The 72089-nt window shown below is 32.2% G+C and overlaps 2 protein-coding genes across 3 annotated transcripts; one reads left to right on the top strand and one right to left on the bottom strand.

Annotated features, from left to right (window-relative positions):
• On the top strand, positions 25509-46813 carry LOC18598933 (insulin-degrading enzyme-like 1, peroxisomal). 2 transcript variants are annotated; one of them, XR_001928136.1, is made up of 27 exons: positions 25509-25762; positions 25849-25924; positions 26236-26303; positions 27012-27103; positions 27202-27275; positions 27376-27419; positions 28183-28234; positions 28891-29013; positions 29133-29245; positions 29393-29555; positions 30564-30656; positions 30831-30916; positions 31717-31803; positions 34976-35079; positions 35572-35674; positions 35806-35901; positions 36015-36204; positions 36441-36502; positions 37570-37674; positions 40561-40762; positions 40879-41087; positions 43789-43913; positions 43994-44045; positions 44124-44210; positions 45685-45807; positions 46017-46408; positions 46509-46813. XR_001928136.1 is itself a non-coding variant. In XM_018121713.1 (26 exons), exons 1-26 carry the CDS (start codon positions 25640-25642, stop codon positions 46260-46262), a joined length of 2898 nt encoding a protein of 965 aa, XP_017977202.1. In that variant the 5' UTR covers positions 25509-25639; the 3' UTR covers positions 46263-46813. The 2 variants fall into 2 exon arrangements, 1 of the variants encoding a protein (XP_017977202.1); XM_018121713.1 differs by having other exon boundaries at positions 46017-46813.
• LOC18598931 lies at positions 71453-72014 on the bottom strand. The gene has a single exon (XM_018121193.1). The coding sequence runs from the start codon at positions 71835-71837 to the stop codon at positions 71583-71585; it is 255 nt and encodes an 84-aa protein (XP_017976682.1). The 5' UTR covers positions 71838-72014; the 3' UTR covers positions 71453-71582.

Genomic DNA, 72089 nt, shown 5'->3' with positions numbered 1-72089 from the left:
TACATGACTGGTATAGTGCATGTATATTATTATCGATAATGCCATTGTATTTTGGCTATGTTCACACTTGAGAAAAGGTGTGTGTATATGCATGATATGATAAATTTGTTAAGCAAAGGTAAATGGATAGGCTTGCTTGGGCTTAGTGAGCTATGCTCATTGAGCTCATGCACCGGTCATTGCTCGGGAAATTGGGTCGTGACAATATATTACAAGCTGAATAAAGTTCTAAGAATCATTGATTAAGTGTTAGTCTACATTAGTGAAGAGATCGATGAAAAACAACAATATGAAACTCTAAACTAATTTGAATTTTGCATGAGCATAAATTCATCCAAATAGCATGATGTTCATTGTCAGAGATTGCACACACACACAAGAATTCATTTGAGAATGAGCTTGTATTTGAGCTTAAATGTGAACTTGAATAGTATATATGTTTTGCTTTGAGTCGTGAAAATGAGATAACTTATAAGGAATTTAAAGGTGATGATTGACTTGGTGCAACCTACTTCTAGTTAAATGTTTTCTTCGTTTATGTTATTTCCTTTTATTTTAAGTTTTGCTCGAAGAATAACAAAATATTAAGTTTGGGGGTGTGATATCTCTATTACATAGAGTTATCTTGTCACATTTTGGGTGCAAAAATGGTTAAGTTCTTGAGTCTTAGCTATGGTTTTAAGTTGTTTTAGTTATTTTGCTTAAGTTAATAAAAGCATGTTGAGTCAATTTAACTTCAGTTATTTTAGTTCATTTGTATGTTAAAATGCCTAATTTTAGCTACTATTAATTAAGTTCCTTGTTATTAAAGGTCCATAAATGAAAAGGGTTTAAACGGCATTGATCGTGCAAGTATGGCTAAGTGTAAACTTTCACTAAATAGGCTGCGGTATTTTGAGTATAACTCTCACTCTAGAAATTCAATTGACATGATTATTGAACCATTGAATCTCTAAGAGTTAGAGCTACAACTTATATGCTTATCACTTTACCCAGTTCAGCCTTGAAGTAGGAGAAAATCATGTTACAAGTGAAGATACTACAGTAGATTCTACACAATGGCAACATGAAGAAGGCATCAATCACCCAATGCCTAGGATTTGAGATCCCTCATACAACTTCTAGAGAGCTTGGCACTAGCCACTCAATGCCTAGGCACCACCAACAAGTGACTTAAAAATCTACAACTTCTAATTTTTTTTTTTTATCATAGGGCTTTTAACAAGGTATAAATAAGACTTTTTGAGCTAAGAAAAGGGGGTTGGAGCAAAACAACTTTTCAGAGAAAAAAAAGACTTTTTACAAAAAAAGAAAGGAAAAAAATTAAGGAAAAAGGAGCTTTCAAAAGAAGTTGAAGCTTGTTTCCCTCACTAGATTTGGTTTTCTCTCTTTTTCATTTACTATAACAATGATCCATTTTCTTGGGATATTTGCTGTTTGTTGAAGATATTATGAGCTAACTTGATTTTTCTAGGATTGTGGTAGATTTCAACATGTAATTTGGATACTATGTTTCTCCTTTACTTAATATTAATGTGTAGTGTGATGTTTATTTAAATCTAAGCTTATTGCCTTTGATTGCTTAAACAATAATTGAATGAATGTGGATATCTAAATAAGACTTGATGAAGGAAGCTTAGATTACACCATGGTTTGAATAGTGTGTGTTCATTTCACTTAGAAATTGAGTGAATTGATTAGCAATTAAAGTAGACATACACCTAAATGCCACATGGAGTCAAATTAGAACATATGTTTAAGGAACCTACCTTAATTGATTCCTATAAACATATAGTGACCCAATTAGGTTAGGTATTTGTGCAAACATCTTGATGGATACTTGTACATAAATTTGGATTTTAGACTAGCATCACCACCCATTGATTTAAGTACTAAAAAAAGTATTAGTCTAAATGAAATGTTGAATGAAACTATAATCCTAAACTCTTAGTCCACTACTTTTTTATTAATTTTTGCTTCCATTTCTTAGACTAGTGTTGTTAAGTAAATTTTGTCTTAAATTAATTTTCAAAAATTTGGTTTACTTGGATAAAACTATGGTGCTTTAATTTTAGTATTTAGCAAGAATTTAGACATAATTTCTTGTGGGATACGATACTTACTTATCTTTGTATTACTTGTGCAACACATGCACTCGTGTGTGTAAAGTTAGCAACAAGCGTTTGTAGAAATTGAGATTGAAGTCATTTGGTCTGAGAGCTTTAGAACCATCACACTTTCATATCATTAATCTCACTTTCTCCATAATGACTAGCAACTCAAGGGAAAAAGCACCTTTGTGGCTTAGCTTCTTAAAAGAAATATCTTGAAAGTTTGGCTAAGGCCAAAAGTCACAATGAAAAAGATTTTTAAAGAAATTGGTAATGGTTTGGTATACTTCTCTTGAGTTAGAGATCCAAGAACCATTAACCAACACACTGGATATGTAGTTTCGACTTAATCTAGTTTTAGCCTTACATTGGAAATAACAGGTATTCTTATCACCATATCTAACCCATCGAATGTGAGATTTCTAGTGACAAATAAATTCTCTTTTTTGATGAGCTATCCAGATATTACAAGTTGTAATTCTTTTACTTAACATTCATCAACCGAAAGGTCCCTTGAGTTGCCTAAATGGTCAAACTCCTCAATCTAACTCAACAATAGTGGTGTCGACATTACCAAAAAATGACTTGTTCCACCATTTCAGGTGTGATTTAAGTCTATTTCATTTGGTTTTAAGGCAAAGACTCGTACTTCCATTAGTAGTAGAAGAATTCCAATTTACAACAATTGTATTAGAGAAATCCTTAATAGATAACTAACAGTCAAAAACTCTAAATGGTCGTGGCCCCCAATCAATTAACTCAAAAGAGAGAAGTAAGGGACAATGGTCCAATAAAGCCCTTTTGAGTCCTTTTTTGCTAAGATTTTTGAATTGAAAGAATTACTCTGAAGAAAGAAGAAATTTATTGATATAACTATGTTTGTAATTTGAACTATAATCTATTGATACAACTACATTTGTAATTTGAACTATACCTTGTGAATTTCTTACCCACCAATGGAAAATCCGTAAGCTCACAAAGATCAATAAAGTCATTAAATTTTGTCATGCCTAATCCAGAATGGGTACACCTTGTTCTCTCCTCCAAACATCTAATAGTATTAAAATCACCTGCACAGCACCAACTCATAATGTAGTGAGAATGAAAAGAGAAAATATCCTCCCATAGAGAAAGTTTGTTGGTAGCATCAAATGGAGCATTCAAATTGAAAACAACACACTGAAAATTTTCTACAAGCCAAGTTCCACACAAAAGAATGAATCTTTCTCTGATCACAATAGAATTCTAAGAAAATGAGGATTTGTCCCATAACCACTGACCTCCCATCAAATGGACTGAAACCTAGTTCACATTATTGTTCTACTTAAGTCTCTCGATAAGTCTACTTGAAACTTCCATCAACTTGGTTTCTTGAATGAAAAACATATCTACTCTATTAGAAAGAATAGCTTTACAAACCATACTGATTACTAAATGAACTTTTCTTTAAAACTTTAAGAATGCTAGTGGACAAATTTAGGCCTCAAGGAAAGAAGATCTCTCCAACATTAACTACAGATAAAAAGAAGATTTTTTGTGTTTTTGTCAATAACATCCCAACTAGAATTTATTCCAGATACCTAAAAAGAGTCTTTCAACAGTTTGGAAAGTTAGTTGATGTTTATATTGTCAAGAAAATAACAAAGTATGGTGGTATATTTGGATTTGTTAGGTTTGAGAGATCAATTGATGCTCAAAGAACGGTTTCAAGGTTGAATGTAGCTTGGCTTCTTAACCAGAGATTGCGAGTGAATATGGCTTGATTTTGGGGTACATATTCTTACTGGAGGAAAAACATGTGACATCTCCCATCAAATAAATGAGTATCTAGTTGGCAAAAGGGAAAATAATGATGACAAAAAAAAACAACCCTTTACTCCAAATGTACATATGTTTTATGCATAGGCCTTAATGGGGCATAAGGAAAAACCAAAGAACTTTTCTAATTATAATACAAACAAGACATAACAATCTACCAAGCAAATGGTGCAAGGGAGAGATTAGAGATGAGAATCTCCATCAGTTAGAGAAGTCTTTGGTGGCTATTACAAACTATCAGGTGAAATCAACTTTCTTACATGTAATGAGGTAATGAAGTCTCAAGACTATGCATTTTGGAAAAAAGTAATTAATGATGAAATGGACTCAATAATGGGTAATAATACTTGAATTTTGATTGATCTTAGGTTGTAAATGGATTTTCAAGAAAACAAATTAAGGTGGATGGAAGCATAGACAAGTTTAAAGCAAGATTGGTAGTCAAAGGCTTTATACAAAGTAAGGTATTAACTATTTTGATACGTATACTCATAGACTTCTAATTTCGCTTGCTTCAATTTATAATTTGATAATTCACCAAATGGATATAAAGAAAATTTTTAAATGGTGCATTAAAAGTGGAAGTTCACATGGAGCAATTTTAAGGGTTTATTGTTTCGAGGCAAAAGCTTAAGATTTGTAAACTTGTTAATTATTATTTGTAATCTTGGTATAAAAAATTTGATATTGTTTTAGTTAGAGGTGAGTAATTGGGCAATTCTGTCCATCATACCTACGAACCAAATGGACCAAACATTTTTAAAAAAATGGCAAGAACCAATCAAACATAAAAAAGAACCAAACCAACCAAACATCGAATGGTTCAGTTGGTTCGGTTTTGGACCAATGGACCAAAGTTTTATCACTTTTTTTTACAAATTACAATATTTAAACTTATAAACTTCATCCATAATTATAAAATATACAAATAATCTAAAAATAAAAAAATAACAATTTTTCTTTTGCTCACATAATTATGTCTTTTTACATGAACTATCAAATTAACATTTAAGATTCAAAATAACAAATAGTCAAAGAAAATAAAATTAACATCCACAAAATAAAACTATTTCGGTTCAAGCTTTGAAAAAAGAAAGAAAGAAAGAGTCAAGACTAAAGGTGAGAAAGAAAGAAAGCGTAAAGAAAGATAGGTGGTTAAAAATGAAGAAGTGAAAGAAAGAATAGAGTGGGGGCACGGAGGGTATAAGCTCAAATGGCAATAATAACTTAGTAATTAAAAATTGAAAATGTTAAATATATATTATATTTTATATAAATTTAAAAATAATATATAATATTATATATATTAATATATATAAAAATAGTAGTTTGGTCCTTTGATCGGTTGGGTCCAAAAATTTTAAAACTGAGAACTGATCAAATAAACCAAATGGATCAAATGTTTTGAACCAATTGACCCAATGGATCAATTGGATTGAATCGTTTTATCCAAATCGCATTTGGCTCAAGTGGGTCATTAGTCCAATCCACTTTTGCTCACCTTTAATTTTAGCCATTAGAGCTATAATAAATGAGTCTAACAAGTGCATATGTAACAAAATCCAAAATGTTGAAGGAGTTATAATTTGCTTATATGTGGATTAAATGTTAATATTAAACTCAAAATTGGAACAAGTTGAGGACATATAAAAATTTGTTTTAAAATTTTGCAATGAAAGATATGAGTGTATTAGATATTATCTTAAAAACTTAAAATATTTCGAAATGGAAAAATGGCATAACTTTGTTTCAATCACATTATATTGACAATGGTGCTCAAAAAGTTTTATCTTATTAATTGTATACCAGCATTTACACCCATGGATCTTTAAATCAAATTAGTGTCTAATGTTGGTAGTACGATTGATCAATTACAATATACAAGTGTAATTTATTGCCTAAGGTATGCAATGACATGTATAAGGTTGGATATAGCATTTACGGTTGGGAAATTAAGTAAATACACAAGTAATCCAAGTATGAAAAATCATGGTAAGTAGATACACAAATAATCCAAGTAACTTGCATTGGTAAGTATTAAATAGAGTACTTAGATACTTAAAGAAAACAATCACTTATGATCTTTGCTATAATGGATATCCATAGGTATTAAAGATATTTGAATGCTAGATGGATTACAAGTATGGAAAATCATGCTTTTATAAAAGATGGATCTTCATACTTGATGGGGTTGTTATTTCTTGAAGTTCTAAGATACAAACATGTAAAACTGATTTTACCATGGTGGCTAAATTTATTGCATTGGATATTGTCACCAAAAAAGTTAAATGACTAAGAAAATTACTATATGTTGTACCTTTATAGCCTAAACCAATTTCTTCAATTTTTAGTTGTTGTGATAGTGAAGATCCTATAGCAAGGGCATATAGCCAAGTATAATGGAAAGTCTAGATATATTTGTTGAGATATAACTAATTTTGACAATTAACTTCAGGTGTGTGATTACTATAACCTTTTTTATCTTAATTGAAAACTTGGCAAATCCTTTGGCGAAAAGTCATGTTAGAGATCTTATAAACAAGACCTCGAAGGGATAAGGCTCAAGCTCATAAATTGAAGTACTCATCCATGGTGGAACCTTAACCTTTGGTATAACGTCAAGTCTTGAATTCAATGAGGAAAAGTACATTAGCTATACGTGGTTGCTAGCACTATAAATATGATATATAATATTTCATCCCAGTAAAATGTTAAGGACTTGTAATGGTAAGGAAATAATGAGTAAAGAGACCTATAACATAATTCGTTAAAGTGGTTTAGTTATTGGAACATTCTTGATGCAGTCTACCTATGTGAGTGTGAACTGTGATTACTAAGAGCTCAATACTTAGGATTTAATAGCACTCATGAAAGGAAGATGCTAATGCACAGTCATAAATATGTGAATTTTGTTCATTCATTAAGTGCTAAAATCATTGTATTATATGTGCTTTATTAATCAAATGGAATAGCTAGTTCAAAATATAGTATACCATGCAAGTTTGATTTATTTTACCATATTTTTACTAATTAAAGGTTTCATATGAAAATACCCTCATTTATGCAATCAGATTTCAAAAATATTGAAATTTTTTAAAAATGTCAAGAGACTGTTGGATATTTTCAACAATAATAAATGTGGCGCAACCCCACTTTGAAAGAAATAAAGGAAAGAGTGTTCTTTAAGTAAAAAGGAGTTCAAGTCCATAGTAGTTGGACTAAAATGCAAACTGAACCACGACTAGGCTTTCCAAACCTTAGTAGGTCATGAAATTTAATTAAATTAATATTTATTATTATTTAATAAATGCACTTCATAGGTGTAGGTGTAGTTGTAGTTGATTAAATAATATATTATTTCAATTTTAAAGTTTATATTTTTAATTAAATAATTTTTTATTGACTGCAAATAGATTTCTCTGTTCAAGTAAAAAATTTTGCCTATATTAACAAACATTTAATTGTCCTTAAATAAAGACTTCTCTGGCTCATAAAAATACAAAAAAATTTGCAAGAAAATCTATACTCATTCTCCAAATATTTCTCAACTTGCTTTTGTGTTGTTTCGCTCCAAAAAAATTCTATAGAAATTTGATAATTTTTTCATATGTTGAGGAGTGTTCAGTGTATTGATCTCATTAGTGCAAAACAAAATCAATCACTGACTTCATTGTACCCTTAAGGTTTATCATCAGTAACTTTTTTATACACCAACACTAAGACGAATAAACCTTAAGGACAATAGTATTGATACACACCTTAAAGCCATTTCATAATTTTTTGCATTTCTAAACTTGTGTTTTAAAATTTTCTGCACTAAAACAACATTCTCACCTACTATTTAACGCCTCTGACACCCTAAAGCATTCTATTGAATTTGATCATCAAATATCATAAAAGTTCATTTTTGTTCGAATTAGAAAAAGTGAAAGATGAAAAGGAGGAAAGTGAAAAGGAAGCAAAAAAGGGAAGGTCAATAGAAAAATGAGAAAAATAAATAAATAAGGCATATTAAATTTAAATTTATTTAATTTCCATCCAAAATGTAGGATTTTATTATTTTTTATGGTAGACACTTATTTTTTAGAAAAATATATATTAAAATTAAATAAATAAATCCAAAAATCAAAAATCAAAAATCAAAAATGAATGAAAAAAGTAAAAAAAAAAAAGTAAAATAACATTGAAATAAAGGGGCCAAAAGGTAATCTATCCAAGGAAAGGATAAATTGTACAAACATCAAAAGTGGACCTTCTACACAGTATAAATAGTAGCACATAAGAGCAGATTGAGGGGAGGAAAAAAGAAAAATGAAAAAAAGAAAAGGGAAGCCATTTTAGGTAAAGAAAATTATATTAAAAAAAAGAAAAAAAATGGAGAGAAAGCCTAGAATTCTACTAGCTAGTGAGCCACAATATAACAAAAAAAACTCATAAAACAAAGAGAAAACCAAAATATAAGAGCGAAATATTTAGGAATTTTTTTTCTTTTTTAGGCCTCGATATTTTGTAGATCTAGACAAATGGAATGAGTTTTTTTAAAAAAAAAATTCGATCAAAAAGTAGATAAGAGAGAAAGGAATTTTTTAAGATTTTTGAGAAATTTTTCGACACCGACGAGCAACAATTGACGGTGACCAAAGGAGTTGTCGTTTGAGAAGAAAGAAAAAGAGAATTAGAAAAAAATAGGGCTAGGGTTTTTTTGGGGAGGGGGTTTATAGTTAAGTTTAAAAAAGAAGAAACAAAAAAAAAAAGAAAGGTGGGTTACCCAAAGAGTGAAGCCCAAGTAGAAAGAAAACCTAAAAAAAGAAGAAGAGGAAAAGAATTAGATAACCTAGCAAAAAAAAAAAAAAGAAGAAAAGAAAAGAGACCCAGCAGAAAAAGAAAAAGGAAGTGGAGAAGGAGTTGAACCCGTAGAGGACCAATAGTGATGAAAATAATGGGCTCTTGCCTAGTCCATTAAAGATGAGTTTTTTGACCACTTTTTTATTTTAAGTTCATTTCATTTTATAATGTTTCATTAGTGTAGTTAGCATGAAAATAATGAATTAAATATATTTACTTGAATTAACCTGATGATAGAGTTTCACTTAGGAAGTCGAAGAGTCGCATTTTCAAGATGATTTTTCTAGGTGTGGAATTTGGTTAAGGTTTTCACCAAAACATCAAAATAAACCCTAGTTTTATATTCCAATACTTCGTTAATTCAAATAATTATTCTAATGAGAACAATAAAAATAAAATAAAATGAGATAATGCTAAGTTTTTGCGAAATAGATAGTTATAAAAAAGAATAGGTAGGTATACATATTAAAAAAAGAGAAGAAAAATATGATGAAATAAAATTATAAACATAAAAAAAATGGTTATTTTGAGTTAACCTCGATGATGAAATTTCACCCGAAGATGCAAAGAACTATGTTTCTAGGACGATTTTCCTTGGTTCAGAATTTGATTAGGGTTTTCATTAAAGCATCGGGATAAGCGCTAGTTTTATATTCCAATACCTTGATAATTTAAATAATTATCCTAATAGGAATAATAATTTAAGGGAATTAATCCATTAAATATTTTATTAATATAGAATTCAACAATTAACTCAATTAATTATTATAAATAGAAGACTTTCTGAAATTAATTTGTTTACTCAATTAAAAATAATTCTATGGTCAAGGTCAATTATTTATTCAAATTCCATTGGTTCAAATAAATATTTTAAAATATAATAAAAATAAAAGGAGATATTCAATTAAATCAAAGTACTAAGTATATTATCGTAAAATTTAAAGTCAAATGTTACATTCATAAATGCATTCATCATCCATATTTTTGGCTTTGCATGTAACTTGATTATTTTGCCAATAGGTACGAAAACTTCGATAATGGGATTTTTTCGATAAACTTGTAGAGATAAGTTTTCCTAGGAACTTCCTTAGGTGAGGAAAAACCTCTAAACTACACCAAAACATTGGGATGGTCTATAAATATTTTTTCAATGCAAGGTTTTTGATTCCCACTATTTAACATTAGAAAATCATATCATCATTTCATAATTGCATCATGTGCAGTAAAATATTTGGTTCGTAAATGACAATTTCCAACAATGGGATCTTCTCAGGGAGGCTTGTAGAGACGAGCTTTCTCAAGAAATTGCCCAAGTGAGGAAAAATTTTTAGACTTCACCAAAGAGTTAGGATGGTCTTAAAAAATTTCTCTGAAATAAAGATTTTATTCACACATCGATAAAAAATAATAAATAAAATAAAAAAATAATAATAATAAATTAGAGAAAAAAAGAATAGGGAAAAATAAGACATATAAAATCAAGAAGAAAGTAATGAATAATAATTAAGGGAACTTATGAATAAAATTAAAAGTTAAGATTAAAATAGGATAACGTGTGATTAAATAGTATTGCTCATGGAACGGGCATCACAGGAGTGCTAATCTTTCCCTATGAGTAACCGTACTCTTGAACCAAACTCTAAAAAATACAGATTAAGTTATTGTTCTTTAGACGAACCTGCAATCAATTTAGAAGTTCATCGAATAGAACGAATCAAATAAGTGGTCAATCACACCTAGATAATCAGACTCCCAAATTTTTCATGTTGCACATAGCAACACTTATAATAAAAAATGAGTTTTTTTAATTATTTTTTAGATTGTGTTGGTTTTTCTAAAGATAAATCTATTCCATTATTATTTTTAAATATAATTGTTTATAAAAATTATTAAATGCCATTATAAAGTTTGCTATTTTTGCCACCAGAAAGATAAATAATGTGAAATAAGCATTAGGCAAAACTTGTTTGTGACACAATCAAAATACTATGTCCATGAAAATCGCTAAAGCACTACGAAAAATAATTGAAATACAATGATATGCATCTAACAACAACAACAAAAATTCCACTTATTGAATTTGGCTTTAAAGTATTTTTTAGTACATTATACCCCTGATTCCTAAAACTTAGGACGTGATTTATTTAGGCATTTATAGTTTAAAAAGTAAAATGGGCCTTTTCCTTCATTATCTGTTACTAAATATGAGTTGATGTCTAACATGTTTACGTAAACATGTATAGAAACTGATTCCTGTGGAATTTTTTTTTACTGTTTACTTTTTCTCTATTTTCTTTTTTTCTTACTTTCTTTGCTTCTTGTTCTTTTCTCTGTGAGATCCCATGTTCTAGTGTAAGGATAAAGTGGTAAATTCCTTAAAGAGCTTGTGAAATATGTCATTCAATCGAACATTTTAAAGATTTTTCCTTACAAAACCATATTTTTTAAGTTATTGAGATTATTTGGAAGAAAAGAGGGAGAGAGAAATCAAAATGGGCGAATTTCATGAGAAAAATAGCATTCTATGAAGTATCGATACCTTCAAATGAGGTATCAATACCTGATACCTAAAAAGCCTTTGAAACACATTATGTATAACAAATACTGATACCTTTGAAGAAGGTATTGATACTTGAAACTTTGAATGAAAAGTATCGATACCTTCCATTGTTTTACAAAATAAAAAGAGATAAAATAGTAATTTCACACAAAATCTACCTCTTTTGACTATTTTTTACCTTACCCTTCTCTATTTGGTCGACCTCGTTACCTTATTTTCTCTAACTTCACACTTTCTTCCTTTTTCTCTCAACTTTCAACTTCTTTTTCTTTCTCACTCAACAAATTACCATTTTCCTACACCTTTAGCTTTGATTTTCTATTTTTGAGCAGCAAAGGTAAGGTTTCAAACTCTTTAGCACTACAAATACATGGGTTTCACTTTTGATTTTCATTTTTAAAATAGATTTTATTTCTCTCTCTAAGGGTTAGGCATTTCCACTTGTTTCTCTCACTACAAGCTCACCAAGATAACGAAGATATGGATTTAAGTGCTTATAGTATGGGTTCACCTTTAGACAATAGATTAAGGGCTGAAAGTTAGATTAAAGTAAGATTAAGTTAAAATGTATATTAGCTTCATTTCAAATTACGAGCTTGATAGCTTAAAGTTAAGTTAATGATAAATGTTAATGGTTATAAGGTCGGTTGAAGCTCCAAGAATCAATTTTGAGTAAAGTGTTGGTGTGTAGATTGTGTGTTAGCAAAAAGGAGCATTTAAGGTTAATAGATATGATGTCTTCAAAGTAATTTAATATATGTAAATATTATATCTTTAAAAGCTTTTTCTTAAATGATGATTTGATGAATTACATCTTTACTAATATGTTTGAAGTTGAAATCCAACGATTTAAATGAGTTGCAAATATAAGTATGCTAAGTAAATATATCTAGCTATAGATGTAGTTTTGTGCATGGAGGCAAGCACCTTTAAATTGTTTTTTATTTTTCAAAATAAATTAGAATGGTAGTAGAGGTATGGAAATGACAAATGGTTAATTGAATGTGGAAGGGGAATGATTATGTGACCACCCTTGAAATATTATGGTTGAGACCACTCATGTATGGACATGGAAATGTTGGCTTTGGGCTTGTTTGATGTATATGAATATATGTGTACATGATGATAATGATGGAATTACCATTGAAATGGCATAAGAACGTAATGAATTCACCATTGTAAGGTGAAGTGTATGAATATTTATGGAATGTCATATTCATAATGTGTTGATGTATGCTATTATATGTGGTTAATAGTATGGAACATGAGATGTTCATGAGACATTATAATTGTGATTATAATTGAAATAGAGATTAAAGTTGATGATGAATGTTATTGATGTGTTATGTGGTACACGTTAATATTGCTTAAAAAGTGGATACCACTCATTAATATTGCCCAAGTAGTAAGGGATAAATGCCACTACCTCGTGGGTTAAATACATTTAATATTGCCTAAGAAGTGGAGCAGAAATATTACTCAATTATGTTGCCTAAGAAGTGGAGCAGATTATTATTGCCTAAGAAGTGGGACGAAAATACCACTCTTTAATATTACCGATGCGGTGGGATAGAAATGCCACTATGCCTTGGGTTAGTATAGCTTTGATATATAACTATGATAGTGTGGTTTCATGTGCTAGAATGCAAATGTAAATGAAGGATGGAATCTTGAGTTAAGAATGAAATTTGAATGTAGTTTCATGATTTTGATTATGTTGTATACGTGTAATTGGATAAGGTTTGATGTTGTAGAACTAATATTGAGGATGGTGTGATGTACGTTCATTATGATGGTTTTCTTGTATGTCATTATATAAGATTGATGGAAAGATTTAACCTTGAGTTAAGATTTGGAATTTACTGTTGTCCATGGATTAATGGTTTTGTCTTTGTGGACTTTTGATGACATTTTATGTTGTCTAATTGCCACTAAGGGTAGGGAGGTTGTTTGGACTTCCTATTGTTGGAAATTGACCCAAAATTTGAGTGGAATAAATGAAGTATCAATACCTCTTGAATAAGGTATTGATACATAATAAGCAGAAAACCCTAAAAGGCATTTGTTAAATATAAGCCCTACAGCCAATTGAATTGCTCAAGGTTTATATCCTTAATCACGAAACAAGATTACTCATAATGAGTGATCCAAGATTTTCCTTCATCAATAAGCTATTTTACATAAGCTTATTGGATGAAGTCTAAGGAATTAACATGCCTTGCAAAGGAATTTTAAAGTGTTATAATTATGATATCCTTATGCATTAAAGCATAATTCCTAAATTGTTCCTAGTCAATATATCATTAAGACTAGACATCAATGATGCTTAAAGATTTACACATTATATATTTCTTACTTGTGAAGTAAGCAACTTATCTCATAAGTTGAAGTATGGAGATACTTAGAATTAGAATGTGGGTGCTTGTTCTTGGAATAAGTTCACTGAACATGACTCGCCATGAGGATTCCATTTGGCATGTCACTCAAGTGTTTATAGAATATATCTTCATGTGACATTTGTGTAAGTGATCCTTTGATTTGAAACATTGGGTTGTCTTATATGAGAATTTTTATACTTTGATATCATCCTTCCATGTCCCAACCAATGATGTCTAAACAAGATGTTGTTGGGTATAGCATGAAACATATGAAGACAAATGAGTGGTCAAGAGAGGATTTATCACTCCAAGTGACTAAGGAGATGTATCTTAATTGGTCTTGTCTTAAATTAGCTTAATGAAGTCTTTGGCCTAAGCAAGATGGATATTGGAAAAAAAGTTTTCCATAATCCATGTTAGCTAATTAGTGGTTAAAAGAACTAATATGGAAAGATCAAGTGGAGTAGACACTACACGATACTTTTTGGATTTCTAAGACACTTAGTAAAGGGATTGAATTACACTGAAAGACTAATTACTAAAAGGTTGAGTCAAGCCATTTTGACTCTTCTAATATTTGGATACCCATGATAGATTGCTAGATCCTGCTCTTGTTCTATGAACTTTAGATAGTTAATTTGATTAATGATTATATCCTAAGTTTAACTTAAGGATTATATCCTAAGTTTAACTTAAGGATTATATCTTAAGTTCATTAGCAACATGCTAAAAGCCTAATGCGTTACACTCTCAAAATGAATATTGAAAATAAAATAGGAGAGGTGATTAAGTTGGATGTAATTTAATTAAAAGTTATATGCTTCTTAAGAACTTAATTAAATAATTTAATTAAGTTATTAAGTTAATTGACAATTACATAAAAGTTATGTAATTAACTTAATTAGGGCTTACATTAAACCAAGGTATAAATAACTTGCTATAGTTGCTTAACATAAGCAAGCTTACACACTTACAAACACTCTTGCCCTAGCCATACCCCTTGTGAAGAGAAAAATGTTTTCTTTCACTTTGTGCTTAGTGTGTTCGGCACTAAGGATGTTTGTTTGGGAATTTGAGTTTATGAAACTCATCTTTGCTAGCACATTGCCATGGCATAATACTCTCAATCTTTGGAAAAGGATTTTCAGGTTCATTGGTGTGGATCACCGTTAGAGGCTACACAAGAACTCCTTAGATAGCTTTAGTTTGCAATTACTAGGCTCAGGTGGTTGAGTCTTTTGAAGGCTATTATGGTGGTTTAACAAAAGATCCAACTTCCTTTGTTATTGAGGTATTATGACTTGATCATATGGTTATATCCTCGTTCTTGTTTTGGTGCTCAATTCAATAAGAAATATATCCTAAGAGGGTAAGGTGCATTTTGTTCGTTCATTTTCTTCCACTGCAATTTTATTTGTATTTAATGCATGACTAGCCCCCTCTCAATAGCACTCTACATATGAAGTATCAATATCTCAAGGGAAGGTATCAATACCTAATGAAAAGTATCGATACCCAAGGGTGGATGCTTATATAGTTATAAGCCCTTAAAATTTAAAATCTTTTGTATACTATATATTTTTCTCTTAATGGCCCCATCAAAATAATTTCTTTATTTAATAATTAATATAAATAAAGAATAACAAAATAACCCCACATGCCCCACTCAACTTTACCTTCCTTAATTCTTGAGTTTCTCCGCACCTCTTTATCTCTCTTTTTTTTTTCTCTTTCTCTTCTCTTTTGTCCTTTCATTTTTACTTTACTCTCTTGTAGATAATTTAGTTGTTTATATTGAGAAAGACATTGCTAGTCTTTTCAATACAAAGTCAATAATTGATAAATTTGAATTCAAAAAACATCATCGAACACTATTTTTTTAAAAGACTATTTTAAGTCTTTTTTTTTCCTTTTGATTTACATGTTATATAAATTATTGTTCATTTTGAATCTTTTGATTATTGATTAATTTCAACATATTAGTTTTAAAAAAATTTAGCCCTTATTCTTTTTTTGTCGTTGACCCCCCCAACAAAAGTTGGTTAGTTCTATCTTTGTTGATACCCTTGAAGGAGATATTGATACTTAGTGGACAAAATGCCTAAAAGGCATTTTGTGTTAAAGGTATCGATACCTTTGGGCCAGGTATTGATACCTACAACTTATTTTCTTAAAAATGCCCTATTTCAAAACAATTTTCCTTTTTAAATGGTTCGTTATTCCTAGATAATGATTTACATGGTATCATGCCTCAATGTATTGAAATATATTATGAAAATTCCGTAAACACTTGATTCATTTGATTTGGTATGATTACTACCAAATTGCATATTTGTGAAAAATGATGGTTTAGTAAAACACTCTTCCCTTTTAGCTTTTCCCCCTCTCATATCTACTCACTGAGTTTTTGTAACTCACACATGTAAGCTCTACTTGTTTTCAAATCAGTAAACTGTTTGGTTTATCATCTTTTGGAGAAGTCTTCCAACTTTCATTTTGATAGCTGTGTTAGAGCCCTTCTTAAAGCCTTCAACATCGAGTCACGCTCCATTATCAAGTCGGGTCTTATATGTTTGTCTATTTTGTTATGTTGAAACACATGTTTTTGTAACCAAGATTGACAATACTTATGTTTGTCTACATATGTTATGCAATGCCTATGATGAGTATTGAAAAATTGCGTATGATATATGATGCAAATGGTCATGAGACCATAGATGAAAATGAGCACAAGTAAACGTGCAATGTAGTTGACTAATGTGAAAATGTTGATATTGATGAACGAATACGTGCAAACATATATATGCATATCTTTGTGTTGCATGATTTAATTGGCATGGTGTATACGAACACTTTTATATGTGCAGTGAATAACAATAATATAATGACAAGATATATAAGACTTGCTTGAGTTTAATGGGTTTACCATCTTGGACCCTTGCACTGGTCATGGCTTGAGATTGGGTCATGACATTTTCTTTTTCCTTTATTTTTGGCTCCCGCTTTCCCCACCAACCAAAGCCCAACCAACAGTAACAAAAGGCTAAATCTTAGCCCAAACGACATTGTGACACTTGTTGGATCCAAATTGATCTTTTTTGCCATTGATCCGACAAAGTGGAAAAGATCATGCTTCATAAAAATGTTAGCCTAAACTTTTTCCCCTTGTCGAATCCATAACAAAAAGGGTCAATTTGGCTCCAATAAGTATCGTGATGTCAATTCAATTAGGCCCTTAGCCATTGTTGGTTAGAAAGGGTGAGCTTCAGTTGATGTGGTCGGTTTGGTCCTAGAGAAGGCTGTAACAAACCAAACCAACCAAGGTAGCGGAACTGACTGCCACCAATTAAAGCTATTGGGGAATAGACCAAACCATGACTGACCACAATCAGTTGGTTGGGTGATTTTTGGCTTGGCAAGTAGGGTTGAAATTGATGGCGACTCAAGTTGCAAGAGGTGCAATTGTAGTACAGGAAGGGGAATGAGAGCTCAACAGCCTTTGGGATTTAGGATTTCTTTCAAATAATGCAAGCAGGAGAAAGTGAGGGAATTGATGAGGAGGGGTAAATGTGTAATTTCCCATATAAATATAATTTTTTAAAAAAGCTTTAATGATTTTCATTATTTCTTAAATCCAAAATGCCATTTTAAGTTTATAGTTTTTAGCAGGAGACTTTGATAGCAATTTAACTACACCCAATGACTTACTCTTATACCTTATGACCATTATAACAGTAAAGGAAGTCCACAAATAGCTCTTGTGCTAGAGAACTCAGATGTTTTCACTTTCAAAGTGTCATACCAACTCAAGTTACCTCACCTGGCTTTCCTGTACAACAATTAAGCACTTGATTCAAGGTCATATAAATATAATTGAAAAAAAGCTGTCAGTTATTTGATTAATCTTTAAGGAAAGGGTTCCTCGCTAATGATCGAGTCGAATAACCAAAATAACAGTTGCCCTCAACTGCATCACAATCGACGTCAAATAACCAGCCCAACGTTAATTAAAAACTGTTGGAACTTGTCGACTATGTGGTTTTGGCCAACTGGTGCTTAGCCCCATAATGGTTGGCCCTTTGTCAATGAGTAAAAGGGTGGAATAAGAAAGAGAGATACAAAAAGAGAAAAGAAAAAAAAGTGACAAATAGATAAATAAAATAGAAATAATTAAAGAATAAAAGAAAAAAATTAGATATTTTTAAAAAAATTTATATATTTTATAAAATATTATAATTTAATATAAATTACCTATTTGTTTTTTAAATAAATAATTAATATACATGTGTTAGATACATGTGGTCAATTGATTTTATCACAAAAATATAAGGGTAAAATACCCAAAACCCCTAAGTTTTGATTGAAATTATATGGAGGTCCATTAGCTTTCGAAATGGACACTTCGTCCTAAAAAAATTTTCACTAGACACGTAGGTTCAGCTGTTAGTCAACCGTTAGTATTTTTGTCAACTTGTTGATGTGGAAAGGGTAAAAAGATAATTTTACCCTTAATTAATTTTTATAATTACTATTATATAATTTTATTATTTTTTATTAATTAAAAAAAGCTCCCCTAGAGAGCTCGATTTAGGGCTCCCCTCCCTTAGGAGCACTGATCTGTTAACAGTGTCTGAACTCTTGGGGTGGAGTATTCATTTCGAAAACTAATGAGCCTTCATGTAAATTCAATCAAAACTTAGAAGGTAAAGACATTTTATCCAAAATATAAATAATAATAAATTACTTTTTTATAAAATATAAAAACTAAAATGATAAACATTATCACTATGCAACAATTTTTTGTTGGATTGAAAATTTTTGAAGACAGGGCAAAGCTCTCAAAATTAAGGACATGTAATAAATTAATTGAAGAAAAAGAACTTAGAACTCCTTATAGTTTTCTTTTTCTTGGTAAAGAAAAAGTAGAAACGAAATCACGAATGGTCCCCCCCTTTTTCTCTGTATAAAAGTCTTCGGTCAAAATATCCACCAAGTCCCTTTACCTATGCATTTTGTTCAATTTAGTCCTTGTACTCAAAATCAAAGCAATTTAGTTTCTTCATTTTGAGAATTGTTTTAATTTAATCCCTCTCTCTAATGACATCCAATTTTGTCGTCAAAAGGAATGACACTAGTGCTGACATCAGCACTTACGTGACACCACATGATGACGTGGCATGCTCTGTGGCACCAACTAGATGACATGGTAGTGCCATGTGGCACTGACATGCTGACATGTCAATATCACGTGGCAGATCAAAAATTTTTTATGCCACATCATAGGGACTAAAATGAATAAAAATATATAGTTCATAGACTAAATTGAATAAAAGTGAGATGTTGAGGGACTAAATTGAAAAAAATATTTAAAAAATACAAAACTTTAAGTAAATGATAGATATACTTATTAATAAACCAAATATTTAAGTATAAAAGATTTATAGTGATAAATAATATATATAAATATTTTCTTACTTGATTATTTGATTATAGAATTTGTACATTAATTTATCTTCCTTGTCAAAATTAAGGTTGAATTCCCCTTCTATAAAAAAATTTTGAAAAAAATTTCATTCTAATGTCAAATTTAGATAAATAACTTGCATTATGTTGGTATAAAATAATATAAAAAGACTAAATAATATTTTTTGTTTATAATAGTATAAAAATTTGAATTTGTTTGACATAATTTTTAACTTTAGTTGAACTCAAATTAGCAAAATAGGTTGATTTAGTTTTTTTAAAAAAAATATATATAAAAGAGAGATATGAAGTTAGTGATGATTATAAAAATAATTCTTCGTTTTGACTAACGTAATTTAAGCATGACAAACCTCTTATTACAATCACAGAATTTGAGCTACTCCACCCTTTTAATTTTTATTTATTTTTTATGCTTTTATTTTGTTTAATATTTCAAGTTGCATTTTTTAGATTGAAATTTTCTAGATTAAAGATTGCATTTATAGTTGATAGAGTTAAATATAATTGTAAATATTTGTACAATTTTATTTTGTATTTATAAATTTTTTGTAGATCCAAATTAATAATTTAAATTTAAATTTAGTAAAATTTGATTGTAGTATTTGAACTTAAATAAAATTATTTTATAAAAAATTTTGAGTAAATTTAAATAAAAGGTAAATTGATAAGGGTTGAATAATTCTAAAAAAATAGGTATTTGTAAATTGTAAAAGTTGTAACCAAATCAATTTATTTTACTAACTTGCGTTAAGCTTAAGTTAAAAATTAAGTCAAATAAATTTTAAATTTTTATACTACTATAAATAGAAGAGAATTTATTTACTCCTTTTATATTATTTTATTTTAATATAATGCAAATTTTTCATCTAAATTTGACTTTAAGTATGATATTTTTTTCGAAAGTTTTTTATAAAAGGAGAATTCAAACTTAATTTTTATAAAAATAAATAAATTATTGTATATATTCTAGAATTAAATAATCAAGTAAGAATATATATATATATTAATATTATTAATCTTTACATTTAAATATTTGACTTATTAATAAGTATATCTATAATTTATTTAAAGATTTGTATTTTTTAAATATTTTTTTTAATTTAGTCTTTCAATATTTTAATTTTATTTAATTTAATCCCTATGTTATATATTTTTATTTATTTTAGTTCCTATGACGTGGTATAAAATTTTTTTAAAAATTTTTTTGACTTATCACGTGACATTAACACATCAGCATGTTAAAGTTACGTCATCAAATTAATACCACGTGGCACTATTATATCATCAAGTTAGTGTCATGTTATTAAAATATCTATAATATATATAAAAATAGGATGTTTTAATTTCTTTCAATTTTTTTCAATTGAGTCTTCAATTGAATGACAAGTGTCATTCAATTAGAACTCCTTTTTATTTTTTTGACCTTTCGTTTTCTATTGAATTAATTTTTTTTACACCTTATGTCAAAAATAAATTGTTTTTGACATTTGAAGGGTTTTTTTTTTGTTTTTTTACTTTTATTTATTTTAATAAAAAATACTTAAAAATAATAATTTCTAACTTTTAATGCTTAAAAGATAGATTCATTTAATATTTATTAATTATAATTTAATATTATTTTTTATCTATACTCTCTTATTCTGTATGAACTTGAATCTATAGTATATAGATATCTATTTTATACTTAAATGTTTAAATTTCAATAAATATCCATCAAATTCATTATATAAAAGTAGGATAATTGATTGGACCAATTGATTGACATTTGTCATTTTTAATTAAATTAATATTTTTTACTCCTTATGTCAAAACTACATTGTTTTTAACATTTGAAGGGTTTTTTTTTTCTTTTTTACTTGTATTTATTTTAGTAAAAAATATTTGAAAACAATAATTTCTAACTTTTAATACTTATAAGATAGATTTATTTAATATTTATCAATTGTAATTTAATATTATTTTTCGTCTATATTCTCTTATTCTGCATCAACCTGAATCTATAGTATATAAACATCTCTTTCGTACATGAATCTTTAAATTCGAATAAACATCCATCTAATTCATTGAACAAAATAAAAAAGTCAAAAAAGCCTACTCATTTCTCAATATACATGACACATAGTCATCATTGAATAAGTAAATCAATTGAATTTGATAACCTTTAGCCATTTATTTTATATATAAAAAACATATAATACTAGAAATTACTAACTATTTTATATTGATAGAATCTTTGCATTATACTGTTACCTTATATTCTACAACTATTTATTTTAATCTGTTTATAGTATAGGTGTCACGACCCGGTACTCCCCTCGAGCCCGTGACAACCGCCTCGACGTCCCCGATCGACACTTATTATCCCGAATGTCAAGCGGAACCTCGCAAGGCTTTAATATCAACTTCTCATTCCCCCTATGAGTAACTGTTGCCAAATACCACGTTCTAAAAGATTTTAAACTGTTTCCAACTTAAAACAAATAAAATAATAATTTTCGTCTCACAGGGATATTTTGGTCATTTTTCTCAAAAAATTCGAAACCGGCTAAAATGTAATTTACAAGTACAAAACACATAATTCATAATCAAAATGAGTTTAAAAGTCTAAAATCTTCATTTAAAACGAAATTATGATTAATTGGACATAATAAGAAAATAAAAGAAATATTAAGTAAAATATTCGATTTTCTTATAAAACAATATTTTTAAAACACTGCGTAAATAATTTTTACAGCGTCAAAGCAAAATAAATTCCTACATACAGTAGTATAGATATCTAGAGTATGAAATTTAATTTATAATAACAAGTGGGCTCCTCCCGAATAAACAAAAGTAAAGAGAACTATAAACCTACAGTTTGAAGGATGCAAACCCAACGGTAGTCCTCGATGAGATCAGCTATCTATAGTCTATTCTGAGCCTGAAATGGATGGAAAGGAGGGTGGTGAGATTATAAAATCCCAATGAGTAAATAGACATTATCATAAACATCTAGAGTTGAGTACATGGAGACAATAAAATAAATCATCATAAACTGGGTCACAACATTAGAACACATTTCATTCAAAATACGTAAAGAGGCTTATGAATCTCATAAAAACTAGGCTTATGCCAAAAATCCATTCTTGGGGACACCTTGGCCGAGGCATCCTACCGAGATCGCCAAGGCTGTTAAAAATTCACATTTCACATAAAACACACTTTTCGTTGAACATTACAGCCGTTCCTTGGCGTTGGCTGAGTTCACCCTCAAGTGGTGGTTTAGCGTGAAGTGAACCCTAAACTTAACCCCAGGAAATACCCTACGCACCTCTCCGATCGAGGTAAGAATATAATGGGGTTTACCGTGCCCCTCTAAAAGGCTAGTCCACAGAAACCTTCTACTGTAGTAATTAATTAATATATAATCCACCATACAATAAAATTCAATAACATGATATGACAATTTTTGTAATTCGCAGTCTTTCAAGGCAACCAAACAATTCGTATTTCAATACAATTGCCAACTAGCCAATCATACCCGATTTATCATAAGCCAATCAATTTAAACAATCGAATTGCAACAATTAACAGTCTCCGTGTACTCTATTTTTCAACATCATTATTAATTTCAAAACAATTTATAAATTAATTTCATTGAAACACATTTATTCATAAAACATGAAAATTTACCATTTTAAATCCCTTTTTTCCATAGAATTCATAAAATCATCTAAAAACTACCCTAGATAACTAAAATGACAGTAAGTTTACTCATAATGTCTAGAGTGCGGATTTTCGAAGTACTCGGACTACTGGTCCTCGAATGCAATTCCCTTGCCTTTATCGGAGTACTCACCACCTTGACACAGTACAAAATCGAGAAACTCACTACATTGGTACTAAATCAAAATTAAACTAATTTAGACTACTAATGCATGATAGGAATGCAAAATGCACAAGTAACCATCTAAATTTCGATACCGGCCAAATTCGTCTTATCACCCGATTAATTACTAACGCGTCCAATTTAATCTCAAATTACTCCATTTCTTTTCCAATGCCTCAATTCACCAAACATTATTCAAATAACACCAATTTTAGATCAAAACCTTCCCATTTCTTCATGAAAAAATTCGGCTATTACAGTGCACTAACACCGTGATTTTTCCTACTTAATTTTCTCACCATTATTCATCATTTTCTAAGCCATTTCTCTTGAAATAATAACAATCCATCTCCCACACATATCAAGGAAGATTCAGCCAATGAAGATTCATGGGGAAAATGGATTCTTTCTTGTTGTTTTGCTTCTAAATATGCTAAACTAACTAAAAACACTAACATAACTTAAAATCAAATCAATCCAACATCTTTCTCTCTTCATACCCATTTTGATCAGCCATGAATTCATCATGAAAACATGTAATTTAATTATAAAAAATAAGGAGAAATGCTTAAGAAAAATAGATTTCAAGTTTAAATTGAAAAATCTTACCTTTTTCACTTATTTTCCTTGATTTTCCACACTTTTTCTCTTCAAATTCCCCACCTAGGGTTTGTTCTCTTCCTTTTTCCCTTTGTTCTTGGTGTGACCGAATATTTGGAGAGAAATGAGGGGTTTATAGGCTGATTTTTATAGAAAATAATAAAATATTCTAAGCTTGACACATGGCATGTTTTCATCAGTCTATTTTTAAAACTTTAAAAATTTTAAACTTTTTATCTCCACCACATGATTAGTCAAAGGTCAAAATGAGGATAAGGGAAGACCATGTGCTGGACAAATGTCCTGGTGGTGGAAAATTACTGTTTTGCCCATGGGGTGGCAAAATTATCATTTTACTCCTATGCTCCAAAAAATACCAAGATTACAATTTTTCACTTTTCAACCTCAAATTATGTTCTAAATAGTAAATTTTGATCAATCTTAGTAAAAAATTTCATCCAACACTCACATCTTAACCTCGGATGGTAAAATGACCATTTTGCCCCTAGGTTATGAAAAGTCCAGTTTGACTCCAAATTGATCATCGAACTCCGAATCACCATATTAAATCATTCCTGGACTGTAAAATTTTCAATTTCACTCTAAAATCTCTATTTGATCTAGTTCGAGGCTTAAATAAACTTTATTGTACCTCTAGGTACAATAACGACTTTTGTAAATTTTTCGGGACTCTCCTAACATGCAAACATACTATCCATCACATGTATATCATGACAAGTATTTTATAAGGTCGGGCTTTACAATAGGTTATATACTTTCTCATTTCTTAATAGTTTATTATACATCTAATAATCTTTGATAGGATTATCGTTCGTTTTGGATAAATTCTGTTTTAAATATGATAACTAATTGGGTTAATAAGTTATCATTCTCAATTGAATTAATTTTTTTTACACCTTATGTCAAAGTTGCGTTGTTTTTTTTACATTTGAATGATTTTTTTTATTTATTTCAGTAAAAAAATACTTGAAAACAATAATTTTTAATTTTTAATGTTTAGAATATAGATTCATTTAATATTTATCAATTACAATTTAATATTATTTTCTGTTTATATCCTCTTATTCTGCATGAACCTAAATCCATAGTGTTTAGACATTTCTTTTATAAATGAATGCTTAAATTCCAATAAATATTTATTCAATTCTTCGAATAAAATAAAAAAGTTGGGAAGGTTTATTCATTTCTTAATATATATAGCACATAGTCATCATTAAACAAATAAATCAACTAAATTTGATAACTTTTAGCCATTCATTTTATATATAAACGATATATTATTAGAAATTAGTAACTATTTTATATTGATAGGATCTTTATATATTATACGGTTGCCTTATATTGTACAACTGTTTATCTTAATCTGTCAATAGTACATGTTATGTACTATCTTATTTCTTAATATTTTACAGTTTTATAATCATATATGTAGTAGCAAGTTTCCGGTAATTGAAATCAGAGTAAATAATTATTGTCAATTAATATCAGTTTATTTTTTCCTCTATCAATAAAAATCAGACATTCGTGCAGTTGACTAATACAATATTACTTTCTCTACAAACTCTTTTAAAGGTATCAAATTAAAATCTACTCTAATATAATCAATATTTTTTGTGATCTTTTTCGTAGCGTAGCTACGGACACCATCCTAGTGTTATATTAGTGCTGACATTATCTCTTTAAATGATAAAATTAGATGTTGTTTGAAAAAGTGATTAAATTGAAGTAGTTTTCAAAATCTAAAAGAACAAATTGTTTTGATTTTCAATATAGGGACTAATTTGAATAAAATAAAGACTTTGGATACTTTCACCAAAGTCTTCTGGCCGGCCAACCAACCAAGATCGTCCCTCTTTCTTTCTTTCTTTCTCTCAATAGCCAAAATCCAGAAGACCAAAAACCATACATAAAAGGCAGGGCCGACCTGCTGTTTTCTTTGTCGGAGAACTGAAAAATGGCGGTCGGAAAAGAAGATGTGGAGATTATAAAGCCAAGAACGGACAAAAGAGAATACCGGAGGATCGTCCTTAGGAATTCCCTTCAAGTTCTTCTCGTCAGCGATCCTGATACCGATAAGGCAAAATTATTTGCTACAATTCCTTCTTTCGTTCCAAAAATGTCTGATTTCTTTTTTTAATTGTCGTTTTATTTTTTATGTTACAGTGTGCTGCTTCTATGAATGTGGGTGTTGGTTCCTTCTGTGACCCCGTCGGCCTCGAAGGCCTCGCTCATTTTCTTGGTATTTCTTCTTTCCATTTTATCCATTAATTTCATCTTCTCAATGTATTTGTGAACTGCCAGGAATTTCTGATTTTTATACTTAAGATTTTGGCAATATGTGACTACACTTAAATAATTCTATTGCTGATAATGTTAGTAAATAAGCTTGTTGATTTGCACCGAGCATTTGGCCGAAGGTAAATTCATGTATCCCTGGTTCAAAAAAGCTGGGTTCAACGCTCCCCTTCTCCCATATTATAAAAATAAGTTCATGCTAGAATTATTATTATTTTCTGTGTCTTGATTTTACTGCATTGGTGTTGCTTGCAGAGCACATGCTGTTTTATGCTAGTGAAAAGTATCCTTTGGAGGATAGTTACTCAAAGTACATTACAGAGGTGCTACTCATCTTTAATGCAATAGGGTCATTTATTGTTATATGTGTTTAGTTTTAATGTTTATTTGTTTTAATAAAGTTATGGTGTTTCGTATGTTTTAATTACTAATTTACTATGTAGAATTGGGAAATGGTAAAAAAAAAAAATGTTTTAAAGGGATTAGGGCTCATGGTATCTTTTATCATGCTTACTAAAATTCATAGTCATGTGCATCATACCTAAATAGTTGTGTCACAACAACAACTGAGCCTTTTCTCACTATGTGAAATCAGCTCTGTGGATCATTTATTGGGCCACTATTGCCACTATAAAACCTTATTATCAATAAGCATATCAATAATTGTTTTATTCACACAAAATTTTTAAACTGTAAAATTTTAAATATAATGTTTGAAGCATAAATAAGTATTTACCTAATGGTAATATCTTTTTGGTCAGAATAGTTTAATAATATTAGAATTAGACAGGTAAACATAGATTGGATTAGCAATCTTATAATCAATTGAAAATCAAATTTGAAAGGATTCATGTCAGATGCATATCTTATTTAATAACTCATTTAATGTTAACTCGAATTGAATACAAATTTTAAAGGGATATGCTCTTAAAAAAAGAGGCTTATGGTGAAGTAAATAATTTGTATTACTTGTTTTCAACAATATTCTTTTGAAATCAAATTTACATGCTGTTTATCTTCCTGATTCACAGCATGGAGGCAGCACAAATGCGTTTACAGCTTCTGAGCAGACCAACTATTATTTTGATGTTAACACTGATTGCTTTGAAGAAGCTCTGGACCGGTAGGTGTTATTTGTTCAATTTTCCTTTAGTTGTTATTTTCATCAATGTTCTTGTAATGTCTGTGAGTTTGGATGTTTTGCTGTCATTTACTCTTCAGGTTCGCACAATTCTTCATCAAACCACTGATGTCAGCTGATGCTACCACAAGGGAAATTAAAGCTGTTGATTCTGGTTTGCTCTTTGGTTCTTGATTTACTTCAGTTCAGTGATTCCTCTATTTTAAACCTCAATTAATCAATACAGTTCTCTCTCTCTTTCACACTCTTCCTAGAGAACCAGAAAAACTTACTGTCTGATGCTTGGAGAATGAACCAGGTATTTTGTACTTTTTTTTTTGAATCACTTTACATCTACAAATTACTCCATTGAAAGTTCCCTATTACACGTGTGCTAGTCATGGTTTGAATTCTCATTGAATACTAATTTGGTGTTTGGCTGGTCTTCACTACGAAACCATTTATTGTGTAACTGTAATGTAATTGGTTCCTCAAAGCGGTGAGCTGAGCTTATGATGGCAGGTGTTCATTCATCCTTTGACATTGATACATGAGAATAATTGCGTATACCTGTGATTGAGGACTGTTCATCAATTTGTGCTTTCCTCAAGTCCTTTTGAGGGGTTAGATTTTATGCATGGATGTCATGGTTTCATTGCTAAAGGGTGGTTCCTTAATAAGTGAAAGATATTTCTGATTATTAAATACACTGGGTCATGGTTCATATTTGAATCATTGTTTGTCACTCTCATACACTAGCCATTTGTAGTGGTTGATTTATACCATCAAAACCGGTCAAGAATTGATAATTGTTTGAAAAACTAATTGCACTTTTAGAAACTTTCCCATCTTTGCATTGCTTGTTTTCTTGCTTGTAGTTAGGTAGGAGAATTCTTCCCTGGATTATGGGTATTATAGTGTTTAACAATAGATTCGAATTCATTTTAATTTTGTATTAAGTTGCACTTATACATTTTTGTTTCATTTGTTTAATGTTGTTTGTCAAGTAGTATTCTTCAATGTTGAAGTTCCTAGATAGAGTCCTAACTGCTTTTCCTGTTTTAATATTTCCTTCTATGCAGCTTCAGAAACATCTAAGTTCGGAAAGTCATCCATATCACAAATTCAGCACAGGTCAAAACATTTCCTTATTTGATCTTCCCTCCCTTGTTCCCCTACATCCCCTTCTGTCTCCCTTCTTCTCTTTTATGGAAGATGTGCTATGGTTGAATTCATTTAATTAAGAAGGCCATAGGCCATGCATTCTGCTTCATAGGGAGTCAACTAACTTAGTGAATTGGAGAATTAATTATCGAAATCTGAATGAAAAGGATCAACAATAAAAAACGTAATGGTGCATTTTAGTATTTCAACAGTTCTGATTTTTGCTTGGACAGATGCTAAGCTTTTCTTACTCTTTTCTGGATTTCTAGGATACATCATTAGATTTCGAGTGCTTAATTACTAGGCTTCCTTTTTGAGTACTCTCTTGTGTTTGATTTTACTTCAATATGCAATCATGGGACACTGATATGGAGTTCATTTTTGAGATACTGACGAATCTCTCTTTTTCCCTCTCAGCTAATTTTGTTGGATTTTTGCTTTTTGTTTTTGTGTTTTGTTGTCATGGATGACTAGATCTTTTTGATCTCTAATACGGTTTGCCTGTCTTTCTTTTGCATTTTCTTGTGTGTGTTTTGAACTTGTAAAAACAGAAAAACTGACACTAGTGCATAAATATTCTAAGCATCTATAAATTATTATATTGGTCAGAAACTTGTTATGTGCAGGGAACTGGAAAACTTTGGAAGTTAGACCAAAAGCAAAAGGAGTAGATACAAGGCAAGAGCTCCTTAAGTTCTATGAAGACAATTATTCAGCCAACCTCATGCATCTGGTTGTATATGCAAAAGGTTAATAACTATGTGTTTTAGTAACTTAAGGGCTATGACTTTAGTAAGCAGAAAAGGAAATTTTTCTATGATTGCTTTGAATCATTAGGAATTACAATTTCTTTGTTTGGTATTTTCAGAAAGCCTTGATAAAGTTCAGAGTCTAGTGGAGGACAAGTTCCAGGAAATTCGAAACTCTGATAGAAGCTGCTTCCTATTTCGTGGTCAGCCTTGCACATCGGAACATCTTCAGGTATATAGTACTGTTATGGTGCCTATACATAGTCATTGTGTTATGTTTGTCACAATTTTGAACAAAGCAAGCAAGACTTATGCCATAAGATTTAAGGTTCTAAGAGACATTTTTTTGGCTTTTTTTTTCCTTTATTTTAAATGTCAGATTCTTGTCCGAGCTGTTCCAATAAAGCAAGGCCACAAATTAAGGATTATATGGCCAATACCACCAAGCATTCGTCTTTACAAGGAAGGACCATGCAGGTATCTTGGTCACCTCATTGGCCATGAAGGAGAAGGATCTTTGTTTTATGTCTTGAAAACACTAGGTGGGTTGCACATGTTGTTTATATGCTTTAGACAATTAAATTTAGAAAAAAAAAAAAATCTCAGAACGCATGCCTCTCTAAAACTTGGGATGAGTCCTCTTAAAATCCAGGTAAAATGTAGACATTGCTTTTTGTTAACATATACAAAAGATATTGGCCTTTAGATCTTATATTATAAAGATACCAACTTTTGTCACAGTATTTTGGTTTTCTATATCCTACGCTTTTCTTGTATGGTTCTTTAGATCTTGATATTTTAGTGCTGTTTCTCTCCTTTCATTGCATATGCTGCAATAGGATTCACAGTAGATTTAACTTTTCATTTAAATAGAAATATCAGTTGAAGTTCTGCAAAATAAGTTGGTGCATTGTGAATCCAGTTGTAAATTCATGCTTCTATATACCGTGGTGCAGGGATTGGGAATATTTTGGAAATCTTGTCAAATGATAGTTGTGGTGTATTCTGATTTGGTATTAAGTGTCCTTGCTGCTCTGAATTGTGTTGAATTTAACTTGAATTTCCCAGTAAATTGTTTAAAATTGAAGTAACCTTTAGGTATGTGATGATTGTCTGAAGGCCATGAGATATTTATTTTTTGCCGTTGCTTGGTATTTGGTTGTTTCAGCTTGGAAGAGCAGAAAAGTTAATAAAAGGTGAAGATGGTGCAGAGAAACTAATAAAGTGGGCAAGGAAGGACATAGGTGCTAGTTTATAATGAACTTAAAATTTAAAAGATTAAGGAGTTGGAGACAAGAAAGAAACCAATGAGCCTACTAATGTTGATATGATTACGTGAAAATTTTATAATACCGGCTTAGCAACATTAGATTAAGTTTGCATGTGCATACATTGGCCAATAGGCATCCTTTTATGAAGAAGGCATGCATAAAGTTGTGTCTTTGTGCATCTTCATATGTTTTGTTATATGTGTATGTACATTTTATGTGATTATTGGGTATATAGATTGGAAAGACCACTGAAATGCGTATATATACGGAACTTTGTAGGATGGGCTACTGGATTGTCAGCTGGTGAAGGTGAATGGACTTTGGAGTTTTCTTTCTTCAAAGTAGTAATAGATCTTACTGATGCTGGCCATGGTTAGTTTTTATTTTCATTCCCATCCTCGCCCTCATCATAGGATGTTTGATATGTTTAATTATTGATTTATTTTACTCTGGTAAATCTAACTAGCATTGTAAATGTTGCCTGGGAAACCATGATGTCTTTTAACTTGTACCTGACTAATATTGTTTTCATTGATTAAATTTCAGATCACATGCAGGATATAGTTGGGTTGTTATTTAAATACGTTCAACTGTTGCAGCAGTCTGGTGTTTGTGAATGGATATTTGATGAGGTATGCATTATAATACCTGAACAAATTATAGTTGTTTTAGGAGTTATTGACCGTTGATGCTGTGACTGCTTATCATCATTTGTATATATCCTTCTTGCTGCTACCCTAAACTAACCTAGACTACAGGAAACTACCTCAAACAAGTTCTGATAAAAAAAAAAAGTTCTAGTAAGCTAGTGAAGAACCAACTTGGCCTCTAAGAAAAGTGCCTAACTGCTCGAATAATCTAACCTCAACAGAATTTAATCCTAGAGAAACATAAATTAAGAGATTACAGTTTTGCCCCATGAAAGTAGCCAAAATTCATAAAATAATAATAATACAGCCATCAGACTGGTGCTTATTTTTGAGAAATTTCTTCTGTTGCAGATTCTTTAGTGATCGCCAAGGAGCCCTGGAACCTTTAGGTCCCAGGTTCAAGTCCTACCGTATATGGGATTAGTTCAACTTTACCTTGGGTTTTTTTTTATTTTTTTATTTTTGGTGTGGGGAGTAAGAAACAGGAAGTTTATTGTGCAATTTTCCTGTTTATCATAATGAATCTCATTGTCAGGTTTTCTTTTCTTCTTAATGTAAAATATACGAAAAGAGTAAGACGACTTCACCAGCTTGCATAGCTATAGGCACATTGGTCAAGATAATTGCTGAACCATTTTAGATTTTGCCAATTGGTCATTATATTTTATGTGTGTCAATCTTAATTAATTTTCGTTTCTTTCCTATGGTTTGATTTTAGTAATAGTCAGTATCTATCAAGTTCTAAATTAATGATTCTATGACTTTTTAATTTGTGTATGAAGCTCTCAGCTGTTTGTGAGACAGGATTTCACTATCAGGACAAATTCCCTCCTATTGACTATGTTGTAAATATTGCATCAAATATGCAGGTAATTTATTACAGTTTAATTACATCCCCCTTCCGCCCCACCATTTCTCTTTTTCTCCCTCTTTTTATTGGTTGAACTTTTTGTTTAAGTTTTTTACTGGTAGCATTTTGACATTGTTTTCACTCATAGTTAAGTCTATTTGTTTATATTATACCATAAATTTATGCAAAAACTTTTTTTAGATTAGAACTTTTCCAGGAAGGACATGATACTAAAACTACTCATTGCATTGCTGCTTTAACTATAATATATGGAAAGCAGGGATTATTTTGTATGCTTGATCACTTGAAATGAAAGCTTGTTTTTCATGTTTGGATATTTGTTGTGTAAAAGAGATAACACGGCCAACATGCAGTGACTAATGCATTTTAGTTGCTTTAAATTCTTTGGATGGCTGTATTACTTGATGGTGAAGACACTTGGAATGCCCATCTTTGAATAATGTCACAGTTTTCTACTTTCTGCCACTTGAAAAGTGGACTTGAAGAGTCTATTGCCACAACATTTGCAACTTGAGGTGGTCACCTACTAAATCCTATCCTATTTACAAGCATGGTTTCTAATTCAAAATATTTACACAAGAAATATCAAATACTACAAGGTTGCTTTGAATAGGGTGTGTATCAAATGCATGTTTGAGTATGTATGTGAAAATATATGAGTAGGTGTAAGAGTGGAACCTAAAGGAAGTATGAGGAACACAGAGGAAACAAAAACTACAATTTACTGAAATTTTGTTGAAAGTTTATTACAACTAAATACATTGCACTTCTTGATTGGATGTGTTGATGAATTTAACCATTTTTTATTCTTCAAGATAAGAGCACGGATTTGGGGAAGAACAGAAAAATGCATAGACAATATAGATAGGTTGATGAAATTGTTGCCGCAAATCCAAAGAATCCAGCTTAGGAAAATTTAAAGTTGTGTGTAGCCTCTTTTTTCGGGTGAATGAAAGATTAATAATTTTTCTGGAAAAATTTGCCTTATGGTTTTACTATTTGGAGCTATTTAGACCTATATAGGTACTATTTGCTGCCATTTGTGATCTGAAAGTTTTATTTCATAGTGCAAATTTTGCATGGCAAATTTAATTGCCTTCAATTCACTGAACATGTTGGCCACCATTTTGCTTTTTTCTTAGCTGAATTCTTTGGATTTTGGACTGTATTTCTTCATATTGTCTGATACGGTATTCTCACTTTTTTTGTTCTTGTCCAAATCCATATTTCTTCTTTTGAAGGATAGCAATGGTGTAATTCATCAATATGTCCAATCAGGTAATGAAACCTGAGCTGCTGGTGTAAGTACAGGGTGTAGAGAGGAAGATGCTGGATTACACTTAGGGCCATTTATTGCGTCAGTGCAGGCCAGTTCAGGCCTAAAATTGGCTGCACTGCAGCTGCCTGCTGTTTGGCTGGCCAGTGATGTGTGGCTGGGGGCATGTCTAGCTGCACTGGACCGCCTTCCACTAGTAGTTGGGCTATTGGATCCTTGGGAATTTTGTGGCTCAAACGAGCCATTTTTTTTTTCCCATTTTTCCCTATTTTATCTTCATTTCTCTTTTTCTTTTCTCTGTTTTGTTCCTCAATATGTAGGATGAAAATGCTCCTAATTGAATATGGCCAACTGGGTACTATCGATTAATATATTAAAGTTTTAACAATTAAATTAATAAATAAATGAAAAATATACTATAATTAATTAAATAAAATAAGATAATATTATTATTTACTTATAAATGTGTCAATATTTATTAATTATATATTAATCATTATTTTAATAAGAATAATTTTTTTTATTTTGATTGAATTGTTTATAACATAAAATGCAACTTAATGTCCTTTAAAGGAAATAAATAATTTGTATAGATGTATTAAATAATTATTAATTTATCACTTGATTGAATAAAATATTTTTTTAGTAATTTATTTATTAATTATTTTGATAATTGAAAATGATGTGTCTTTATTTTTTATTGAATAATTTTGCAAAATTTTAAAAATTTCTAGTAAACTATTAAATATAAATGAAAATAATTTATTTATACTATTTTCTAGTTAATGTCCTCAATGATCAGTTTTTCTTCTCATCATAGCTTACCTCACTGCCATGTTATTTCTACAAACACATATTGTCTCGCTGTCGGTTTCAATCTCACTGCTGCAAGTCCAATCTCACAGTCATTTCTATTTTCAATCTCACTGGAACCAATTTCAGCATTATGCCAAATGGGCCCTTAGTCTGGCTCTTCTGTCTAAATAGGAAAATTTTGGATGAAGCAGAGTTGTTGGGATGTTTTTCATGAGATCTAGCCACTAGATCGAAAAATTTTCCATCTTTCCCTCTTTACAGCATTTATCAATCAAAACTAAATAAATGTTCATAAATGCCCCAATTTTTATGAACTTCTTAGAGGGTTTTCTATGGAAAAGAGCCTTATGATTATTGAGGGATTTCTTGGACTTGCATATCACCATTAGTGATCTTTATGTTTTCTCTGATCCTGAATTTGCGTATATGTATAGGAAGGTGTGGCCATATATTAGGAGGGCATTTATGCATTGCTCTCTGGCTAAAAGGAGTTAGCCATTTTTAATTAAGGAGAGTATTTTTCATTGGCGTGTCAATTTGCAAAATACTTTGAGTATCCAAGGTTAGTATATGTATGTGCTGATTTGGCACTACTTTGCCATAGGCTAGTGGAGATATTAGGCTTCCTTAGAAGAAGCGTAATGCGATTTGTGATTGATCAAGAAGCAATTAAGGAAACGAACAGAAAGGTTGATAATTCACAATGTTTGAAGGGTGCACCTGAGTCGCCGTATTTGAAGATAACATTTATTGCATTTGGTGCATCTGTGAAAACTAATGTTGAAGGATTGTTTCAGAAGCAACATCTTCCTCATGCTCATTTGGTAGCTGACTTACAAGCTTGTTTAGATCCTCCTCCAGTTCCTTTGAGAGCTTTCTTAAGGAGAATTGCTGATCATTTAAACAGCAAGCATTCAAGCTTTGACTTTTGGGACTTGCTTTAGATTGTCAGTCTATATCTGAATCGCCCTCATGTATAAATTGTTCATTCAGTTAGTGCAATATTCCCTTTATTATTGATGATCTTACGTTTGGGCTTAACTAGTTTGATTCTTATTCTTTTGAAATTGATTTTCAGATATATCCTCCAAAAGATTGGCTAGTGGGGTCATCGTTGCCTTCGAATTTCAATCCAGACACTATACAAATGATACTAAATGAGCTTTGTCCAGAGAATGTCAGGTATGCGTTTGAGTGAGGACTAAAATGGGACATATGAAGCATTCACTTGTCCCATTGGAGACATTTAAGCCCTTTTTACCTTTATATCAATGCAAGTATACATCTAATTACCTTGTTTGGCTCTCCTTTTTGAAATAGTTTTTAAGTTTTCACAAATGCACCATGCTCTATTATTAGTTTGAAGCTCTCAATATTGGTGTTCTTTTTTTTTTTTTCTATGTTTGTGTGAATTACACTGTGCATGTTATTAAACAAATGAACTGCCAAGTTATCAAATGCATTCACTTATTGTAGCTCCTCTAAACAAAGTTGCTATTAAGTTTATTCTCATTACAAATAATATCTGGAAGCTTTCAGAAGAGTTCTTCGAAATGTTTAAAAAACTTTCCTTGTTTTTCTGAATTGCAGAAATGGTTTTGTGTCTTGTTAGCTCGAGATAGTTATTGTTGTGCTATGGTATGGTTTATTTCTGATAAGCCCTCTTTCTAACAGAATCTTCTGGGAGTCACAGAAATTTGAGGGACTGACTGACAAGGTTGAGCCTTGGTATGGAACTGCATATTCCATTGAGAAAGTTACCCCCTCAATAGTTCAGGTCCGTGGTCAGACCTTGCTGATGATAAATGACTAGATCTGTATAATAATAATTTCATTTGTCTAAATGATGTACTAGTCATTGATTCCACTAAAAAACAGGTGCTTGATGGAATCTTTATTTGACTGCAGGAATGGATGTCATTGGCTCCTATGGAAAAGCTGCATTTACCTGCCCCTAATGTTTTTATACCAACAGACTTGTCTCTTAAGAGTTCTCAAGAGAAGGTTTGATGGATCTAACAATTTGATCTTATTTTTTAAAGTTGTCACTTTTTTTTTTTTTTAAAATATCCTTTTGTAGTTATTCTGACTTCTCTTGTGATTAACCTTTGGAACAGGTCAAGTTTCCGGTTTTGTTGAGAAAGTCATCATATTCAAAATTATGGTACAAGCCTGATACAATGTTCTCCACTCCTAAGGCATATGTTAAGATAGACTTCAACTGCCCATATGCTAGCAACTCTCCTGAAGCTGAAGTTCTTGCAGATATTTTTGCACGGTTATTGATGGATTACTTGAATGAATATGGTATGTTAAATTTCTTATCCTTTTTCCTTAATGGTGTAATGTGATTGTACAGTACTCAGATTATAAGGCAGTAGCCTTTAAATGTACAATTCTACTTGCCCCTCCTTCCCCAGTTCCTTTTCTCTTTGCTTGAGCTATCTATAGCAAAAGCTATCTGTAGTGACATTAGATTATTCTTACCATTTGAGTATGATCGTCTTCTTTACTGATGCCTTGTTTTATCTTATATGCTTCAGCTTACTATGCTCAGGTTGCTGGTCTTTATTATGGCATAATCCACACAGATAGTGGTTTTGAGGTACTTCTTCCTTTTTCTCTTGTGGCATTTACGTGATTCCATCTGATAATGTGTGCATTTGACCTAAATATGAATTGTCTATGGATAAGGTAATGAATTGTAATTATATATACTAACACATATAGATTATCTTCATTATAATAAGGATAAAATGAGAGAGGGAATTTAGATTTGTCTGACCAGAATTTAGAGGTGGGATTGCATGTTTCATGGTTAAAGCTTCATGTCACCTGAGTTTGGGAAATTTCTGCCTAAGGAGGATTACAAGGGTCATTCAGACGAGTGCCTCGCCTGATTCATGACTCTCCATATTGAATTGGCTGGCTGGGTCTGTTCTAATAACTTTGATCGTAAATTAGATCATGTTGATGCTCATTAAAGCTTCTAAATTTTGTCTTCAACAATATGATCCTGCTTATTATCTAGCATTTAGACAATTTTGTTTTTGGCATAAAAAACAAAAAGCAAAAAAAGAAAAGAAAGAGAAGCAAAATTGTCTGAGTGCTAGAAGGTAATTGGGATAATTAGATTACAAATTCAAGGAAAAGCCTCTGAAGCATAATTGAAAGGAACTCTGAAAAGGGCAAGAATTGGTTAAAATAGGGTATCCTCTCTGAAGCATTGTTTCAAGGAACTTACTCCCTATGCTGCTTTACTCTATGGGTGGATTATTTATTTGTTTGGTGAATGCACTTTTATCATATTGCTGTTGAGAAGGTAACTAAAGTGTGTGAAATGTATAATCTTTTGAGAATTATAAAGAATTAACTTACACTGGCAGACTCTAAATTCTGCCTTACTATTGCACCAATCTGTAGTTTGCCTTCTCTTAAGTTAGATTAAATTTAGAACTGGCTGGAAATATTCTATACTGATGATATGCATGCTCTAAATACTTACCTTAGTTGAAAAGATCCAAGAAGGAAAGTTAACACTCTTTTATGGTAATCATTTTCTCTCTTTCTTTCTATATGTGTGTCTGCACTTATCATAGTAGTTATATGGCATTAATCATATCTTTCATTTCTTAATTAGATGGTATCTTTTGATTTGTTATTTTCTTTTAGGTCACATTGGTTGGTTATAATCACAAGTTGAGGATCTTGCTGGAAACTGTAGTCGATAAAATTGCAAAATTTGAAGTGAAACCTGACAGGTTTTCAGTAATCAAGGTAATGATTAAAAGACTATATAAATTGCTACTTAAGCTTCGGAGATAAACAATTGCCTTTTGGTGTCAGTATGCCATTGTCTCTGGTCTGCTCTTTCCATTTGTGTTTCTTGAGCTGGTGTTACTTATTGACTAATATAATAATACAAAGGTAATGATTAAGGTTTGTTATGCCTAGAGGTTCACCACTTCAAGTGTTTTAGGTATTGCAACCTTTTATTTTTCCTCCTTAAATTTGCCACTAACATCAAATTGCTTGGTCCAGGTGAGTGTATTTCTTTTTCGGATCTTCTGGAATTAGTTATTTGTTTGGTTGTTTTATGAGACTTCATAATTTTGGGCCCTTGTTATTTGAGCTCATAATCACCTGAAGTTTACATATAGTGTTAAAGTCCTGTGATTATTATGCAATCTTTTCATCCATTGTTTTATTTATTACAGTGTCACGTCTAAATTCAGTAGTCCGAAAAAGAATTTTTCTCCACAGTTATGCTAAGTGTACCATATATATAGTCATGTACAAAGTTATTAAAAAGTTAAATTATCCTGATACACCAAGATATCACCTTTAGAGTTTCAAAGTACATTTCTATTATTATAGTATAGGCTTAGTTTTTCTGCAATAATTTCAAAGGCATAATACCTAAAAAAGCCCCCTAAACTTTTTAAGAAAATTCAGATAAGCCTTAGAGTCCGTTTGGTAAATAGAAAATAACTTGCTGGGGGGAAATTTTTTTCGTGTAAAGTATTTTAGAGGAAAATTTAATGTTTTCTGTTATTTGGATAAACTGTCGAAACATTTTCTATTATTTGGATCATTTTGTGGAAAATATTTTCCACCATCGCTGGTGGAGTTATTTGAGTGGTTTTTTTTTTTTGAAACGTGAGTTATTTGAGTGCTAAAATGATAAATAGGAATTGATTGGTGTCATTTGGTTCACATTAAAATTAAGAATGGAAATAAAAAGTGGGGAAAATCAATAATGGTATTTTCTAAAGTATTTAACCACATATTGTAATGATAGTAAGCATTAATTTTCAAAAAAATTCCATCTCATTGAAATATCAAATATTCATCAATTGTGTAAAACATTCAAAACCTATATTGATAATGTGTATTCATCAAATGACGATCATTGAAATATTTTTTGTTATAATTATTAGTAATATTTATTCAATTTATAAATAAAATATTAATTACATTGAATGATTTCATTAAAAAATATTTTTTTAATTTTAACGGTATTGAATAATTTAAATATTAATATTTTAAGTTAAAAAATTTTAAAGTTAAATTAATATTTTTATTTTTTTAATATTTTAAATTAAATATTAATATTTAATATTTTAAATAATGATTTCATTATTAATATTTTCATTAAACCTATACTACTAGACTTAGTAAAAACATTCTTTCTGTTCTCCAAAACATGTCTTATGCCTGTCAAAGGCGTAAGACATTTTACGTGATCAATGAGTGTTTTTCCTGTTGATTTGTAAAATGTTTTACATCTAGAATAAATCTTCCATTTTCCAAATAAACATAAGTCTTGAAAACATTTTCTAGAAAATATTTTACGCCAAAACAACTGGACCATTATTTTATTTTATTTTTTTTGCATTTAGTAAAGCCATTTGTACTTTTATTTTGGATCAAAATAAGCCCTTATAACTAATGGTTGACTGTTGTTAGGCAAAATGACACTTGTCATTTTATGCCTCCATGATGTCGATGTGACATGTTGACTAGTCATAGTTGAGAGTGATGTCAAGGTGTGGCAGTCTCACCCTCCACTATGACAAATCACCATACCACGTTAGTGTCACTTCAGCATAAAACAATAGTTATCAAAATACGAATGGCAATTAGTAAATTGTTAGTTATAAGGGTTTATTTGGTCCAAAATTAAAGTATAGGGCTACAAGGGCTTGATTGAGAGTAATAAAAGAACAAGGGTTTATTTGAATTTTTTTGAATAGTTCAAGGGTTTTTTTATAAGTATTATGCTTATAAGATGCTAATTTTGTAACACTGGTGGTTGAGTCCATATCAAAAGCAATAGCTGATTGGAAGAGGCTCCATTTTTGGCTCTTATACCACTAGGCTTGATTTATGCAAGAGATGTGGGATTCCTATGCCATCAGTGAAAAGGTAATAAAAACAATGCAGTGTGAGTAGCAAAGCAAAGGGCTTTCAATCTTCACTGGCCATTGTTGATAAATTTTGATTGGGTTAGGAGGGTAGAATATCCTTTGTCAACAATATCCTGATGACTAGATATTGGCAATCGAATTATGGATATTTATGTAACTTTTACATTTACTAGTTAAGTGAAGCTAACTTTAATTGGGGCACAAATGCAGGGCCTTTATAAACTTGCCTCTGAAGGGAGGGTGGGTTGTCATAAGGTCATCTTGTAGCACCTATGACCTGTGTTGTCAAACATAAAAATTTTAACTGTTTGTTTCTCACATTCAAAAATCAAGGTCAGATGAACATATGATCCATGGCATGGCACATGTTAGAGAAGTGTTCATCCATATATAATCAATTCCCTTCAGTTTTGGAAGGGAAAAGAACAACCTTAAGATTTTATGTAGTCTGATAAAATGTTGGTTTGGCAGCCTGGCTGTCTTCTCTCTGTTAAAGTAAAATCTACATCACTGAAAATGAGTAAACAGAGGTTCTGGGTATGTACTTTGTGGTCAACTTGCTAATGTAAGCCATTGGATGAGACAAATCTTTTTAGTTAAACCATTTTATGTGGATTGAATTTATTGGTTCATCAATAGAGCATGTGATTAGAAATTTATTTATTACGTTAATCAATATGTTTGTTAATAACCTTCTATTCTGCCCTTCGTATTCTTTCTTTGTTTTTATTAGGAAATGGTAATGAAGGACTATCAAAATTTCAAGTTTCAGCAACCCTATCAACAGGCTATGTACAATTGCTCATTAATACTAGAGGACCAGACATGGCCTTGGATGGAACAACTTGAAGTTTTACCTCATCTTAATGCAGAAGACCTTGCAAAATTTGCTACCATGATGCTCTCAAGGGCTTTCCTGGAGTGTTACATAGCAGGTTTGTCATATGTGTCTGCCCTCTCCATCCCAGTCACATTTTTGTTGCATCTAGTCATACTTGCTAGGTTCTAAATATATTCTCTTTTGTTTTATTTTTATTTTTTTCTCCCATAGGAAACATCGAACAGGAGGAAGCAGAGTCAATGATTCAGCTTGTTGAAGATGTTTTCTTTAAGGGTTCAAAACCTATATGCCAACCACTTTTTCTGTCCCAGCATCTAACTAATAGAGTTGTCAAGCTTGAAAGAGGCATGAATTACTTCTACTCTAAGGAAGGCCTCAATCCTAGTGATGAGAATTCTGCTTTAGTCCACTATATTCAGGTAATTGTGGTTTGTCTGGAGAATATAAAATTTTTGGTCATATTATCTGGAATGCATTTACCCATCAGGATCTTGTATTATATTGCTCCCAATGAGTTTTATCTAGACATAATTGCCCTGAATTTTAATATCTAAATAGAGGCAGTCTTTTGAACTATTATGTTAATGCTAAAATATCCAGAGCTTTGCATTTGCCTGTGAAAGATTTCTCTTTTCCCATTTCTGCCACGGACTGTGGATGTAGGTGTGAATTTTGAAATGTCTGGTTAGCTTTAATTACCTAAACTTTATCTGCTATCTGACTTTATATGTATAAAACTCTTCCTTGGTTTGAATTTTAGGTGTTAGCCTTGATCATGGACTCCATTAAGCATCTATAGAAAAAATGCCATACGATCTTATTAATCAAAGGCTCCATTGTTCATAATCTAATCATGTTGGATTTTCCAATATATTCTCGGATATCATTTCAGGTCCTCTTTGACTGTAGTACTCATTAATCTTGACATGCATTCATCCTTTACATCTTGAAATTTAGCTGATGCTTTCTCCATTTAGGGCCTGCATTATTTTGTTTAGGCTGCTTTTGTTAATAAAAAGTGATTTACGGGGAATTATTTCTTATATTTGGTCTGATATATGAAGATTCAAATATTTTCAGGATCAATAAACAAAATTACAATGTAATTAATTGTTCAAAAACAGTTAGACATTTTTCTGGAGTGAATGTTAAAATACTGTCCAAGTGGGCAACCATTGCCATTTGTCAGGAATTGTTCTGATATTACCACCTTCAAAAATGGCAACCATCAACTACATTTGTTCATTGATCATCTATCTTTTAGCATTGCCCGTTATTGCTCCTGGCAAGCAACTTTCATCAATCATTTTATTATCCATAATGAGAATGATGTACATTTAGTTTTTAATGATGCCAAATACCAAAACATAACCTATGTATACCATTTTCATTAAGGATTTCCCAATAAGAAAACATTTGCTGCAAAATACTTGGAGCCGTACTTTGGACACCTATTACCTTGTCCATGAAGGAATATGTCATTGATGTTTAGGTTTTTCATGTTTATGAAGATAAATTTTCTTGACCAATAGTCAAAATGTTATATCACTCATTTATTCAACTCAACCTGTTATATTCATCCATTTTGCCAGAGACCAAGGGCTGGATGTGAAATTAAAAATCTTGTACCTGTATGTTTTTTAGTTGACTCCTTTGATGGTGCCAAATTTCATAGCATTGTTTTGGATTTATGTCAATATAACCCATGGCTCTGCAAGGAGCAAATTTCTGTTGAATAAACAAGGGTAAATGTCCCCTACACCCCTAGTGATTTCAAATTATCCACGTGGCACCTTGTGGTTTCTTTTTTCTCAGTTAGCACCCCATCGATACCTTTTTTCTCAACTAGCATCTTGTGAATAATTTCTGTTCTCACAAGGGTTTTAGCTGTTAATTTTTCCAATATTACGAAAACACCCTCAATTCAAAGTTTGTTTGTTTGTTCACACATTAGGGTATTTTTGTAATTTTACTGAGCAAAATTAACAACCTAAGCCTCCGTGAGAACGTAAGTCATCCACAAGGTGCTAATTAAAAAAGAAGAAGATATCTATAGGATGCTATTTGGGAAAAAAGAAACTGTAGGGTGTCGTGGGGAAACAATTAAAACTACAAGAGGTGTAGGTGGAGTTTACCCAATAAACAAAGATATGTCCATATTGTATGGAAATGGCATTGATCATCCTTGGAGCATCACATGATTTTGTGGAGGATAATTTGCTTTAAGCATCTGGTGAAAGACTTTTGTCCATATATAATGGGCATGAAACATATGTTGGGACATTAGCTTGGTCTGTGTCCATCAAACACTATAACACAATGATTTTAGGCAGTGCACATTAAATACAACTACCACTGTCTGGCCTAATAGTTGAAATGTTAAGATGAAAATGTGAAATTTATATGTTTCACCCACTTGGTTGTAGAGGGTATCTTCCACTTCCTGAACTCTTTCCTCGAGGTGGGAGAGCTTGAAATAAAGCATGTTCCCGAAAGTATCAATTTAACCTCACAAATAAATTTTTGCAATTGATTTGATGTTTAGAAAACTAAGAAAATTATACATGATTCTAAAGGTGATTTCAATTGCACCCCCATGCAAAACTGTCTTCAAACTTACTTTTTTTTTCCTTTTTTTATAATTGGGGGAGGGGGGATTTGAATCTTGCTCTTTAGGCAGGGAGATTATGCACCAACCAATGAGACAAATGCTTGGATGCAAACTTACTTATTTACTTATTTTTATTTTAGAATTTTGTAGAACATGAAAGGTTCTTGTTGTCCAAATATCTATGGAATGTTCTGGTTGCATTTTATGGGCATCTCTGAATGAAATAGTTGTGTGTGTGTATATGTATGTATATGAATTGAAAGGATGTCTATGGTTGAAGTGGATCCTGCACTTGACAGGTGAAGGATCCCAAAAGAACTGATCCAAAGATTAACATTCATTACCATGACATAGTTATTACCTTTTAATCCTTTCTGACAGACAAGGTTGCCAAAAGATGGACTACATTTCTGTATGATTCTGCTTTGCTTCTGTTCCTGTATCAGTTTTGGAGTCATATGCCCCTTGATATTACGCAATTCTGATGTGAATCATTTTTGAATGGCTAGGTTCATAGGGACGATTTTATATTGAATGTGAAACTTCAACTTTTTGCCCTTATTGCAAAGCAACCTGCCTTTCATCAGCTTCGATCTGTTGAGCAACTGGGGTACATTACTGTCCTCATGCAGAGGTATGAGAAAAACTGTTGTCCCTTAATATTATGCTTGCATTTTCTGCTGCATTTTAAGGTCTTGGATTGTCTTTCATTAGGAATGATTCTGGAATCCGTGGGGTGCAATTCATTATCCAATCTACAGTAAAGGTGATTAGCATGGTTCTCATTTTTGTACATACTTATTGCCTTTTCACTTCAACTCTAAAACATGGTCTCTCTTAACAGGGTCCAGGACATATTGATTTGAGAGTTGAGGCATTCCTCAGAATGTTTGAGAGTAAACTGTATGAGATGACAAATGATGAATTTAAGGTAACATGGAGAGTTCTGCTGGTGGAAGTAATTCTTTTTTGTGTGTTTTTGTGGAATTTTTTTTAAACTTGTGTGACAAAGGTCCAAGGTAATTTATTCATGAGATTGTTTGATATAGCATCAGTAGCTTGTTAGATAATGCCATCTTCTTTGGAAGCCCAAGGCTAAATTCTCGGGTTCTTCATCAACAAAGTTTCTCTCGTTAAAGTAATTTATGGATTTAATTTAGTTTTGGTCTGTTTGGGTTTTTTGTCACTTTTGTTTTGCTGGTATGGATCTTTGTCGTGGTCCATTGGGTCTTATTTTGGGTTGCTTAGAGATATTAGGTTTTTAAAGTAGTGTTTAGTAGTATATATTATTTGAGTCTTTTTTGTAATTTTAATGATTTTAGAATCTTAGTTTTAGTAGGATAAGTTACTCTTTTTCGTAGTTATATGTTTTTATTGCTCCTCAAGATTTTAGTCATTGAGAGTTTCTGGAGTTGTAATTGAGTGATCTGTAATCTCCTTTCTTCTTTCCATCTCTACTCTACAGTGCTACAGGTTACTCTTCCTAGCACCAGAACAGCAGCTCTAAAACTTATTTTCTTCTAATTCCACTGCTGCCAGAAACTTCCAGCAATCTTTCCCCAGGCATGCTACAGCCCTATTTGGAAATCCAATCTCAATTGATTCATTCCCTGATTGATTATCAAATCTTAATTCAAATTATAGGTGTAAAACCTAAAATCCCTAGTTTTCTAGCCAACCCACCATGAACCCTAAGTAGGAAAACTTCCCCAAATATGCCCTACACCATTGTTTCTCTAGTCATAAGGTAAGAGCACGGCTTCATGTTTTCTGCTGTGTCATAGTTTGTACTAGAATGCCAATGGTTGATTGCTTGAAAATGCAAATCTGAAACAATCTGTTGGATAGTATGCATGGTTGAGTTCTAATATATATTGTCATACATTTTTAAATTGAAAAAGAGAATCTTGCTGCCAGAGTAAACATGGGCGTTTATTGTAGTCAAAATATTGTTGGTTATTCCATGTTTTGATAACCTGTTCGTATTATGTTTCTTAGTTACCTTTCTTTGGTACATTTACAACTTTGATATCAAAGCAGGCTATTTTGTGTATCATGTTGGTAAATTATCTATTATGGGTAGAATTTCTTACATCTCGTTGACAATTCAGCTGCATAACATTTGGAAAATCATCTGCCTAATGATCTCTTAGTTGAATGCCCTTTATGCATTTAGTAGATGAAGGAATTTCAGAGTAATTATTCCAATAATTTTGTTGAGCATTTGATGCAGATTGCATGTGCATGACTTTTGAGTGTGGGTTGGGTGTGTGATTCTTGCATTTGTTTTCTATTCAAGATTTTATTATCTAACTGTAAGGTGTGTGTATGATTGTGTGCATTTGTGGTTGGTTGTGAGTGAGTTTGTCCTTTAATAGTATAACAGCTGCCAACTTGTTACACAGAGCAACATAAATGCATTGATTGATATGAAGCTTGAGAAGCACAAGAATTTGAGGGAAGAATCTAGATTTTACTGGCGAGAGATCAGTGATGGGACGCTCAAGTTTGATAGGAGAGAAGCTGAGGTATGTAGATCAATCTGATATGTACTTAGGGTAAGAAAAAAGAGTGTACTTTTTTTGCAGATTCTGTTAAATGAAATACATCTACATTTTATTTTGACTTAATGTAACACTACATTTTAATTTAACTATTCATCTAAATTGAATGTTTTAGTTTGATCTGAATGGTTTATGTCATTAAATAGTTTATCTTTACCATCTTTATTAAACAGGTTGCAGCGTTAAGGCAGCTTACACAACAAGAATTGATAGATTTTTTCAATGAAAATATAAAAGTTGGTGCAACTCAAAAGAAGACACTTAGCGTGCGAGTTTACGGGAACCAACATTTGTCTGAAATCAACTCAGATAAAAGTGAGCCATCTCAACCGCACACCATCCAAATTGATGATATCTTCAGTTTTAGAAGATCACAACCGCTTTATGGTTCATTCAAAGGAGGCTTTATGAAGCTGTAGGCTGGAAGACGAGGGGAGAGGGGAGATGGAGTTCAAGCTCATCCCCTTTTGTAAAACAAATTGTTCAGTGATGTACGAAATTTAGGCAAGCATGCAATGGAAACAAACAGAATAATGGTGTAGGATCACTGGCAAAGCTTCTTACAGTAAGTTTTACATGGATTGAGGCATTGTTCTACATAGGAGAAAAGCAGCAAATAGCACATTGGTTCCTCTTCTGATATATACTGTTTTAATCCTGCCTAGGTACAAGCAAACAAAAAGCATGTCTGGGTAGAGAAATGGAGTTGCAGTCATTTGTATATGGAAAGAATAAAACTTGTGGTGTGGAATTTATTTGGTAGAATGAAAGTGGGTAGGATTTTCCTGCATATTTGCTCATGATTTCAGCCTAAACGTTGGTTGAGTTTTAGATCCAAGGAGCTGGATTGTTGTACCCAACCCATGCATAAAGTGGTTTACCCTTCTTTTAATAGAAACTTTACCAAACTCAGTGTTTTTAATAGAAAGAAAACAACCTCAACGTTCCCATATACAGATTATGAACTTAATTTATTGGCCATTATTATTTAGTGAGTGTTTGATCTTGTTTACCAAAGTTTTCTACTGCAAAAGAAGAAACGATGTTTGGCTGAATATAGTTGTTCTAATAGTGTTGTCAAATAATGATAAAGTAACATTTAGTAAACTTTTTTTTAAAAGGTAAAATTTAGTAAAATTTAATGCAAATGTGATAAAATGTAATAAATATATGTTTTATAATATTTTAAATTATTTTTAATAAATAAAAGCAATTATTTTATTGAACAAAATCATAAGTTTTAGAATGAAAATTAAATTAATTGGTATTAATTAAAAATAATAAATTAAATTGAAATAAGAAAAAAATTTAACCAAATAAAGATGTGAAAAGGTATAATTCTCCTTATAATTTTATGCATTATTGAATGATAATGTGAGAATAAAGAGAACCTCAGTAAATATTTGTTACTACTACACATTAGTATTTTTTAAAGAAATTTTGATTGGTAATTTTGTCTAAAGCACAAAAGGCCGCTTAATCTACGACGCTTAACGTTGCGGTCTACGATTTCACATTTTATTCTGATTTTTGACGTCGATCTCCCCTGTGCCTTGGAATTAGAGTGGTTACATGCACAACAGTTTACTTTATAGTGATGCTTGATAGTCAACATTATTCTATTACTATGTTAGTTTACCCAATGAGCTAGTGAAGGATTACAATGTTACGACACTATTTGGACAAAGAATAGTCAAACACCAATAAGATATGAAAACCATACTCACATAGACTCTCTCCTTTTTTCTACTTTTACTTGTCCCTTTTTCTCCTATCTTCCCTCTCATGTACTTAAGAAAACTATAGTCTCTAAATATGACTTCTTTTATGAGATTACTCACATCCCAAAGAGTAATCAAGTTGAAGATTCTCACCTACCTTTACTAAATTCATACTAAGCCCTCAAAAAATCCTCTACCTCTTTTCCTTCTTCCATAAAGAGATTAATATCTCCAAAAACCCAAATTCCAAAAAATACATACTCTCTGCAAGGTTTGACCAGTTTATACTTCTTTCTAGTCTACAAGAGCATTTCGTTATTCTTAAGATTCTTCCAGAGTTTCTAGCTATGTGGTTAGAGTAAGGATACACTCACATCCATTTTGGAGCAGTAAGATTAGCCTTCAACTATGGCGGCATCAAAGGACAACCAGTGTTCTTCAAAATCACCTTGTTAAACTCCAAATATCTCAAAGTATAGGTATTGCTGAAACCTCCCTCGACTTAGGAACAACCTTTATGACTTTTTTCTCTAACTACAACATGGCATTCAAGGATCTGACTTTCCTCAAAAGCACTAAAAGTTCAGATCCAAATTGTTAGAGCACAAATGTTCAGCCAAACACATGAAGCCACTCTACACTACTAGATGGAGTATAGAGTCCAAGATCATGCAATCTACAACTCTATCCCACACAAGAATGAGATCCCTTGTGTCAAGTTCGATGCTTAGACAAATACAACCACATGCGTCTGTCATGGGGGTTTTCTCTCTGCACCCATACGGCCCTCAACCATGCCCTTTCTTGGGTCACTTCGGTGGCTTACTTGGTCAAGGATGGTCTCCTTTGACAAGATCGTTAATGCAGAAGCAAAACCTCGAACACTTGTACGCTCAATCAGTCGAGCCCTGCTCGTTAAGCTTCTGATCCGCACGTTCTGGACAACTCGTATCAAGCCCTTGCCCGGAAAGCACAACCTCTAGCAGCCCATCTCTAGCGGCACGATACTCTCGAGCATCTTATTTGGTCCACACGCTCACTTAATCAAGGTAACCAGCACTCAATAAGGAAGGCATACAAGCAATAAGAAAGCAAGTATGAATTGGGTATTTGTATTTACATTCAAATATACAAATGTACAAGGGTGGCCTAAGCCAGCTACACAATGTGCCTCAGCACCCCAACCCAACAGCCTCGGTTGACCTCACTGTGGCCCTTTACAATGGCCCCCAAGTGCCAAGCCACTTAGCCCTAGGTTCCCAGTGTTTCCTAGCTTTGCTCTCCAACCAGTAACCCTCCAACAACCACCTAGCCAACTCCCTCCAAAGTCCCCCAAGGCTCTCTTTTATAGTGGGAAACCTCCTTCAGTAGTCCCAAGTGGTTCCCAATGGTCCTGGAGCCGTTTGGGGTCTATTTGGGCCCTTTGACGCGCCTCTGGGCTGTTGGCCAACGGCTAGCTTGCCTGTCAGTCTAGACAATCTTTCTAGCGTAGCTTGGGCCAGCCTTGCGTGCCCCGCGCTACCTGCCTACCCCCTAGTTTGGCCAACCTGAGCTTCAGTTCTACTTGCCTGCACGCTAGAGCTACTCTTGTGCCTGCGCGCCCTACTACTTAGGACTCTTGCGCAACAAAACTGCCAACCACAACCATTTATGCACCCAAGCATTGCCTAGTGGAAGGAGATCTGGCCCATCTGCGAGCCATGCTACCCTCCATCAAGCCAGCCCGCCTAGTGGAACAAAATGGGTGTGACACATCCATGTACCCAAAGCATTCACAGAAGAACATATTATCTTTCTCCTGTCAACGACTTGTGTTACAAACTATGAAAAGTTATTTAAGCACAAAGAACCAATCCATTCTACTGAAGCAACTTGCATGACAAATCTAAACAAGACCATCAAGTTCAACCACAATGACAAAGAAACTACAACACCTTCCTCTGTGTTCCCCACACAGTTTATGATACAACCACTCTTTCAACTCATTCTACGCAGTTCATGATGAAATTATACACTCCTAAACAAAATGTTAACATCGAATATTTTCAACTTTCTAGACAACTAGTCCATGCATTCAAGTCCCAAACAGGACACTATTATTGGGATCCAAACTATACCAATAAAAGATGGATCAAGGATAGGCATTCCATAAATGATGATGAGGACAAGTTATAAAGAAAATCATCATAACAGCTCCTCAAGAAAAGATATGAAAATGGTGACCTAAAAGTAAGATTTCTTAGCGAACCGTTTGGAAAGTTTGACTATTATTTTTGTTATTATAAAAGAACAGATAAGCCAAACTAACTTAAAACCTACACTCAGCATCTTCCTCCTCTAAAGCCTAGAAAAAAAAAGATAATGTCTTGCTACGTAATAAGACTTGCATATATCCAAAAAGAAGAAAAAGAAAAGAAAAAAACACCTTGCTCAAATACCCCAAACGACCCAACTACCTCAAGTATGTATGATTCAACTTGAGTTGACAGCGTATGAGACAAAATTCCCTCCACTATGAGAATTCCAACAAGATCAACACAAGCATATGCATAAAGTTCCGAATCCCACGGATTGTGATGAAAGTGGAAATCAAAAGAAAGCCTCAGCAACTAAAGAAGTTTTGAACTAGCAAACTTATAATGCAATTACACAAAACTTAGTCTTATTAAGGATTAAAAATAAGATAGATCAAATTAGTGGATATTTTGACCAGCACCTCATAAATCTCAAAAATATTATTTTACAGATCTAGCAAAGACTTGTCACTCTTGATCTAGAAATTCGACAGATCATTATCACAAGATAAGACTATACATAAGTTATAACTGATAGAGAAGCTGAAATGAAGTCACTAAAAGTTCCACTTTCATATCTTCAAAGATAAATCCCCCAAAAGCAAGAAGAGCCACAGCAGCAAAACTACTACAACCCCAAGATGTTTGATTCCTACATTCCTCTGTCACAACCAACAACCACAATACCCTTCCATGCAACTTTACACCTCCACACTCCTTCTCCACCAAGAATATCGTCAACACTAGCACCGACCTCTGCAACACCTGCACCAACCTTCTCGACACCAAAACCATTATTCACCTCACTAAACCTCCATCTATAGAAACCTCCACTTGAAACAAGTTCCACAAAAAATGGGTTCTAAGATTCAAACAACAATAAACGTAATAGCAACTAGAACAAAAAGAAAAGAGAATAGAACGACTAGTTGATGTTCTTTTTCCACAACCCATAAAGCCCAGAACTTCTACTCTAAGCCCAACTCAACCAACATCATTCAAACCCACAACTACATCCACACTAGCTTACTTACCAAACCCAACAACAGAAGTGTCGTCCAACCTGCCTTCCCAGTTCATGATCTCAAAGGCCCCAACTCCTAATATCTTTCCCACACTTCTCTAGGACATAGCCAGGAATAACCTCCCAGATCTCACTCCACCATCAGTTGATGATAGTTCAAAGAACTATGAAAGTTCAAAAATCTTTTCCATTATAGACTCTAACATCATTGAAAGTATTAACTCTCTTTCAAGGATGTTCCTAACAGAGCCACATGTCTAAATGCCAGATGATGATGTCCTAAAAATACATGATCTAGATCCAATACTAATGGATACTAATCCATTGCCAAACCAGCATCAGCATCACCATCGCCGTCGACAATACAACTCATCCTCAAGATTCTCAAGATACTTCTCCCTTTAAGATATCCTTCCAAGTAAATGGAACCTACATTTCTAGGAATTCCATGCATAGGGATTAACTGAACTCATAAAGCTAAAAGTAATAGTACAACAATTATTAGTCTCATTCTCCATCAAATTAATAGGAACCGTAAAAGATTTTTGGGATAGCCTCGATGAATATTGACAATAAACATTCCTCAATTACCAAACTTTTACAATAGTTATGAATAAATTTGCAACCATATTTTGTGGTAACCAAGGCCATAAGCTTGACAAAATCATAAAGCAATTCTTCAAGCAAAAATGTTGTTCATTATTGTCAAAAGATCTTGACAGACATTATTACAACTTCTGTAGATATTTTTACCAACTAGGTGGAAATGATTATATCAATCTAAAACAAGCCTTCTTAAATTCAATACTGTCAAAACTCCACAATTAGACATAGTTGCAACTGAATGAAAAAGAGGACTTGAGTAGAATAGTCTTCCACTCAAAGATATCTACAAAATCATGCTGAAAGCTTTTGACAAGATCCGTAATGAGCACAAGTACATTGCCAACAAAGTTTAAAATTTCAAAAAGCTCAACACTCCATGTGCTTTACCATCAAGACTACAAATCAAATACTCATTCACACATTCCTCATATCTATGCAAATTCAAAAAAAAAGAATTCACTTTAGAGGACCTCTCAAAAAATACAATTGTTCACCATACTTAAACCAGCTTATGAGAACTAATAAGTTTCCAAGAAAAAGAAAATTCAAAAGCTTCAATTATAGAAGAAAAAAAGTGAAACCAGGCAAGAACTAATCAAAATGCTTCATTTTAAGAAAATTAGGACGCTATGTAAAGCAATGTCCCAGATTATACAAGAAATCTATCAAGATGATGTAACAAATTGTGAGCACTTCAAGTCTCGATCTATCTAACGATGATGATCTTAAGGATACTAGGTTCCTCTTTGCCACAAAGGGACTTAATTGTTGGATTTAATATTGTATCTAGTAAGCTAGGTCTTAAGCTTAACTGTAAAGGTCTCAAGTGCAGACAGTTCTCCCAAACATAGAGATATCAGAAAGAAGTTAATCCTAAATTCTTGTGTTGACAATTATACAAGCTTTCTCCTTAAATGTCCAAATCCACTATGGAAAAACTTAGAGTATTTCATCACTCTGTCATTCTAAAAAGATGAATTGGTGAACCCAACAAAAGCTTGTTGCTCGAGTATAAACCCAGACCATCTCAAGCTAGCCATTAAAAAGTGTTCATAACTTCAAGCCCAAGGCTTAATTGAGCCCACAACTTCCTTATGGGCTTACAAAGCCTTTTATGTTAATAAATGCTTAGAGCAAGTAAGTGGTAAATTAAGATTGATCATCAATTACAGGCCACTAAACTTGTTCCTCGTTAATGACAAGTTCTCGCTCCCTAACAAAAAAACACTATTCATAAGCTTACCCAATGCTCAAGTATTCTCTAAGTTTGATTTGAAAGCAAGATTCCGCAACTTCAAATATTTCAATCAAAAAGATACAAAGTAGTGTTTTACATCCCACAACACAATTTTCAATGGATGATTATGCCCTTTGCTTTGAAGACAACTTTGTTACTATTCCAAAAAGCTATGACAAGGATATTCAATCCAATATTAAATAATGTACTTATCTAAATTGATGACATCTTGTTATTTTCTTTTGACGAGACAAGTCACAAGCAACTTTTAAAAAGATTCCAAAGTATTGTCTAGCATTATAGGATAATGTTATCAAAGAAAATGATTACATTAGGTGCTATAAAAAACAATTTCCTCGATATGCACATCAAAGATGGAAAGTACATCGCACAGCCACATATAGGCCAAGAACTCCAATCATTTCCAGAAAAACAACTCACAAAAAAGGAAGTGCAACAATTCCATTTAGACAATTGTTGAAGAAAGACTCACAAATTGTAAAGTAAATGAGAAAGTTCATCATAAATCTTACAAAGATTACAAGTCCATTTAGACAATTGTTGAAGAAAGACTCACCAAAATAATGGACAAGGAAGCAGATGAAAGCTGTACAAATTCTCAAATATTTGGCAAAGTCACTTCCAACACTCAAGATTCCTTCCCAAGAAAAACGAATCCTTCAAACTGACACAAGTAATAGATATTGGTCTATAATATTACTTGAAAAGTCCAATGGACAAAGAAATGTTTACGAATATAAAAGTGGAAAGTTTAAAGAGTCAAAGATCCACTACCACTCCACTTTCAAGAAGATTCTTGCTGTCAAATATAGCATCTAAAAGTTTGAGTTCCATCTAATTGGCCACCATTTTACTATTGAATTTGACATGTTACCCTTTAATCACATGCTAAACTTTATAAAAAAGATATTTCCCAATGCACAGCTACTACACTAGGCACAATGGTTCTCATAGTATTCTTTCACATTCAAGCATATAAAAGATAGTGACAATATCATCCTAGATATGTTATCTCAGCCAAACACCCATCTTCATAAACATTTCCCCTCCAAAATTCTCCCAATGATTGCAATAGTGAAACCTTTTCTCAAGCCTATTGGAAATGGCTTATTTTCCTCAAATCCTCTGAAAAACACTTATCCCCTTGGTTTAAAAAACTCCCAAAACTTAAAAACAATTTACAACTTCCCCTTGAAGAGCTCCCACCGAGCTCTTAACCTTAGTGACCAACCACTCTCTTTATACCCATGTTTACCCACTATCGCTGAAATATCAAAGACACATCAATTCAACCCATTGTTATCAATCCCAAATATCCTTTCATCCATCCACTCCATTTTCCAACTAGGCATTAAATAACTTTCTCAAAGAAAACCATTTACTTCCAATGATATTTTTTCACTTACATTATATCACCATCGAATTTTTCCTTGAACTTCTTATGAAAGTTTTGCAAAAATTTCAAGATAACATTTTTCAACCCAACATACACCCCTTGGACCCAAGCCATGAACACTTCAGGCACTTTCTCAACTAGTTCAAGCCCATTTTAATATAGAAGGATTGGCTCATAATGTACTAGAAACTTTACAAAGACCACAAATACATCATCCTTACATTTTATAGACTCTGTAACTACATTTGTGCCATTCAATTTTCCTCTTACACAGTCATCCTCTTCAGCCAACCATACTCCCCCCACAATGAAATTCTCTCCCATTCCTAAAAATATGTTGAGATACAAAAGTAGCTTTGTGAACTAAAAAAATAATTCCATCAAAAATCTAGCCTCAATTGCATGAACAACCTTGGAAGGACTATCCTAATGACTACATAGCTTAGCTCGGGATAGGCAAACAACTATATAAGGAAAAATGTACAAAACCAATAATAAAACCTCTACACCATGTCTTCGATTCCAATATGTCCAAGCTTAAATCAATTTGATGAAATCCTTACTGGCAACCATGAGTAATCTAAGAACCAAAGCCTAAGATCCCGATTAGTTAGGAAGATTCCCAAAATCCTTATGCCTATGACTTTGAAAATGATCCATATGACTTAGGAAAAGATGTTGATCCAAAAGATTTTTTCATCAATGAGCTAAGGCGAGGTGCAAGAAAGTCCAAAGCATCCACTGGCATTGATAAGGAAATCCTTCCAGAAGATGATATGGAAGCCACCAACAAAAGTCTACAATAGATTTTGGCTATAATTTCTCCCCTGGTGTAGATAACTCTCACCTCAACTTTCCTTTTAATAGCCCATAAAAGGCCTAACTCTGTACTAAATAATTCGAAAAAGCACATAAAATTTGAAATTAAAATTATGTTTAATTAAGTGTGATTTATTATGCAAAGTGTGCCAATGTGTTGCCTAGTCACCTTTCAATGTGTTGTCACATTATCCAATTCCTAAGACGAGCGAATCCAATGCTTATATCAAAAGGCATGGATGGTGATGACATAGTTGGTATCAAGGTGAGTTAGCAAAAGTCAAAAAGTGAAATAGACAAAGAAAGGATAACTGTGGATAATGATGATTAGTTGGTATCAAGCGTCAAACAGCGGAGTTGCAATCTAAAGAAATCTTGGTTGAAAAGTGCCTTAAAAGGGAAAATAAGGTGAAAAATAAAGACAGAGGTTTTGTCCTTCAAGAAAGTAAGGATGAAATTGAGCAAAGTGTACAAGAAAGAGAAAAAGTCCAAAGGAAAGGAAGTTTAAATTTTAAAAAAGAGAAAATGATGGAAAGAGCTAAAAGAAGGAGTCTAAGGGGGAAGGGAATTATGACGGCTTAAAATAGAGTGGTGGGCTTCGTGTTGAGTTTGTTACGTTAACTATGGACCAAGTTCGAGAAAAGAATAAGCCTAAGATGTTGAATACGAGGGAAATGGTTGTAAAATAACTCAGAGTGAAGGGATCCAAGGGGTTTCAGGTTATGATGGGCTTGTTGATGAAAGAGGTTAGGCTCTAAAGACCATTGGTAAGGAAAAAAATGGCTTAAGAACCAATAGTAGGTGTGGGCTAGGAGATGGGTTAGAATAGAGTAGAGAAAAAAGGGAGATTAAAGGGGATAGGGTTGAACTGAAAGGTATTATGGCACTCGAAATTGAAGAAAAAAGTGTATGAGAAGGGGAAAATAGAGAAAAATGCTTACTATCCATGGAGAAAAGTAAAGGCATCAAGGTGAATGTTCAAAGCTTAGATGAATGGGGTGATTGAAGGGTGAAAAAAATCGATGTATTAGGGGAAAGCTTTATAAAACAAAGATAAAAAGATCTAGGGTTATTAATATTAAGGGATATGATGTTAAGGGATTAGATTAAAAGCAAGAAAAGGAAGAAAATAGGCAAGTCGAAGCTCCAAATAAAAAAATCAGTATTGGAAAGAAATAGGGTAGAATTGGGGAACTAGTTTGAAGGCCAAGTTAAAAATAGAGAATTGAGAGGAACAAAAAACGGGAAGACAAAGACGAAGGAACTAGATAGGGATCATAGTTAAGGTGAGTAGAGTGGAGAAACTTAGGGAGAAAAGGGTAGACAAAATTCTATTTTAAGGGAGGATGTAGAGCAAAAAAGTCGATTGCATGAAAAGAGGGAGACAAAAATGAAGTTAAGGAGAATAATGAAGGAAAAAAGAGAAGATAGTACAAAGAGCAATTAAGATTATGAGGTCACTATGTGGGGGGAAGCTTTAACAACCATGGATGTGAACAACAACCTTAGTTTGGAATTTATGGCAAGAAAGGAAAAAGTTATCAAGGCTTTCGCTGATCAGGTAAATGATGAGGATATTCGATAAGACTAAGACAATGGAGAGGTGATGATTGTAGATAGGTGAGTTCTATCTTTTTCTATAAGTATTTTACCTTGGAACATTAGAAGGATAGGTAAGAGGAGAAACAAAGAGCATTAAGGAGTTTAATCAAGAAAAAAAACCAAACATGGTGTTTATTCAAAAGTCAAAATTAAAGACTATGTTCGATGGGTTGCCTAAAAGGTTGTGACTTAAAGAACAAGTGTGTAGCAACGTAATGGCTTTTGAACGAAGATCTAGGGGATTAATCAGTTTGTGGCAGGATAACTATTTTAATGTGGAACAAAGTATTTTGCACAAAAATTACATTATGTTGATAAGAGAGCTAAAGAACAGGAATGTTAAATGTTGTTTTGGCAATATTTACACTCCTAATGATGATGGGGAACGTAGCACTGTATGGGTAAAAATTATATAGATTATGGGGGCTTTGAGCATTATGTGGATCCTTGGTGGTGATTTCAGTGTTATGAGAAAAAAAGAATAAATAATTGGTAAAGATGATTTAGATAGAGCTGTGAATGCTTTTGACAATTTTATTAATGAAGCTGAGCTTATGGATTTTCCAATGGTTGGTGAAAAATATAATTAAAATAATAACAGAGAAGAACCGTCTTTCAATCGACTTGATCACTTCGTTGTTTATGTTGAAGTGTTGGAAAAGGAGAAAAAATTACTCTAAAAATGATTACCAACATCCATTTCAGATCACAACCTAATTTTATTACGGGGCTAATGGATTGAGAGCTGTAACCGTTTAAATTTTTTAATTATTGGATGAAAGAAAAGAGTTTTCATTCAGTTGTTAAAAAGCATTGGGAATTTCAAGGGAAAGACAGTAGAGAGATTATGGTTTATGGAGGAAACTTATGGGTTTAAAGATAGTGTTGAAATGGTGGTAGAAAAGAGTTTTTGGCAATGTGCAAGAAAAAATAAGCAAATTGAAAGCTGAACTACAGAATGTTAATGACAAAATGTAAGAAGGGGAAGGGTGTGCTAATCTGCATCAAGAGGTATTGGCTAAAAGAGCTAAGTTGTGGGAGCTTTATAGGAATGAGGAAAAAAAGCGACAGTAAAAAGCTAAAGCAAGATGGGTTGTGGATAATGATTTAAACACCAAGTAGTGTCATGCAATGGCCTTAACTGTGATGAGAAACAATCTAATCCAACAACTGAAGGTAAGCAAAAATTTATTAAGAAGGTTATTAAAGATCATTACGTTAAGTTTTATGAAAAGAAAGACGTATTGGAGTTGAGAAGCTTTAACTGTCCATTCAAAAAATTGAGTAACAATGCAACAACTTGGTTGAAAAAAGATATGACTGGGGAAAAGCTTTGAAATATGATTTCTAGTTGTGATGGGAGTAAGGCTTCAGGGCTCGATGGGTATAATCTTGAGTTCTTCAAACACCAATGAGGTGTTGTTAAAAATGATGTAATGAGGAGCAAGAAAAAGATTTTTGAAGAAGGCCGAATGGAAGAGGGCCAAACAGAAGAGGGTCGAATGAAAGAGGGGGCGAAAATCTCTTTTTTAACACTTATACCTAAGGTGGTTAATTCGACCGGTATTTCCAAATATAGTCGATCAGCTTAGTGGGGAGTCTCTATAAGCTCATTTCTAAATTACTTGCCACTAGGCTTAGGATGGTTATTGGAGAGGTTACTAGTGATAAGAAATTTGCATTTGTTAAAGGTAGACAATTGACGGATAATGTGTTAATTACTAACAAGGTAATGAATCTTGTAAAAAAGGGAGTGAAGGGGGCTTTATGCTTAAAGTTGATTTTGAGAAAACATACGATAATGTCGATTGGGGTTTTTTGTACTTTGTCATGAGGATGTTGGGTTTTGGAGACAAATGGAAAAGAAAGGTTATAGGTTGTGTGACCAATGCTACGGTTTTGATTCTTGTGAATGAGGTGGCTACGAATCCGTTTAGAATGGAAAAAGAGTTGCAACAAGGATACCCATCGTCACCATTCCTTTTTAATATGGTTGTGGAGGCTTTTAGTCAAATGATGGATAACGGGGTGGAGAACGGTCTTTGTAGAGGGATCCTCATTAGTAATAATAGACTGGTCATATCGCATTTATAGTTTGCTGACGATACCATGATCTTTTGTAAACCTGAAGTTTGAAGGCTCGTCATTGTTAAACAAATTTTGAAGGGTTTTCAAACTATCTTGAGGTTGAAAATTAACTTTCATAAAAGCAACCTCATTGGAGTAGGTCTAGATAAAAATGTTGCTAGAGAGACAGTTGAGAGAATAGCTTGTAAAGTGAGGAATCTCCTTACTGTATATTTAGGGATGCCATTGAGAGGCAATCAAAGATTGATTCAAATCTAGAGACCTATTATTAAGAAATTTGAAATGTGTCTCGTGGGATAGAAGGCAAAGACTTTATCAATAAGTGGTAAGATGACATTATTAAAGTCTATCCTTAGCAGCTGGCCTATTTTCTTTTGACACTATTTCAAATGTCCAAGGGAGTCATAAGGGAACTTGATAAAATTGAGAGGAGATTTTTATGGCGTGGAAACGAAGACAAGCCCAAGATTCACTATGTAGAGTGCAATAAAACTTGTGACTTCTATCTAAAGCTGAATCAGTGGTTCCCTCTAATTGAATTTACCATTAAATTTAAATCAAAAGGCGTGCTACCTCAAAAGCGACACCAAAGGAATCGGATTCACTTTTGTCCTTTGTATTTATCTTTTAGCTTTTGTTTAGAATCTTGGAATCACTTTTATCAAAAGGTGTGTTGATTATGTAAGCTTTAGTTTTATCATTGTAAGCCTTTTGTAAAGGCATAAGAATCTTATAAGCCTTTAGTCATATCATGTCACTATCTTCAATAGTGACTAGTTTGTTTTTATATAGTCTTTGTAAGCCTATGTAAGCAACTTTTTTGCAATAAGAAAGGCATTGAAAAATTCATCAAAATTCATTGCAAAAAACTTGTGTGAAATATCAAGTATGAGTTTCTAAAACTTCTCTCTTTGGATGTTCTCTCTTCTTAATTAATAACTGAGTATGAATCCACTACTCACACTTAGTAAGTAATGACATAAGTCATATGCTCTGTGATTGTCACTTCGGTGGATCCTTTGCATCAAAAAACTCATAGAGTTGTTTTACTGACCACAACATACCACTGCAAGAAATTAACACTGAAGGCAAATACTCCATGGCCTCATTACTATAGTACGATGACATGTATCTCGTGATCCTATTACCCTAAGCACATCATTGATTCATAAAAATCAGGCCTTGACTACCCTGTGTTTGCTAGAAAGGCGTTTGAAGGGCTAAAGTCAACAACTACTAGTATCAAATAATGTTTAGTGGCTGCGATATGGGTGCCAAGTCTACGATGATTAGTGTTGCAAACGATGGTTCCATGTTGTATTGTAGTTTTTAACGTCGATCCCTCATTGTACCTTAGTATCAAAGCTAAACACATTGACTCTATTTTTGTAGTAAAAATGTTTTTCCATGAATTGGCTTAAACACCCACTAATTCTTAAAATTTCAAAATTTTTAGCTTATAAGGATGCTCATTTTAGCTTTTAGCTGAAACTATAAAACAAAGTTTTTTCAAAAAAAAAAAAAGCTAAGTGTGTAGTAACATATATTTAATGAAATTTTTTTACATTCTCACTTTACTCTTCAATAATTCATAAATTACTTGAAGAATTGTATTTTTATTTTTTTCCATAAATTGTTTTATTAAAAATAACTGAAAATATTGTCAAATAGTTTTTCATATGATGCAACACTTTTAAATCAACTCCACTCAAACAATACTTATGACAGAAGTTTCAACCAGACAAAATAGACCTTAGGTAATTATGATATTTCTAAAATGTATATATATTTATGGACAAAATGCATCAATAAGTTATTTCTATTCACATTTTCTAATGTGCTAATAGCTCAATTTGCATTCTTAGCAATTTAATCCCCAACAACACACACCTAGAAATCTAGGAGGGTTTTTTTTTTTTTTTGATGCATTTGGACAAAGATCATGGATTTAAGAGAAGATGATAAAATTAAACCATCAACCTTGATCAGTTTTTGCAAGTGTTACAATTGGTTAGGGAAGCCAAGGTTATTCCAAATAATTAAACAAATATATTTGGAAAAGAATATAAAAATTAAGAAATTGATGCTATTTTCTTTTCTTTTTTTCTTTTTGAAAAAATGAATGGAAAAAAAAAAGTAATAAAAATATAAGGATCAATCACTTAGATTTAACTCAGACGGAGTAGATATTGGAAGTTTATATAGTGATAGTGATACTTTCCCTTGTACCAAAAATAAATATATCAGTGTAAACCTTACAAGATAATCGATTTTATGCTTGTAAAACATTACATTAATTAGTAATATTTTTTGTTAAATCAATTATGGATATTTTATATAATGTATGAATTATTCCTTTATCCATGAGTTTATTTATAAACAGTTATAAGAGACTTATATGGATAAGGTCTTTGGAACATAATAGCCTTGCAAAGAAATTATAGAGGTTATAATTATGAGATTCTTATGCATCAAAGCCTTATTCCTAAATATATTTATAGTCATTGTTTTGTCAAAAAAAAAGATATTGACCATGCTTAAAGACTGGTACATACTAAGCCTTCTTATTTTGGAAGTAAGTAACTGATCCCATAAGTTGAAGTATGTGAGATACTTGGAGATAGTATGTGGGTGTTTGTTAAGGAACAAGTTCATTGAACATGACCCGTTATGAGAGATTCATTTGATATTTCACTCAAGTGTCTATGAAAATGCTCTCATCTGTCAATGGTGTAAATAAACCTTAGACTGTGATACCAGGTCATTTTGTATTTGAATTGTCATATTTTAATTTCACGTCCATGGATTTAAAGGTGACCAAATGCCTAAATAAGGTGCTTTTGGTGTGGCATGAAGCATGCGAAGATGAATGAGTAATTTAGAAAGGATTCATCACCCCAAGGGATTTGAAGGGGACATATCTCATTTGCTTCTAGCTTACATTAACTAAGAGTCCCTAGCCAAGGCAACCTTGATAGGTCAATATGGAAACTGTTAGACTAATATGGATAAGTTAAAAAGTAGACATTGAGCCAAGCTTTCTATCTATCAAGGATATATGATGAAAGGATCAAATTACACTGAGATATTATATATTGTAAGATTAGTCAAACCATATTGACTCTCTTAATATTTAGGTGATCATGATGTATTCCTAGATACTACTCATGATATATAAATATAAATATGAATTTTTAATTGAATTAATTTATATTTATTGCCAACATGTGGGGTACCTAAAAGATCACACACATAAGGTGAATTGTCAAAATTAATTTGAGTTCAATTAGATGTGATCTAATTTATTTTATAAAGGCTTAATCCGATTAAGTATTGGACTAAATCAAATATGATTTAATAGAGTGTTAAACAAAGGCCCAATTAGCTCAAGACATTTTCTAATTCTTCTTGGATATAAAGTAGGTCAATTCACTCTATAAAAAATCCTTTAGTCGCCTCTTGAACGTACCAAAGAGTTTTTTTTTATTTTTTCATTTGTTGAGATAGGATCATAACCAAAAAGAGAGAAGCACAAGGGAGATCAAAGTTGAGAGTTTGCTAGCACAAACTTTGGCTTAGAAATTCATACACTCTTAGAGAAAAGATTTTGGCATATCACTGTGTGAATCACTATCAGAGGCAAAACAATTTTGTTACTATGGTTTGATAAGTCCTAGTTGGTTTACAAAAGTAAAAAAGAAAACGAAAAGCCAAGAAAGACTCTACCAAAGAAAGTAGACATCAAACTTTCAATTATGTTGAAATCTTTCTCCTATGGTTTTTCCTAGATTAATTTCATTTAAAATGATTCATATCTTAAAGGATTAAAATTTTAATACATCGTTGCGTATGATCTACCTTAGCATGATTCAAATCCCTTTCAGTGGTATCAGAGCTTCTTTTAATTGTTTTAATCTAGTGTTATGTTTGCTTGTTGAAGATTAGAAAACTTGTTTTTGTTTATATGTCAATTTGATGCAAAGTTTTAAAAAAATTAGAATAATTATAAATGGATTTTTCAAATTTGATTTATGTTTCAAAAGGCCTTTAAAGTCTTGATTTATGAATTTAAAATCTATATTTAATAAGTCCTTACAGATTTTATAGATTTATTTTATAAAAATTAAAATCTAAAAATCTGGTAGCATAACATGATCTGTTTTGAAATTTTTTTAAAGGACTTAGAGAAGGAGTTTGTGTATAATTTTTTGAGAGTTGAAGGTCAAGAGGATGATTTTGATCTCTGAAAATTTACAGCATCTAATAACATCGTTTAGGTGGTGATCTAATGATGTTTCTGCACAAACAGTTTGCTGGAATTTTATTCTTACATGACTTGGACTCTTGCAAAATCATGACTATTTGTACTCTAAATTTACTGAGGTTTTGAGAGCTTTTTGGCAAGATGTTTGGGACATGGGATGTCTCTAAATTGGTTAAAAATCGTAGTAAACAATGGAAGATGGAGCTCCAAAGAATTTGGGACAGTATAGGTGAAGTAAAACCAATGAAATTGCACTAGCTTGTGCGATTTCTTCTCTATATTATTAGGAGCTGTACAATCGGTTATGACCTCGATTTAGACTCCTAATTGTAGTGGAATATATCCTAAAGTGTTTAGGATTTAGGATTGCCCCAAATCAAGTTCTAAAATCAAATGGGCAAAGAAATAGGACTCTCGACCATAAAAATCTAATTCTAGTTGGACTATGATTATAAAATTGAGGACAAAAAGGATTAAATTTTCTAATAAGATTTGAAAGCCTAATTAGATTAGGATTCTTTGTGAATATTAAATTTCTAATATGATTAGAACTCCTATTGAGACTAAGGGTCAGATTTAAATTCATAGTCCTAAAAGGTTTATGATTACTAAGTCTATGCTTAATTGAATTCGTAGTATGACTAGGACTTCTAAATTAACACAAGACTTGTTATGGGATTAGGACATTAAATTATTTAGATTAATATCTTCAAAGGTTCAGTGATATTATTGCCAAATGACATATAAGATCGTTAATTTGAATTAAACATAAGTTTTATATGGTCATTTTATGATTATGACTATATAAGGATGATTATGGACTTATGCCCAATGTGATTGTGGATGGTTAAATTATTTTAATGATATTTATTTAAGTAAACAGGATCTACGCACCTTGTCTTTTCTCTTAATTTTTTAGGTTTGTAAAATTCTTTCCTCACCTAATTCCCCTCAAATGTAATTTAAAGTTTCTTTACTATAAATGTAATTAGTTACATCGAAGTGTAAAATTAGGTTTAGTTAGGAAATTATTTTGTAACTCAAAGATGGAGATCCAAAGGCACTATAAAGATGCAAGGAGATTACGAGCAAGCTTGGAGAAGACTATGTATGTCATCACCTAGGATTTGACCAACTAATTTCCTTCGGTGGCTCAAGAAAATTAGATTAGATAAAAGTCCATAATCATCCTAGTAGTATGCATGTGATAGATTTATTTTATACAATATTATAATGCTATGCAAGCCAAATTCGATGAGACCTAAATAACAAGATAAAAGCAACAAAAAAATCCTTCATTAAAATACTAAGTCATATGCTTCACACGATTAAGTTAACTTCCACCATATAACAAGATAACCAAGCTACCCTTTTAATTAGAGACTTGTTGAGTCACTTAAGGTCAAACTTTTACACGAGCACATTTGAGTTGTTGATGGGTCTTACTCAACTAAAACTGTGTGATTTGGATGTGTCACACTTGACCACATGGTCTTAGAGGTAAGTTAAGTGAAATTCATATAACGCTTTTAGATAAGGAGTTGTCACCTAACTGATTTGGGAGTTGCATTGAAATGTAATCAATAAACTATGTTATCTACCCAATTAGGCTTACTGTGATTTGTTGAGTTACTCAAGGTTGCAATAAGTTAAAAGGGGTCCCAACTTGTTAGGAATGCTTAGTAAAGATTTTCGTATAATAGTGAGGGCTATTATTATAAAAAATTAGTGGGAGAATCAATGTAAGATTTAATACCTCATCTTAAATTGGTTAATAACACGAAAGACTAATACAAATACTTTTTCTATATTTATAAGTTGTTAAAATGGGTATAATGATAATTGCTACTTTGCTTGGCATACTTGATGCTATCAACGCAAAATATTTGGATTGGTATATCACTTTGAGAAAAGTTTTCAATAAATGAAAAAGTACAATCTTGACAAGTAAAGAGATAACTTTAAATATGATTGAGCTTAACCTTTCTACTGCTAGTACTAAATCTTGGATAATAGATTCAGGATGTGGATCGCATTTATGTACTGACATAAAGGCTTTAAGGGATAATAAAAGGCTTGGCAAAATGAGGTAATCTTAAAAATAAGCAATGATGCGAGAATGGCAGCCATTGCCGTTGGAACTTGTGATCTCATTTTACCATCAGGCTTAGTGCTAGAACTAAAGGAATGCTACTGTGTACCAGCATTAACTAGAAACATCATTTCGGTTTCATACATAGTTAAGAATGATGATTTTGAATTTAATGTGAAGGGCAATCGTTGCACTGTCATTCTAAATGATATCTTTTATGCATCCGCAACATGTCATGGAAGACTTTATGTTATGGATCTTGATAGCTCAATGCTCAATATAGATGTCAAGAAAGCAAAGAAAGATAATCCAAGTTAAACGTACATCTAGCACTGTAGACTTGGTCATATCAAAGAGACAATGATAGCAAAATTGCATAAACAAGGTTATCAAGATCCATTGGATTATGAATCATATGGAACTTGTGAATGTTACCTTCTTGGTAAAATGACTAAGACTCCCTTTATTGGAAAAGGTGAAAGAACAGGTGTGCTTCTACGGCTAATACATTCGGATGTATGTAAACCCTTAAACACATCAACCAGAGGAAGTTATTCGTATTTCATTACGTTTACAAATGACCATTCTAGATTTAGTTATGTGTACCTAATGAAGTACGAGTCTGAAGCTTTTGAAAAGTTTAAAGAGTTTAAGGCTAAGGTTGAAAAACAAACTAGGAAAAGTATTCTCACTCTTAGATCAGATTGGGGAGGAGAATATCTTAACCAAGAGTTTCTGGATTATTTCACAAAACATGGGATTCTGTCAAAATGGACTCCACCAAGAACTCCATAACATAATGAATGTTTGAGAGGAGAAACTGCCTATAAGACATGGTTCGTTGCATGATAAGTAGAGCAGACCTTCTGATGTCCTTTTAGGGATATGCCTTAAGATTGTTGCTTACCTTCTTAATAAAGTTCCAACCAAGTCGATTGATAAGACACCATATGAGATGTGGTATGGTAAAAGGCCAAACTTGTCTTATACAAGGATTTAGGGATGTATGGCTTATGTGAAGTGTGCATCATCTAATAAGCTTGGAGTTAGATCAGACAAATGTAAGTTTGTAGGCTATCCTAAACAAACTGTAGAATATTATTTTTACAATCTCATAGAGCAAAAGGTGTTTGTCTAAAAACATGCCTCTTTCTTGGAGAAGGAGTTTCTACTTGCAAGGACTAGTAAAATAATTCTTGAAAAGGTTCAAAAACCACAAACTGACATCCCTATGGAACCTAAGTCGATGGTTAAAGCATTAGATGCTCAAACCGGTGCTCAAGAAACAAAAGCTCTTCGTAGGTATACGAGACAAAGACAAACCTCTAACGAGATACAGATTTTTGCTTGAAAGAGATGCTTTACCAATTGACAAAAAGCCAACTACTTATGAGGAAGCAATATTGGATATTTGATTTCGATAAGTGGTTGGTGGTTATGAAATTTGAGATAAAGACTGACATGGATGGTAATGTACAAACATACAAGGCCAAGTCGATTGCTAAAGGTTACAACCAAGTTGAAGGAATCGATTATGAGGAAACCTTCTCACCTATTGCCATGATTAAATCCATTCAAATTTTGCTTACTATTACTGCATATTATGATTATGAGATATGGCAGATGGATGTAAAGACAACATTCCTTAATGGGAATTTGCAAAAGGAAGTGTATATGACACAACCTAAAGGTTTTATATCTAAGGAGAGTCAACATAAAGTCTATAAAACTTCAAAAGTTCGATTATGGGCTGAAGCAAATGTTAGGAGCTGGAACATCAGATTTGATGAAAATTATTAAAGAATGTGATTTCGTCAAAAATCCTAATGATCCATGTGTTTACAATAAGGTAAATAGACAAGCAGTTAGATTCTTAGTACTTTATGTTGATGACATATTGCTAATAGGAAATGATATACCGATACTACAAACTGTCAAGATTTGGCTATCTAGACAATTCTCCATGAAAGATTTGAGAGAATTGGTCTATATTTTTGGGAATAAGGATCTATAGAGATAAATCAAAGAGGCTACTAGGATTGTCCCAACGCACTTACATAGACAAGGTGATAAAAAGGTTTAGCATGACCGAGTCTAAGAAAAGACACTTGCCTATGTCACTTGGCATTCATTTCTCAAAAGATATGTGTCCAAAGACACAAAAGAAGAGGATGAAAAAGGAAAAAATACCATATGCCTAGACTATTGGGTCCATCATGTATGCCAAGTTATGTGCTAGACCAATGTGGTGTACGCTCTGAGTGTAACAAGCAAATACCAATCAAATCTAGGTGAGAATCATTAAATTGCTGTGAAAAATATTTTAAGGACTTACGCAGAACTAAGGTTGTTTTCTTGGTTTATGGAGATGTTGAACTCCAAGTTAAAGGATATAGAGATGTTGCATTTCAAACCGATAAAGATGACAGCAAATCACAAAGTGGATTCACATTTACCTTAAATGGTGGTGCAATCAGTTAGAAAAGTTCTAGCAAGCAACGACTGCAGATTCTACTACCTATGCTGAATATATCTCCACGTTAAAGGTAGTGAATAAGGGAGTTTAGATCAAGAAATTCATAACTGAACTTAGAGTGGTTCCTAGCATTGTTGATCCTGTAACATTGTACTGTGACAACAATGGAGCAATTGCACAAGCTAAGGAACCAAGGTCTCATCAACAGTCCAAACATGTATTGCGGCATTATCACCTAATCAAGGAGATCATTGGTCTAGGTGATATTAATATAAATAGAGTATCCACAGAGGACAACTTAATTGAGCCTCTCACTAAAGTTTTGTCCCAGCAGAAACATGATAGTCATTTTGAAGGCTTTGGTATTAGATACATTGGTGATTGGCTTTGGTGCTAATGGGAGATTGTTAGTGTATGCCCTACAAGCAAATCGATTTTATGCTTGTAAAACACTACATTAATTAGTCATATTTCATGTTAAATATATTATGGATATTTTATATAATGTGTGAGATATTCTTTTATCCATGAGTTTATTTATAATGAATTATGAGAGACTTATGTAGATAAAATCCTTGGAACATAATGGCTTTGAAAAGAAATTATGAAGGTTATAATTATGAGATTCTTACACATCAAAGCCTTATTCCTAAATATGTTCTTGGTCATTGTATTGACAAGAAAAAAGACATTGACAATGCTCAATGACTGGTACATGCTAAGCTTATTTACTTTAGAAGTAAGCAATTAATCTCATAAGTTGAAGTATGAGAAATACTTAGGGATAGTATGTGGGTGCTTGTTAAGGAACAAACTCACTGAACATGACTCGTTATAAGAGTTCCATTTGGTATTTCACTCAAGTGTCCACAGAAATACTCTCATGTATCAATAGTATAAGTAATCCTTAGACTTGTGATACCAGATCATCTAATATGTGAATTGTCATGCTTTGATTTTACCTCTACAGGTCTGGAGGTGACCAGATACCTAAAAAGAGTGTTTTTGAGTGTGGCATGAAGCATGTAAAGATGAATAAGTAGTCCGGAGAGGATTCATCACCCCAAGTGATTCGAAGGGGATATATCTGATTTGCTCCTAGCTTATATTGATTAAAAGTCCTTAGCCAAGGCAATCTTGATAAATCAATATGGAAGCTGTAAGATTAATATCGATAAGTTAGAAAGAAGACATCGAGCTAGGTTTTCTATTTATCCAAAATATATCATGAAAAGATCAAATTACATTGAGATACTGTACGTTGAATTGATTCTCTTGACATTGAGGTGGTCGTGATGTATTGTTAGATGCCCCTCATGATTTATAAATATAAATTCTTAATTGAATTAATTTATATTTATTGCCAACATGTTGGGCACTTAATGGTCACACACATAAAGTGAATTGTCAAAATTAATTTAAGTTCAATTAGATGTTATCTAATTGATTTTATAGAAGCTTAATCCGATTAAGTGTTGGGCTAAATCAAATCTGATTTAATAGAGTATTAAACAAAAGCCCCAATTAGCCCAATTCATTTTATAATCCTTATTGGTTATGAAATATGTCAATTCACTCTATAAAAGAATCCTTTAGCTGCCTCTTGAATGTACGAAGAGTTTTATTTTATTTTCTCATGTGTTAAGATAAAAACACAGGCTTAGGAATTTACACATTCTTAGTGAAGAGATTTCGGTAAATCATAGTGTGGATCACCATTAGAGGCAAGACAATTGTGCTGCTATGGTTTGATAAGTCCTAGTTGGTGTATAAAAGTAAAAAAAAAAAACTAAGGAAAGCTCCACCAAAGAAAGAAAACATCAAACTTTCAAGTATGTCTCATGCTGGGATTCAGTCTCATGTTTAAACATGAAAATAATCAAGAAATTAAAAATATAACATAGCGAAAAAATAAAATAAAATAGCATGTAATCAAAGAAATAGCCAAATCCCACAAGATCAATGTTTGTATTTTTTCATGTAATTTTCAAATTAATTATGAACATTCATAAGTTTAACAGTTACATACCTTACTCTAGATATCATAATCAAAAGCCAATTAAATCCAAAAGGCTTATGATGAAGCAAGAACCACCAAAAGAGAACAAGTTAGTCTAAAATCCTGCAACCGAAATTTTTACATCTTCACCTTTAGAATTTGTCAAATCTTCAATCATCCAAGTGTTTGGCATCTAACAATAATCCATACAGTGACCGAATAAGACCTTCTGAAAAGTAAAATTTTACTTATGTTAGCAAGTTTTGTTTCTAAAACAAAAAGATCAAAAGTTATTGTCGAATCTTATTTTTATTAGACAAATAAAATTATTTTTTCTTTTCTTATTTTTTTTATGAAATGGTCAAGAAGTGGCTAAAGACTTAGAGTTTTAATTGACTAACATAACATATTTATATAGTCAAACTAAACTATAACCCTAAATACAATAGTTGTATTTTTTTTCAATTAAGTCCTTATGAACTTAATTAGTTTTTCCATTTTATTTTGATCCATTTCAATTAAATCCAATTTAATTGATTATCCTTATTTAATCTCAATCATGTCACTTAACGTGTGTGACCTATTAGGCTTCTAATATGTTGGCAATAAATATAAATCCTAATTAAATATCAATTTGATAATTGATTTATATTTATAAATCATGAGCGGCATCTAACAATACATCATGACCACTTAAATGTTAAAGAGTCAATTAAAAAACCCTCTAGTGGTAAGTCTCTCAGTGCAATACTATCCTTTCATCAAATATCTCGGATATGTCATAAATCATGGCTCAATGTCTACTTATGATATTCCATATTGGTTCTCATAATTCATGATTAACTTTATGAATTTAGAAAACTACCTTTTCTCAAATTCATCATGCTTTAGCCAAAGGCTTTATATAAGTAAATGAAGAATTGATAACAAGTGAGATTCATCCCCTCGTATCACTTGGGCTGATGAATCCTCTCTTGACCATTCATCTATTTTCGTATGCTTGATGGCATACTCAAAAACACCCTATTTAGGTATCTGGTCATCTTCAGACCTGTAAAAGTGAAATCAAAATGTCATTCCCCATATAAGATGACCTGATGTCTCAAGTTCGAGAACTAGTTGCACGACTATCACATGAGAACATATTCCATAAACACTTAAGTGAAATACCAAATAGAATTTTCATAATAAATCATGTTTAGTGAATTTGTTTTTTAACAAGCATCCACATATTATTCTCAAGTATCCTATATACTTCAATTTATGAAATTGCTTACTTTCAAGTAAGGAGACTTAATATATATCAGTTTTTGAGCATTTTCAATGCCCTATCTTGACAATGCAATGATAAAGAACAATTTTAGAAACATCGCTTTGATGCATAGTAATCTCATAATTGTAACAACTTTACAATTCTCTTACAAGGCATTTATGTTTCATGAGCTTCATCCAATTAACACTTAATAACTTCTTATTATTGTTGCACTAACATGAAGAAAAACCCCTATTACATATAGTTATGCAATTAAGTATGCATTAAATGACAATATACATTCCTTGACCAATCCAATTGGTTCAAGGGCATGTATTAACATTCAAATCTTTCTCTTGTGATTTTTCCTAAACTAAATCCAATTAAAATAATCCATGGTTTAGGGAATTAAAATTTCAATATTTCATTGCCTATGATCCGTCTTAGTATAGTATGATTTGAATCCCTTCAAAATCAATTAATATCTGCTACGAATGTGTAACGTATATAATGATGTGAATTAAAGTGAAGGTTGGAATTGAATAGCCCCTTGGTTTGTCACTGCTTCACATACGATAACCCTCCTTCAACCAAGTTCTTAAATAAGATATATAATCGTACTCCCTCTTGGATTAACTAAGGACAAGCAAGTAAAATAACCGAAATCAGCGATTTTTACACAAATATATATATTTAGATAGAGAGAGAGAGAGAGAGAGAGAGAGAATTAAAAGAATTTTAATTGAGTATATGAACTAACAGCATCTCCGATTCTGAAATTGTAAATATAATATCAAAACTGTGTTAATCATCTGTGTGGTCAAAAGTTGTGCCGGGTATCAATTTCTTCACACAACAGAATAAAAGATGAGCTCGGTAGATTCAAGCCCCTTGGCTGCCTTGGCACCACAGCTGAGCACGAGGGTTGGGTCTTGAACCTGACCGGTAGAGCCACTGCCAGCCCTGGCTTCATGGTGGTAGTCATGATGGCCTTCAGGGTTAGAAGGAGGATGGTAGTATAGGCGTGCAGTTTGCGGGCAATGAGAATGGAACCTCGCTGCTATCCTCACCCCTGCATCCAACAACTCCATGTACTTCCCCATTTCAATCTTCCTGTCTCTTGTCTCTTCTACAACTATTTGATTTATAAGGATCTGCAGCTCTCTAATCTCTTCCTTCGTTTCTGGAATACAGAATTTGAAACGAGAAGGAAAGAGAGGAGGAGAAAAATTGATGCTGCTGGATTTCTGCTAGAAAAATTAGTGTTTGGCGGAAGAGTATGGGAGGGACTATTGCTTTTATAGACTCTTTCCTGCCCTTTGACTATTCTATTCTCTTGCCTTTTGTATTTAAGA

The sequence above is a fragment of the Theobroma cacao genome, chromosome 5 (genome assembly GCF_000208745.1).
Source record: "Theobroma cacao cultivar B97-61/B2 chromosome 5, Criollo_cocoa_genome_V2, whole genome shotgun sequence".
In the NCBI taxonomy this organism is placed as follows: Eukaryota; Viridiplantae; Streptophyta; class Magnoliopsida; order Malvales; family Malvaceae; genus Theobroma; species Theobroma cacao.
Note: the sequence above shows the minus strand (reverse complement) of the source record. Positions and strands in the feature narration are given on the sequence as shown.

What these genes read in the sequence shown, in the direction of transcription:
- LOC18598931 (XM_018121193.1), bottom strand. Translation starts at nt 71,837, where the DNA reads ATGGGGAAGTACATGGAGTTGTTGGATGCAGGGGTGAGGATAGCAGCG.
- LOC18598933 (XM_018121713.1), top strand. Translation starts at nt 25,640, where the DNA reads ATGGCGGTCGGAAAAGAAGATGTGGAGATTATAAAGCCAAGAACGGAC. An exon ending in ATATCACAAATTCAGCACAG is followed by an intron (nt 28,235 to 28,890) that starts GTCAAAACATTT and finishes TGTTATGTGCAG; the next exon opens with GGAACTGGAAAACTTTGGAA. An exon ending in TTAAGAGTTCTCAAGAGAAG is followed by an intron (nt 35,902 to 36,014) that starts GTTTGATGGATC and finishes CCTTTGGAACAG; the next exon opens with GTCAAGTTTCCGGTTTTGTT.